The sequence below is a fragment of the Pleurodeles waltl genome, chromosome 2_1 (genome assembly GCF_031143425.1).
Source record: "Pleurodeles waltl isolate 20211129_DDA chromosome 2_1, aPleWal1.hap1.20221129, whole genome shotgun sequence".
In the NCBI taxonomy this organism is placed as follows: domain Eukaryota; kingdom Metazoa; phylum Chordata; class Amphibia; order Caudata; family Salamandridae; genus Pleurodeles; species Pleurodeles waltl.
Genome location: NC_090438.1, coordinates 742795325 through 742867413, shown reverse-complemented (window position 1 = coordinate 742867413; position 72089 = coordinate 742795325).

Here is a 72089-nt window from a genome sequence, read left to right as displayed (position 1 = left end):
TGGGCATTCAGCAAACAGTTGTGGGTCCCTGGCTGGAATCTCCCTCTTGACGTGTACTAGGACTAGAAAGTGTTTTTATAAGTAACACGCAGATGTTCTAAGAAAATGTCCCTACATAAGGATGTGTATTTTCTACGAATGCTGGAGACTAAACTTCTACCACTTTTCCCGGCAATGTACCAGACTGTAGTCTTGACTGAGGCACAGGGCGATCAATAATGCATTATTTGAGAACACAGTGCTGAACTAAGCTAAACAGTGTGATAGAAGAAATTAAAACAAGACCATAAAAACTGGTTATTGTAAAATAACAGTGCGAAGCTAAATAAAATATATCTAGGGCAAAGTGCACAGCGGCCTAGTATGTTAAACTAACGTGCATGAAGCTATATTTAAAATGGCTACACTACAAATCGGCAGGCTCGAGACATGCTTAAAGGGATACTTAAATGAGTGACAAAATTTATGGTGCCAGCCCAATAGTAGCATTTCATTTACAGGCCCGAGTACACATAGTACCACTTTACTAGGGACGTATAAGTAAATTAAATATACCACTAGGGTATAACTCGAAATTACCATGTTTAGAGGAGAAAGCACATGCACGTAAGCACTAGTTAGCAGTGGTAAAGTGATCTGAGTCCTAAGGCCAACATAAAAAAAGTCAGAAAAAATGGAGGAGGAAGGCAAAAATGTTGGAGGAAGACCACCCTAAGGATGACAGGTGTAACATCTCACTCCTGTAAAGAACAGTACATCATGATGTAGTAACAAAGCACAAACCACCTATCCTTCCTAAGAAATGCTGACTTTGTCTTTTTTTGATAGGCCTTTCTGTGGCCTTTTGGGTAGGTGTGTGCTTCATAAATAACACATGCATAAATACTTACACACATACAGGAACTCTTCTTAACAAAATACCAGAGGTTATCTATACATATTGCATGTACCTTTTCAGGAAGAATGTTACCCCAAAAACGTTTTCCTTGAAGAGTAAAGGATGTTTGGCTGTTGAATGATTACAAATCCATGCAGTACCTCTTGTTGTGTGGACTGCCTGCGTGGCACAACTTTCTTCTCCTGTGGTTTAGCTGAGGAAGAACGGACAGTGGGTTCATTCTCCCCAGGATATTTGCTAGAAAGCATTGGAACAATGCATTTTACAGAGCACTTATATAAACATGTTGACTGAAGATGCTTTACAATCAATATTTAAGGGTAGCTAATGAAATATTACAATACTTTATGTACTGCCATGATAGTGATGAGTCATATTTCTCTGCTTCAGCAAATCAATAATGTGTTTATAAAATAAATGGGTGCCCAAAAACAAAGAATTAATAGCTAGCAGGTACATATTTGTGCTAGAGGAGAAGCATTACCAAAGTGATATAGGCCCTCATTATAACATTGGTGGTTTTCAGAGAAAACCACTGATGCCACGGGCGCCAGAAGGCTGCCAGTGCTGGCAGTCTTCCGCCCACCATATTATGGACACTGCAGGATTTCCTCCACAATAAGGGTGAAAATCCTACAGTAGCCATGCTGGCAGACGGTGGTGCCCTGGCGCTGCTACCACCAGCATCGCCCCACCAGTAGGACACCACCAGCCATATTAAGGCCATTAATATGGCCTGGCGGTGTCCTGCTGGTGTGGTGCTGCTGGCGGTAGCAGTGCCCCCTCCCGTTCCCTGCCGGACGACCTCCTCACCAGACAAGGTAAGTCGGGTGTTCGTCAGGGATGGGTGGTGGGGCGGTGGGGGGTGTTGTGTGAGCGTGTGTGCTGTCTGCGTGTGTGTATTAATATGCGGGTGCGTGTGTGAATGTGACTGAGAGTGTTGTGGTATATGCGTGGTTGTATGCGTGTGAGTGAATGCGTGTATGAAAGTTGAAGTGAATGTTTGTCTGTCTATGACAGTTTATATTGCGATGTATATGTGTGTTCTGTATGAAGATGTATTTTGAAATGGTGGTATATGGTTGCGAAGTTGGTCGTGATCACTGGCTCCTTGTAGTTGTTTTTATCCCTTTGCACAAAGTTAATTTAACTTTGTCGTTTAGTATTTTCACTTAAATTGGCTCACGTTTGCTTTTTGTCATTTGGTGATGATTAGGGAAGTTTATCTTCATTGCTTCCTGACGATCCTGGGATCTGTTTCTTATTCGATTGGGCCCTGCTTAATTACGGACCATGCAGCCTCTGTGAAGCAATCAGAACGTGCTCTTTCTTAAATGAGTATGTTATATTTGTGGTCTGATGAAACGCCTCTGTATGCCATCCTCTCTGTGGTCACCTGGAATTCATTTGTGTTCACTCTCCCTATGAAAATGGTTAGACCCCCGTACTCAGCGAGAAGAAGACCTTGCACTGAAGAATAGGCGGTGTAGCGGCTAGCACCTCTGAAAGAAGATGAAAGTGCCAAAGGGGTAACTCCATCTCAGTTGAAAGTATGTTATGAACGCCGGCGGGCTGTGGAGACAGTGGCTGCCTTGAGTAGAAGGGACTCCGCTGCCATCTGTCAATGGAGAAAGTGAACCACGTAACTCGGACTCTGATCGAAAATCTGTCTCATCTCTGGGATCTGCTGAATCCTTACCAAAATTACCCTTGGCACATCAGATGAGATAATATAAAGGAATTACCGTGGTTTGGTTATGCTTCAGAGTTGGTGAAGTCAACAAGAATACTGTAATGCCGGGCTAATTGTCATTCAGGGCTCAATTCTGTGGTGATTATGCTGTATGCAAGGCCCAGAAACCTGTATGCAAGGCCCAATCTTGAGGTGATTACTCTGTTTGTATCCTGCAGACAGTTTGGTTATGCATAAGAACTGGTGGAATGTCAACATGAATACTGCCTTTCTTCAGGTGATTATACTGTTTTGTATCTTTCAGATGATGTGCTGTCGAGCTGGGGAGCGATTCTGTAAGCACCCCCGGTATTGTTGTTGTGCTTATAATACATGCATGTGAGTTGAATGTTTTCCGACTGGTTTGGATGAGAGTTGTTTGCTTCTAGTTCTGGAGATGGGGAGTTGGGTTGGTTGTATTTGTTTATGGGATTTTTCTAGAGTTACCCCTGCCTGCTTCTACTGAATATTATTGACAGAAAGTGTGGCCCATGTCATCTGGGGTGGAATGGTCCCCCTTCTAGTGCCCCCACATGGCGACCTCCACGAGGCACAACTTCATCTCCTAGAACTTCCAGCATCTTAACAGAATGTCTAACAGATACAAGGTGTACTCTTATCTTAAGAGTCGGGGAACTCACATAGCCCTGCTGCAGGAAATCCATCTTACTAGTTCTAAAGGATTGGCCCTCCACAAGAGGTGGAGGGGCCAGGTGTATGCCACAACCTTTTCTGCTTATGTCAGAGTGTTTTGTTTTGGGTAAGACCAGGAGTACCATTTCAGAAAACAATTGAACTTGTTGATCCAGAGTGTAGGTACGTCATCTCTGGGAGGTTGGTGGGACACAACCTTGCTATTGTCGGAATCAATGCTTCCAATACAGACCAGGGGAGGGTTCTTACTGATCTAGCTAGGTCTTTGACACTTTGCCTGACTCAGACCATATTGTTGGATGGGGATTTGAACTGTGTTGCAGGTCCCCTTCTCGATCATTCACATCCACCCCCAGAAGATTCCCTGGGTGACTTCACCCTATGGCACTAGATTACTCTTTTTATCAGGCTTGCATGAACTTCCTGTTCAGCTTGACACCTTTTTATGAAGCCCGACTGTCCATGGTGCAGTTCATGGAATAAAATATTTGTGTTGAAGTGTTTCAGATCAGTGCTAGTCTCTGCAAATTGGGAGTATGAGCAACCTTGCAGTCTGGTTTGAAGATTGTGGGTGGAGGAACTGGATGACCTGGTCTTTAAAAATAATTCCAGAGAGGCCATAAGTTCTTATTTTGCTGACAATGCAGGCAGTGCTACATCACTTTGTTAGAGTGGGAGGCTTTTAAGATTGTGATCATGGGTCGCTGTGCTGTAGAAGAGGTTGGGGTACGTACAACACTGGTAGATGAGATAGAGGCTCAAGAAAAGATGCTTTGGCATTTTGAACAACGAAGCCCAGGTAAACCTGTTCTTCAGTATTCTTTGCTTGAGGCAAAGAAATTACTGGCACCCCAAACTGAGAGTCACTGCTGCTTTAATTACAGGGAATATCTGACTCATGCAGAGCGTGATGAAACAGGTTTCCTTTTAGCGTGGCTTATTAATCCAAATATAAGGGGTCCTTTGACATTGGAGCTGCACTTTGACACAGAATTACCTTTATATAGCCAAGCCTCTGCTAGCGCGCCTCGTCCTTAATAAGTAAACTTATAAGGGGACGAGTATAGGTCGATGAACCTTTTGATTAGCATGGAGTATCCTAGCTACAATGTAACAATGTCCATCAATAATCAATACACAAATCAATAACCTTTAAGCAAATCATTAATCAGCAGTTAATAGCATCACACAAAGATATTTCAGTCATGAATAACCACAACTCAATATACGTTTTAGCAATTTTTATTTCCCTATTAGTTACAGTACAAAGTCATGGGATTAATTCAAGCTTTATTCAAATCTAATCAAGATGAATTCACTAGTGACCACCAATAACATAATTTAATCAGAACTTGAGACAACATACATTCTAATGCTTCAGCATAGGCCAGCATATGAATCAAAGGTGAATACATCAACATGAGTAGCAGAGTTCAGCAAATTAGTCCGTCAATCATTTGTCATTATATATGTCAATGTCTCTAGAATATGAACCTCATCTAAACCAGATTAGCATTAGCATGTGGGACTTAATGCGAAAACAGTTTAGAACACGAATTTTGAAAACATCTAGCTAGGAGAAAAACTTTAGACAGCGCAGTTGGTACCTAGAAAGAAAAGGCACAAAAAGGTAATTCAGTCACATTGTCATAGCTACCTATCCACCGTATGAATCAGCAACAAAGTCAATCTTTGTCTTCAGGTTATCAATCGATCAGCATTGCATCAGGCTGTCCTCTTAAAGAGTATAAGCCCAATAACAGAATCTCATTGTTTTCGCAGTCTCTCTCTGGACATCTGCACCTAACATCTCCCCCATCCATCTGTCGTTTTCTCCCTCTGTCATTACATTATATCAAAGTCACCCAGACTATCCCCCCAATTTCTAATTGGTCAAATAATCACACGATTTTCTTATACCCAATGACCCTTGAAATTCAGATCTATGGGTTCTAGCATTACACAGTTTCTATGTAGTTGATTGGTTCATTTTATGATGTTCTCATCATCTGGCTCGTCAGGTATTGAACATGTTGCATCTTCTTCTCCAGTCAGTGTCTCCATTGTTCAAGTCCTGGGAAAGTATACTCTGAATGCTTTACACAGTCATTGATAAAAATGTTGATTCCCTCATCTCCTGTCTGTCGGTTCACGCATAAGATTCTAACTAAGCAGATTTTATTAAACAACGAGCAGTTCATAGTCAGCACAGCACATTAGCATTGAACGTTAATATTCGGCTTCTGCATGAGGCCTGGCAAAGCTGGTCCACAACTTCAGCTAAGTTAATTAAGTTCTACAATATAATGCAAAACATACGTTATATATCTCAATATGACATATTACTACATTGTTATTATACATTTTCAATATTCCACATGTTTTAGTCACTTTTATTATAATTCATGAATTGTGGTAGCCACTCTTCGAGGGCACATTTTCAGATGTGCACAATATTTTCTTTCTACGTTAATCAATTTCTACATTTTTCATAATTCAAAATACATAAACATTCATTAATAATTTCTAATTAATATATTTGCTCTATCAATAGTATCAATGCTAGATTTCGAGAGTTCCATACAATGCCCCAGAACCCAGACCACAACTGCAGGAAATTGAGGATGTCTAAATGTGAAGCTCTAGTCATCCCTTTCCTGAAACCTGGTTGCCTTCCCACAGATTTCAGTGCTTAACGGCCTTTGTCCATGATCAATATGGACTATAACATTCTTAGTTGAATGTTTGTGACCTGACTCCTGCCCCATATGTCCTCTTTGATTCATATAGATCAAGTTGATTTTATTCCTAGGTGTCATATGGCGCCTAATAACCGGAGACTCATCTCACTCCTGAACGATCAGTTTTTGGATAAGAGTTTGGCTGCTGTCATGGCAATTTACATTGAGAAGGCCTTTGATAGTCTGAGTTTGGGATTCTTGTATATAGTTCTTCGCCACACTGCCATTACGGGTGCCTTGTCAGCTGTTCTAGAACCTGGAATCCCTACTTTTAGAACTCATCTGGGGGACAGGTACACATAGGGTGGCACTAACAAAATTGCAGTGCCCTGTGGCGGAGGCAGGACTGGATGACTGGTGGTGCCTGACCTAGAATCTTATTACTTGGCGGCCCAACTTTAATGGTTAAAACAGTGGGTTTACTGCAGAATGAATCCACAAAAAGAGGGTATAACTGGCTTGTTGCCTGACTTGTCAGACTGATTAAGGGTCGTCCTAATTCCCTGGCAACATTTACCTGCAATCTCTTGGAAGCTCCTAGTAATAAAGCAGTGCTGGCGACATTGTCTCATGTTGGCTAGAGCTTCAGATTACTGAGAGAGGATCTTAGCACATATACCTCCTGTTTCTTGTAATGCCAGGTTCAAGTTAATTCATTTTTATATTCTGCACAGAGATTACCTTATGCCTAGCAAGATCAATAGGTTTTATGTGACTGCTACTGTGAAACGTTAAAGATGTGGGAAGGGAGGGGCCGGAATGTTCCATATGGTATGATCCTGCCCATCCTTGGCTGAGTAGTTCTCGAAAATGGTAGTAAACTGTATCAATGACATAACTTTACGAGCAATCCCTTGTACACCCTTGGCCTACATACTTGGGGGATACCCTCACCCCAAAAAAGAGGAAAATTACTACTAGATTTATTGACAGCATTGATCCTGGCAAAACGAGAATTGAGAATGCATTTGAAGTCTACGCAAGGCCCTTGAATAATTAAATGACAAGAAGAACTGGTTAAATGGGCTGGTCTTGATAGTGCTGTCTTCTTTCCAGAGCTGAAAAGAGGGCAGGAACGATTGAAAGGGCTATAGCATGGGAACACCTTGTGGATTGCTTGCTGGCCCTGAATGATGACAAAGACACATTGAATAGCTCCATGATTTCTCTGGAGGATCTGGAGAGTAGTAATATTTGATCTTGCAAGGATCGTTTAGGGTGGGAATTGGAACTGCTGTGATGAACTTTGAAGATGTTGGCCACTGTGACGCACTACATATAACAGCTTGGCGAGGGGACACTGGCAAGGGGTAACTGTAGGGGGTGGAGTTAGTTGTTGTTTGCTAGTTAGATGCTAAAGTGTACTACTGATATGTTTTAATATGTTTTGCACTCAGACTGTACTTGCTTCATACTTGCTAGCGTGTCATTTTTAATCTATTTATGATGTGTACTTGCTTGTCATTGTTAACCTATTTATTATATGTATTTGCTTGCTTGACAGTTTTTAATTTATTTACTACGTACTGTCGTAGCGCATTATTCATGTACTGTCGTAGTGAATTATTAATTATTTCTAAGGTATCCTGGCAGCTATTGCTTTATGTTTTAATTGAAAACAATACCATGTCGTTTAAACTAACTACAATTTCTGGGTATGTTTGGTCGAGCCTCCTTCCGTTGCTGCATAATTCTTGAGCATTACTACCCAGCGATTTCCATTTTTCAACCATGCTTTTCATAATGAAAATCTATTTGTGTTTTTAGTATTTCCCATGTTTCTTTTTTGTTATCAAACAAGTAAAGCCTTGCCTTACAAAGTTCCATATTTATCTTTTTTTACTTAAACAATGCTAAAGTTAAATATATATATATATATACATATATATATATATATATATATATATATATATATATGCGTTGCGTCAGTAGTGCAAAAGTGTATTTGTTCTACGAACTTTCACTTTGTCAAATTGAGATGCAGTGTGAACACCTACAATGCCAAGGTGTGACCTGCTGAATTGTCCCTAAATAACCACACTGCTGCTTGACACTGAAAAATATTCAGTCAGGTCACTCAGAGCCAGATTTAAGAAAAGTGGCGCTGCACCCAGTGCAGAGCCACTTTTCTTGTGCCCCTTACAACCCCCCTAACACCACCATGTGTGAGCCATATTTAATATACGGTGCACCATGGCAGAAGTTAGGGAACTAGTGTCAGAAGTGTTTACGCTAGTTCGGAGCTTTGCAGGAGTAGCGTCCAAAATTGTTGATGCTAATCCTGCAAAGCCCATTGAGGCCCATTGTAAACAATGGTGTGTCTCCTTTTAACACACTGAAAGTGCCCAAAAAAATGATGGAAAGAAATCTCTTCGATTTTTCTGCGCAATTGTTTCAGCCCCCCTAACAGGGGAGCGCCCCTTTTACATGCATTATGCCTGGTGCAGGCATAATGTAGTGCAAAGGGTTACAAAGTGGCTCAATGCATGCATTGCGCCACTTTGTAAATTTGGCGCAGTGATTTTGGCCTCGTTGGGCCACATTAGCATAAAAAAAAATTACACATTCTTTTGTGTTTTTGTGTAGTGAGATTGTTCACTGTGCATAGCAGGCTCGAGTCGAAGAACAACTAGAGGCACAAATAAGCACGGCTCACATCGAATTTACAAGAGCTATCCATGCCCAGGCACAACATGAACATGTGAACACAGACCAAGACGACTACAAACACCCATTCCGCACGTACAACATGAACACCTGCACACAGACTAACACACCTAAATACACTCATGCCCATATACAACATGAACATGTGCCAATAGACTAACTCACCGACATACACACTTTCCACTAAACCCAACAAAAATTAAGTCACTTCTACACATGGTTCAACAATCATAAAGTCATCAATGTTCGATGACCGTGTGTCACACGCCATTAGCTGCAGAGGTGTACAGGTTGATGTGCACCAAAGGACAACAAGGTGACTTGCATACACCGAAGAGATGGCCAGATGACATAAATTTACAAGTGGTTCCGATGTCCACTTAGGTGCTACATATATGAGGCAGTCATTATTTTGCTGCAGTAAAACTCAATGTTCATATTTTGTCATGTTTATACATTTGGCATTGTAACATCTCAGAGAGAATTAGCTCCGGTTTCACAGATAATGTATTCTGGCCCCAAGATATTTCCATGTGAAAGAGTTTTGGCATGCTTTCTAATTACAGAGCTGTACCTGACAAATGTGAGACTATGTGGCAGCTTGGTGCATTGGCATGACCACACACACGATATTGAAGTCTGACCTACAAGTCTTTTCCACATGCCATGAATGGAGTATATGATTGGATCTTTGTGTTTAGGTACCATGGGCTACTGTCACATAGAGTAACATATGTAACATAAGTTTAAATGTGTTACTAAACAGGATGAACTCAGTATTTTAGTTCTACAAATCATGATTGAATATCATTTTGGGAAGATAGTGTCAATGATATTTCACACAGAAACGGCTAGAATATTATTTGCAGCTTGGTATGTTATGCTATGTGTATTTGTAAAACGAGCTCTGACCCACAAGTGTGCCCTGTCACTGAACAGGTGTGTGACTAGCTGTGCCTATGGTAGCTTGGTTATTTTAAAGGATAGTCTTCTGCTACTTGTAGAATTCAAGAAGTGAGGAGAAGAAGGCTCTGATGTAGAGTGGGAGCTCATTCTATGCTTTAGTAGCAGTGAAAGAGAATACTTGCCCTTCTGATTTCTTTCTGTTTTTGTGTGGGATGTGTGCAAGCAAGAGTCCTGCAGAACGGTGGTGTTCGGGAGGTTGTTGGAAGGTAGGTGGGGTCTGAGTTGTTTAGTGCCTTGAATGCGTGAGTGAGGAGTTTGAACTGAGCGCATTTGTGAATCAAGAGCAATGGACTTAACCCTTCCTGAAGGGTCATCTTCAAACTTTTTACCTTAATCCTCCTGTTTTCTGAACCCATTTTTATTGGCTTTTAGGACTCTGTGCACTTTACCACTGCTAACCACTGCTTGTCCTGTGTCCTTTAATCATGGTAAAACACGTACCTAGAGCCTGTAAATTAAATTCTACTAGTGGGCCTGCAGCACTCATTGTGACACCCACTAAAATAGCCTTTTAAACGTTTCTCAGGCAGCCATTTGATCTGGCAATATAAACTTTTTGCCAGGCTTAAACCTCCCTTTCCAGTACATAGAACTCACCTCTAGGGTGGGTACAATGTATTTAAAAAGTAGGGCATGTGCTTTAAATTCTACGTGTCCTGATAGTGAAAAACTCCTAAATTTGTTGTTCGCTGCTGTGAGGCCTACCTACCTGTAGGCTAACATTGAGTTCCCTTATTATGTTTGATAAATGGTAACTGTTAATTGGGAGCAAGTAGAAAAGTAGAGTTTGGTTTCTAAAAATTTGAAAACCCTTTTTAATGGTAGAGATTAATTTAATCACAGTTCTGAAAAGGATTCTTCTAGAAAGTTGGCATTCTTTTGTCCTAACCATTTGGAGCCTGTAACATCAATACCGGCTCATACGACTAGGTGTAGCTAGCATTTAGTCTTTGTATTACACTCCTAGACAGTGAGACAGAGGGGGAATAGATATTGTCAGGATGAGCCATCTCTGTCAAGATGAGGGAAGGAGCTGTTACCTACCACACTTGCACATCACAAAGACTCAGCACACAAAAGGTTTCACATTAGTTATTTGTACACAACAGGGAAGCTGTGGCCACAGGGCAGGGAGGCAGGAAATTGCAGACAATGTCAGTAAAGGGAGGACTCTAGAAGCTTCTCCCACTTCAAATCTGGCACCAGGTATAAATACTGGACCCTCAGACCCATATTTTCAGTATACTTCTGGCCCCTCAGCTCATCAAAACCGCTGTTCATGATGCATCCTAGACACGGACCTCACATTGCTTCTCAGTACCGCCGCTGCGGGTGGAGCACAATGCACTGCAACAAAGATTCAAAGTACATGACTCAGTAGCAATAACTTGGTCCCTGTATCCCACCTGTGCTGCATCACAGCCAGCCTGAACTTGTGACTTTGTCTCAGTTCAGTGTGACCAGATAAACACAATGGGCACTTAGTGCTTTTCAGTACTGTTTTTACTTAAACCTTTAATATTGCATATCACCGGTTTTAAAAAAATGGCTAACATTTACTTTAGTTTTGTAAATAGGTGTGGGATTTTTATTGTGTTGTGTTTTTACTTTATTACTATTTAAGTGCTGCATAAATGCTTTCCATATAGCCTCTAAGTTAAGCCTGAATGTGTTTGTGCTAAGCTACCAGAAGGTTAAGCACAGATTAATTTGGGGTTTGATTTGGTATCACCAGGACAAGAATTGGGGGTGTTGCTTGAGCAGGGTCTCACCCCTCAATCAGTAACCCAGTTTATCACATTGTGAACTCACTGGTGGGATACAGTGTTTGTGCAGTGCCATACAGTGATTTGGTGTAACACTAAAATCCCATATGTTGGAAATGGGGTCTTTGGTTGGCAGTCAGATTATCCCCTGTCCAAGCACGGACACTCACTCCTGTCAGGGTAAGTCGCACACAATCCAAACTATCCTGTGCCCACCCTCTGGTAGGTTGGCACTGAGCAGTCAGGCTTAACTTAGAAGGAAATGTGTAAAGTAGTTTTGCAATAAATCATGCAATAACACACCACAATAAATACACCACACAGGTTTAGAAAAATATGGAAATATTTATGTGAGTAGATTAAGGTCAAAACGATCAAGGTTTGATAAATACAAGTTGAAATATCACTTTTGTAATGATAAGATTATTTTTAAGTTCTTAAAAATAACAATGGTCTCTTGCAAACACAAAGAATCTGGTTTGCGTCAAAATTACACGCACGAAGACTGCAGAGGAGGAAAAGGATTGAAAAAGGTAGGTGTGCGTCAAATTTTACGGGCGCACACAGACAATGCGTTGATTCTTTTCCACGTGGCAAGGGCTTTGCTTCGAATTCCGGCATGCAGGCTTGAATAATCCTTTACGATGTGGGGTCTTTTGATGCCCGGGGAAGATGAGTGGAAATCCGGGGCATGCAGGACGAAGTCACAGGTGCTCTGTCGATCCGGTGGGTGTTGCATCAGAGTTTCTGTTACATAGCAGGCGCTGCGTCGATTCCTTCTCGTAGGATGTCAGGCTGCGTCATTCCGGCTCAGTGATGCGTCAATCGAGAGGGCTGTGCGTCAAAGTTCCGGTCGCAGTGCTGCCGTTACTTTGATCTCCACTCGGATAGCCGGGATACATCGTTCCGGTTCGGTGATGCAGGGTTTCTTTCCCCACTAAGCAGGCTGTGCATTGTTTCCCGCTGGCTATATGTTGATTTTTCGCCACAACAAGGAGTTCTTTGCAGAGATTAAGGTGGTCATTACAACCCTGGCTGTCGGTGTTAAAGCGGTGGTAAAACCACCAACAGGCCGGCGGTAAATAATTTGCAATTACGACCGTGGCGGAAACCGCCAACAAAGACAGCCACTTTGACACTCCGACCACCACGGCGGTACAAACAAACAGCGCGACGGTCACCACCAACAGACAGGCGGGAGACAATGTACCGCCCACACTATTATGACAGGCCAATCCGCCACCTTTTCCGGGGCGGATTCACCGCGGATAAAAACACGGCGGAAACAGGAATGCAAAGGGAAAACGCTTACCTCTACACACCCCACGAGGAACGAGGACGCCATGGATCCGGAACTCCAAATTCTCCCTGCAATAGTCTTCCTGCTCCTCTACCAGGATCACGAATGCCGGCAGCGAAGACCACAGTGAGTACTGCACCTACGACACAGGGGAGGGGGGAGGCAAAAAACAGGGACACACACATGCAACACCCCCACCCTCCCACACTACAACACACACTAATGCAAATCAATACATTACAGTTACACCCCCTAAACCCCTGGAAGAATGCAAAGACAATAGAAAATGAGTGCAACCAATGTAATATATTAAAAGCAAGTAGGCAGAAATATATATATACACCATGTACAAAATATATACCAAGCATAGTAGTCCAGGTAGTGCTCTAAGAAAGTCAGTGGAACACTGGGACCACACGGTATGGGCAAGGCCCACACAAGATCCCCGACCATGACAGAGAGAACACTGCAGGGGCATCAGAGAGCAACTAAACAGGCACCTCAGGGGGAGGGAAAGTGGGGGCACCTCAGCCGCTTGAGTGCACAACGCCAAATCCACGAGGGGGCCACATGCCCACTGTTCCATCCAGGGGAGTGCAAAGCCACAGTCTCACAAGTCTCTACAGTGGGTGGTTTGCCCACTGTTCACTCCTGTGGAGTGCAAAGCTGCAGTATCTCAAGTCTCTACAGTGGGTGGTTTGCCCACTATTCAATCCTGGGGAGTGCAAAGCCACAGTCTCTCAAGTCTCTACAGTGGGTGGGTTGCCCCTGTTCAATCCTGGGGAGTGCAAAGCCACAGTCTCTCAAGTCTCTACAGTGGGTGGGTTGCCCACTGCCATATCCTGGGGAGTGCAAAGCCACAGTCTCACAAGTCTCTACAGTGGGTGGTTTGCCCACTGTTCAATCCTGGGGAGTGCAAAGCCACAGTCTCTCAAGTCTCATAAGTGGGTGGTTTGCCCACTGACATATCCTGGGGAGTGCAAAGCCACAGTCTCTCAAGTTGATAACAGTCTCCACTGGTTCTGGAGGGGGCCTTGTGCCCAGAGTGCTTCATCCTGCTAAGGACAGAGGTAGTGGATGACAGTCTCCACTGGTTCTGGAGGGGGCCTTGTGCCCAGAGTGCTTCATCCTGCTAAGGACAGAGGTAGTGGATGGATCTCTCCACTGGTTCTGGAGGGGGCATGGTGCCCAGAGTGCTTCATCCTGCTAAGGACAGAGGTAGTGGATGGATCTCTCCTCTCCACCGGTTCTAGAGGGGGCATGGTGCCCAGAGTGCTTCATCTTGCCAAGGATTGGGGGAGTGGATGATTTTCTCCACTGGTTCTGTAGGGGGCCTGGTGCCCAGAGTGCTTCATCACGCTAAGGACAGAGGTAGTGGATGACAGTCTCCACTGGTTCAGGAGGGGGCATGGTTCCCAGAGTGCATCATTCACCCCGTGACAGACTCAGTTGCGTCAGTGACCTTGCCGTCCTGGGCCTGCGTTGCTTGAGACAGCGGTGCCCTGTTCATCGGTGCTTGAGATGGCGGTGCCAGGTTTAGCGGTGCTTGAGACGGCAGTGCCCTGTGCAGCGGTGCTTGAGCAGCGGTGCTTGAGATGACGGTGCCCTGTTCAGCGGTGCTTGAGGTGGCAGTGCCCTGTTCAGTGGTGCTTGAGACGGCAGTGCCCTGTGCAGCGGTGCTTGAGACAGCGGTGCCCGGTGCTTGAGATGGCGGTGCCCTGTTCAGCGGTGCTTGAGATGGCGGTGCCCTGTTCAGCGATGCTTGAGATGGCGGTCTCCATTGCAGGGTCTCAGCTGCTGGCGGTCCTTCATGGCCCAGCGGGGCTTTTGCTGGCGGTCTTTCATGGCCCAGCGGGGCTTTTGCTGGTGGTCCTTCATGGCCCAGCGGGGTTAGTGCTGGCGGTGGCCTCCTGGGCAGGTGGGCTGGTGCTGGCGGTGGCCTCCTGGGCAGCTGGGCTGGTACTGGCGGTGGCCTCCTGGGCATCTGGGCTGGTGCTGGCCTCCTGGGCAGGTGGGCTGATGCTGGCGGTGGCCTCCTAGGCAGGTGGGCTGATGCTGGTGGTGGCCTCCTGGGCAGGTGGGCTGATGCTGGCGGTGGCCTCCTGGGCAGCTAGTCTGGTGCTGGAGGTGGCCTCCTGGGTAGCTGGGCTGGTGCTGGAGGTGGTCTCCTGGGCAGCGGGGATGATGGCGGTCTTCTCCGCCGTGTTGCTCTTCCCAGACTTGCCGGGTTTCTTGTGGCCCTTCCCCATCTTGGAAGGTGTCACAGCTGACTCCACACTCCCACCAGGACCCCTGGGAGTGGATTTGGTAGCTGGAGTCTTCCCCCTCTCCCGCCAGGCACTGGCCAACTTCTGATGCTTCACAGGTGGGGGACTGTCAGTGCTGTGTCTCCGTGCCACACTGGCTGCCCTGGTGGCCGGTGCACTCCAGATTCCGGTGACTACAGGCACCACTAGTCCCGGAGATGTTGTGGCTGAGGTGCTAGTTCGGGACCTAGGAGACGGCCAGGGTGGGGGAGGTGTGGGAAAGAGGTCAAGGGTGGACAGGAAAAGTTTTTTGGACACACTAGGACAGGTAGCTGGAGGGGGTTTGGGAGTGGAGGAAGTGGTGGTGGTTGTAGGAGGTGTACGTTTGGTGACTTTGGGTGAAGGTGCATGCGCTGGAGGCTGTCGTGAGGTGGATGGCTGTTGGGTGGGTGTGTGCCTGCGTTTGTGTATCTTGGGAGGGGCGTCACAGACACACTGGGATAGGACACAGGGGACATGTGAATGGTAGTGGGGGTGGTGAGTGCAGGTGAGCGGGGTGTTGTGGTGGGTGTGCTGGTGCGGGACCTAGTGGCTGTAGAGGTAGTGAATGCAGGTGTGAGTGTAGACGAGACTGGGAGGGAGGAGGGAGACGAGTAGGAAGAGGACACAGTGGAGGCAGTGGATGTTGGTGTGTCTGCATGGGTGTGATGCTTGCGTGAGTGCCTGTGGGATGTGTGGTGCTTACGTTTGCCAGAGCTTCCCTTGTGTGTTGATGTGTGTGCATGCTGGTCTAGAGGTGTGCTTGGGATAGGCTGAGGTAGAGGGGATTGGGTCTGGGTGGAGGAAGTTGGAGGGGGGAGGCTAGAGACGGGGACAATGGCTGCCGTTAGTGCTGAGGCCAGAGTCTGAAAAGCTCGCTGAAGGGCCGCCTGACCAGAATGAATGACCTCCAGGAATGCATTTGTTTGCTGCAACTGCCTCTCTACACCCTGGATGGCATTCAAAATGGTAGACTGCCCAACAGTGAGGGACCTGAGGAGGTCAATGGCCTCCTCACTGAGGGCAGCAGGGGTGACTGGGGCAGGGCCTGAGGTGCCTGGGGCGAAAGTGATGCCCACCCTCCTGGGTGAGCGGGCACAGGGCAAAGTCTGAGGGGCTGCTGGGAGGGCAGTGCTGGTAGGGGGGGTGGCGGCTGTACCTGTAGATGCAGGGGGCACAGATGTTGCCGCCACCCAAGGGAGCTCCCATCGGAGGACGAGTCCGTGTCGCTGGTCTCAGCTCCTGTCCCCGCCGTGGAGCTCCCCTCGCCCTCCGTCCCACTGGTGCACTCTGAGTCCGTAGTCTCGCCCTCCAGGACTATGTGGGATGCAGCTCCCTCGTGCTCCGGTGCCACTGCTCCTCCGCCTGATGATGCTAATGCACACAAGAACAGGGAGACCACAAAAAGGGGGGGATGCATGTTGAGTGCATGCATTACCGCTACCGTTGGCGGACACGACAGACACAGAAGCCCCCTGCACTACGGCGCGCTCTTTGGCTCCACTGTTCAATTCCTGGATAATGGCCTACAAGGCTATGGACGACATCTGCACACATAGATGACACAGGGGAATGACTAGGTGTACTTGGCACTTTACAGAGGTGGGGTGCCACATGGCCTGCCTTACGGAGGGGCCTTGCCTACGGAACTCGCTCTGGCCTAGGCAAACCCACAGCCCACCTCCCCACCCAGACCCCTCCACTGCGCACAAAGTCAGCAGAATGAGAGTGTACTCCCCCCCTTGTGGCTGCTGTGATGCCCTCAAGCGCCCATCCAACTCTGGGTAGGCCACCGCCAGGATCCTGAACATCAGGGGGGTCATGGTGCGAAGGGCACCCCTCCCACGTTGGGAGGCCATTCCCAGGTGAGCCTCCGCCGTCTTCTTGCTCCAGCGGCGAATGTCCTCCCATCTTTTCCGGCAGTGGGTGCTCCGTCTGTGGTAGACGCCCAGGGTCCGGACGTCCTTGGCGATGGCACGCCAAATATCTTTTTGCTGGTGGGCGCTGACCTACATGAAATGTACAGGGGAAAAAGAGAAGTTATTACCAACTGCACCATCAAAGTGATTGGCCCCCATCCCTACCCTTGCCATGTGGCACATGCATTCACCGTCTTTCATGCACGCAGCAATCTCCCCCCTTCCTTCTTACATCCAGCCCTCTCCACACAGGCATAGCCCATACAACATGCTCCCTGTGTACTTACCTGTTTGTCTGGAGGACCATAGAGTGGCGTGTACTGGGGGAGGACCCCATCCACGAGCTTCTCCAACTCCTCCGATGTGAAGGCAGGAGCCCTTTCCCCAGACACTCGAGCCATTGTCTCTTCCAGACCGAGGTCACATCAGCACTTGCAGTGTAGGTCCTCTCCTGTCGAAGATCAGGTATTGAGTGATTGAACAGATAGAAAATGGCGGTCACGTCCGCGGCGGTGCGTACTGTCACCGCCGGCGTACATCGTCATTGGCTCCTGGGACCCATAGGGTCCAATGTTAACCAATGTAGCATTGCGCCGCAGTCTTCAACCGCCTACCGCGACGGTGTACAACGCCAGCGCAGTTACCTCACATCCCATTGTCCCACTTTACAGGTCAGGCAGCCGCCATTTCAGGGGCCCACATGGCTTCATTTTCAACTGCGTCACACATACCTAGGCCTACACTCTACACACATACAGGCCATCTTTTGTGTATGAATGGTGTTTTGTGTAAACTGTGGGTACGTACCTCTGAGTTGTTTGACTCTGTGCTTGCTGTTGTCCTTCATAGGCACCGTCCGCTGGGACATGTAAGGAGATGGTGGCATCCTCCGGTGTACTGACCATTGGTGGACCTGTCGACAATGGAGGAGCGACATGTGATTATAACAAACAGGCTTGACCGTGCCACAATCCATGAACTGTGTACCCAGTTGGAGCCAGACATGATGTCTGCAATCTGCCATCCCACAGGAATCCCCCCTCAAGTGCAGGTGCTGTCAGTGCTCCATTTCCTTGCAAGTGGGTCATTTCAAACAACAGTGGCCATAGCATCAGGGATGTCCCAGCCTATGTTTTCCAACGTATTGTTTAGAGTGTTCTCTGCTCTTCTGAAACACATGCGGAGCTACATTGTTTTTCCTCAGGTGGAGGATTTGCCTACAGTGAAAGGTGATTTCTATGCCCTGGGACACATCCCCAACATCATAGGTGCCACTGATGAGACCCATGTGGCTTTGGTCCCCCCCCACAGGAGTGAACAGGTGTACAGAAACCGGAAGAGTTATCATTCGATGAATGTACAGATGGTATGTTTGGCAGACCAGTACATCTCCCATGTGAATGCCATGTTCCCTGGCTCAGTGCATGACGCCTACATCCTGCGGAATAGCAGCATCCGTTATGTGATGGGTCAACTCCAGAGGCACCGTGTGTGGAAGCAAGTCAGTGGGAATAGTTGTCTGGGTCTGGGGATATCCCTCCAGGTTAGTGTGTGTCTAACTGTTGTCCCTCACCATTTGCAGGTGACTCTGGTTACCCCAACCTGTCATGGCTACTGACCCCAGTGAGGAATCCCAGGACAAGGGCAGAGGAACGCTACAATGAGGCCCATGGGCAAACTAGGAGGGTGATCGAGCGGACCTTCGGCCTCCTGAAGGCCAGGTTCCGGTGCCTCCATATGACAGGTAGATCCCTATTCTACTCACCAAAGAAGGTGTGCCAGATCATCGTGGCCTGCTGCATGCTTCACAACTTGGCTTTGCGACGACAGGTGCCTTTTCTGCAGGAGGATGGTCCAGATGGCGGTGTTGTGGCAGCTGTGGAGCCTGTGGACAGTGAAGACGAGGAAGCGGAGGAAGAAGACATGAACAACAGGGACTCAGTGATCCATCAATATTTCCAGTGAGACACAGGTAGGAGTACAGACCTGCCTACTACATGTACTTTAACACTACTACCTCTCTACTGTCTGTCGTTTTCACCCAGTGTATGGTCACTGAGTTGTCACTTTCCCTTACGATTTCACAGATGTGGGTCCCACTGTGTGACATCTGCTTAGATTCCTCATGGACTAGAGCTGTGTGACATAGGTGTGCTGACATTACAATTGAAAGAGCATTTTGTCACTCTCATTGCTGATACACTATTTCGAAATCACAGACAGACTCCAGATTGTTTCGTGCTTTAAGTGTGTTTATTTAAGTGCTCAATATTGGAGGAGGTAGTGAAATGGTGAGGGGTGATGGCGGAGTAATGTCCATGGCAGAGTCCAGTCTATTAGTCTCACAGGTGCATTGCCCATATGGGCATAGGAAGTGGAGCTTGGGCAGTTTAAGTATGGACAGGGTGACAAAGTGGGACAGTAGGATGACAATCAGGGTGGTCTCATTTCTTGGCGGGGGTCATGACATTGTGCTCTGTCTTGTTCCTGGATATCAGAGACCATTTGCGGGGTGGTTCTTCCTCTGCAGGGGGTGGGGTGCTGGTGTGGTGGTCCTGTGGCGGGGCGTCCTGTCCACTAGCACCGGCAGGTGTGGTGGGCAGTTCATCGTCCATGCTAGTGTCAGGGGCCCCTTGTAGTGCCACAGTGTCCCTCCTGGTGTTGAGTACTTCCTTCAGCACCCCTACGATGGTGCCCAGGGTGGAGCTGATGGTTCTGAGTTCCTCCCTGAAGTCCATATACTGTTCCTCCTGCAGGCGCTGGGTCTCCTGAAACTTGGCCAGTACCGTTGCCATCGTCTCCTGGGAGTGGTGGTAGGCTCCCATGATGGAGGAGAGGGCCTCGTGGAGAGTGGGTTCCCTTGGCCTGTCCGCCCCCTGTCACACAGCAGCCCTCCCAGTTCCCCTGTGTTCCTGGGCCTCCGTCCCCTGGACTGTGTGCCCACTGCCACTGCCCCAGGTCCCTGTTATTGTTGGGGTGGTGGGTTAGCCTGGGTTCCCTGTAGTGGTGGACACACAGCTGATTGACATGTCCGGGGGACGGAGGTATGGGCCTGCTGGGTGGGTGCTGTGCTGGTCTTTCCAGAGGGGGGAAGGTCTGTGGTGGCCTGTGACTGGGTGTGGGGAACCGACTGTCCCGAGGTCCCCAATGGGCTGGGCTGGTCATCTAGATCCAGTGGGACAGAGGTGCTGTCATCACCATGGGCCTCTTCTGTTCGTGGTGTGGACATGTCTGGACCCTCCTGTCTGGTCAGGTTGGGTAGGGGTCCTGCAGGGGTATAAAAGGATGGTTATTACATCTGTGTGTGGCATGGTGTGCAATGGGTGAGTGACCGTGTACCCCAGTGCTTGCATTCCTGTGTGAGACCTTGTGTGATGATGGTTTATGGGGTTGTATGGGAATGTGCAGTGGGCATGCTTTAGTGATGGGTGTCCACGCTTTGTTGTTGCATGCAGGGCTTGTTGTTGGGATGGGTGGTTCGTGATGTTGGGACATATGTGAGGAGTTGGGGTGCTGGGGGTGAGGGTGGGGGTATGTGCTGGCATGCAGGTAGGGTGGGGGATGTAATAGTTAAGATTTGTCTTACCAGAGTCCATTCCTCCACCTACTCCTGCGAGGCCCTCAGGATGCAGAATCACCAAGACCTGCTCCTCCCATGTTGTTAGTTGTGGGGGTGGAGGTGGGGGTCCGCCACCAGTCCGCTGAACCGCCAGGTGGTGTCTTGAGACCACGGAAAGCACCTTCCCCCGTAGGTCGTTCCACCTCTTCCTGATGTCCTCCCGATTTCTTGGGTGCTGTCCCACTGCGTTGACCCTGTACACTGTTCTTCGCCATAGCTCGATATTCCTTGCTATTGAGGTGTGCTGCTCCTGTGATCCGAATAGCTGTGGCTCTACCTGGACGATGTCCTCCACCATGACCCTGAGCTCCTACTCCGAGAACCTGGGGTGTCTTTGCCATGCCATGGGGTGGTGTAGGTGATGTTTGGGGTGGAGTGTGTGGTGATAAGTGTGCTGCTATGTAGTGGTGTGTTGTGTGAGGTGCGTGGAAGTTCTGTGGGTGATGTTGTTGTGTGCCTGTGGATGCTGTTGTACTTGCTGGTGGTGTCTCTCTGGCCTTCTTTCTGAATTTTTTGTTGTAGGGGTTTGTGGGTGATGTGGGTGGGTGTTTTATATTGTAATGGCTGTGTGGGAGTGGTGTGTGTAAGTGTATCAGGTGTGTGTATTTCGAATTGTCCAATGTGGCTGTGTTTTGTGAGAGTGTGTGTATTTTGAGCGCGGCGGTGTGTACCGCCAATGGAATACCGCGGTTGAAAGGCCGCCGCGTGGATTCGTGTGTCGTGATAGTGTGGGTGTTTTTCTATTGGCGTGACGGTGGAGGTTTTGTTTTCGCCAGTTTATCACTGACCTTTGGTGTGGCGGACTTTTGTGGGTGTCTGAATTTTGGCGGATTCCGAAATGTGGGTCATAATAGCTGTGAAATGTAAGTGTGAGGCCCTCCACCCTTCCAGCCCAGGAAGACCCATTCAGTATGCAGATGTCTGCAGGTGTGACTAAGCATCCTGTGTTTGTGGTTGTCTGGTTGAAATGCACAAGGGAGCTGTCATCCAACCCAGCCCAGATGTGGATTGTAATGCACAAAAGGATTTAAGTGCAGAGAAATGCTCACTTTCTAAAAGTGGCCTTTCTGAAATAGTAATATAAAATCCAACTTCACCAGTCAGCAGGATTTTGTATTACCATTCTGGCCATACTAAATATGACCTGTTTACCCCTTTCTAATCAGAATCTAACACTCAAACAGTTCTTGAGGGTAGCCTTAATGTTAGCCTATGAAAGGAGCAGGCCTCACAGCAGTGTACAATTAATTTAGGAGTTTTCCACTACTAGGACATATAAAACACACAGATATAAGTCCTGCATTTTACTCACACAGCACCCTGTCCTCTGGGTTACCTAAGGCCTACCTTAGGGGTGACTTATACGTAGAAAAAGGGGAGTTAAAGGCTTGGCAAGTACTTTCAAATGCCAAGTCGAAGTGGCAGTGAAACTGCACACACAGGCCTTGCAATGGCAGGCCTGAGACATGGTTAAGGGGCTACTTATGTGGGTGGCACAACCAGTAATGCAGGCCCACTAGTAGCATTCAATCTACAGGTCCTGGGTAAATGTAGTGCACTTTACTAGGGACTTAACAGTAGATCAAATATCGTAATTGGGTATTAACCAATGTTACCATGATTTAAGGGAGAGAGCATATGCACTTTAGCATTGGCGAGCCGTTGTAAGGTGCGCAGGGTCCTAAAACCAGCAAAAACAGTGTAAAAAAGTGGAGGGAGGCAGGCAAAAAGTTGGGGGTGACCACCCTAAGGCTGTCAAATGTAACACCATATAAATAATTTGATAATATATTTAACCTCTTTTTAAATTCTCCTTGATTGGCTCTTTTACTTTTTCCAAATTCACTGTCATTCTATTTGACTGTTTATGCCTGTGACCATGCCTGCAAGAACGTAAGTTAAGCTCATCAATCTGGAAAGCTACACTGTGGCTGAGCTGAAGATGTTCTGTAAGGAAAGAGGTTTTCCACCCAAGAAAAGCACCAAGAAACGTGTGCTTCAGAAGGTTCTGAGGTGTTGGGCAGAGGCTTACCAGTTGCTGGCAACAATAGAGGACCAAGATGAGGAGGAAGGTCTGGAAAAGTATGAGGAAGATCTTAGAACAGGTCCTGAGCTGCAGCCACTAGGGGAGGAGGATAACCTGTCCCCAGGAATGGAGTTCCCTGCCATGGCAGAGAGTGTTGTATCCTCCCAAGGCCTGTCTCCTGAGTAGCTAGTGGACAGGAAAGCTGAGAGAAAGGTTCAGCTGCAGATGGCAAAGATAAAAAGGGAGGAAATGAAACTGACCATGGAGGAGAAACTGGCCTTAAAATGACTGGCTCACGAAAGGAGCCACAAAGAGCTGGACATCAGAGCCAGACAGGAAGAGTTCACAAGAAATGGCGCAGCAATACTGCAGTGCCTAATGGAAACAGAAAAGTTCCACATCCCCAAAGTCCTTGTGTCTAGCTAAGCGGTGGGAGATGATATTGACAAGTGAGTTTCAGCCTATGAGGTGACCTAAGGATGCACCAGGTCTCAGAAGAGTATTGCGGGGAGGCAAATCTCTGAAAACAGATGCCTACAATGGGGAGGGATACCCTGCTCACTCTAGAGATAGGGAACCAGATGAGGCATGCCAGAGTGAAAGCCATTTTTGTCATCAAATTTAGGCTCACCCCAGAAAAGTTTTGCATAACATTTAGAGACAGCTAGAAACTGTCCAACCAGACTTGTGTGGATTTTCTTGTTTATTCCAGTAAAGCACAAAGTGATTGGGAATGGGTCATCCAAGTCGATGATTATGTTGGGCTGTACAATTTGATCCACAGGGGGCACATGCTCAATACTTGTTTTACAGAGCTGCACCAATACCTACTGGCTAGTAAGCTAACTTAACCCAGGGAGCTTGCTAAAGACCTCTGGATCAGTACCTGGGTACCCAAAAATGTACCTGGGGGTGAACCCAAGAGAGCGGTTCAGGTTTCACTGAGCAGAGTGAGGGGAGGTTAAACATAACCCAGACAAGTTCCAGGGTAAGGTGTTGGGAAAGGGGTTCCCAAGCTCATTCTGAAGAACAGTGGGGAGGTTCTGGTGGTTGGTGGCCCAGGGCTCCCTATTTCCACCCCACTGCTTTGAGTGTTCCCAGTTAGGACACAAGCAGGGACACTCTGCCTGTTCTTTTCACCCTCCCAGGTGGGAATTCAACAGGAGTGGCCAATGAAGCCTTAGGGGGAAGTAGCCCCCAGGGGCAGGCCATAGACCAGGCAATGATCTCCCTTAGCTGAGAGATAGACTCAGAGGGTGAGCTTTTGATTTCTGAGGGTGGGAGTCATCACTTCCATTAGGTGAAGGTGAATGGTATCGCTGTCACTGCTTTGAGGGACACTGGGGATAGCCAGACCATGGTAGTGGAAAGGTTTTTCCAAAGCAGTACACTGGCCAAGTGTATATAATAACTCAGGTCTAGGGATTGGATTTTTTCTGCTCCCTGCCCTGGTATCCCTTAAGTGGAGTGAGGAAGTGACCCATAGTTAGTCCATAGATGCCTGAGGGTGGTATTCTGGGGAATAAGCTGCCTCCAGTGTCAGGAGACCTCGGAGGGGTGGCTGCCCACGGTTCCCTGACATTTCAAATTCTGGGGGTACCACTCCCAAGCCAATGGGATGGGATGGGAGCCCAGATGGAGTGGCAGGGTGAGGGAGGACTCACCCTATCCCCTGTTCAGCTGCAGGGTACTGATTGTGAGCTGAAAAGTCCATCTCAGGATACCACTCTGGGACTGGTGGGTGGTAGAGTAGAAGTAGGGTACCTAATACCCAGGGCCATTGCCTCCCACACTAAGAAACTTCAGAGGTCAGAGAACCCTCAGATGCCCATTGGGAACTCCTTAGAATCCCTAAGGCTGGAAAAAAAGCCAACCCAATTTCCCCCACTTGGAGCTTCAAACTGGCAGTCGATTGCCTAGGGCTTGGATCCTTACACTGACAGTGGTCAGTGGCCTTTGTTTGTTGCTGTCCTTATGGGCAAAATTGTTCTTGGGTTGGGGACAGAAGTCTGAGCTAAGGGGCGAAATAGGCCACATCACCTTCTTGGCCATGGTGAGCTAGTTAAGGTTATGTGCTTCACAGAAAAGTTCCACAGATGAGGAAAAGGGCTTCCAAAGTATGAGTTCAGTGGCTCACGAGAGTATGAACAGAGGGCTGCAACTGAATTCAGAGGGTCATACATCTGGCAAGAGCCTCTGTAGTGCAGGGCCATTGCCCATGTTCTATCACCTAAGCAGGGAAGCCCATCAAGGTACTGATTATTCTATCGTGGTTTTCACTGGTGAGGGGTCATGTTGAACGTGGCCCTCTCTGAAAGGTCATCCCCCAAACTTTTTACCTTATCCTTCCATTTTTTTGGACCCATTTGTCGTGGATTTTAGGACTCTTTGCACTTTACCACAGTTAACAAGTGCTAAAGTACTTGTGTTCTCTCCTTTAAACATAGTGAAACTGGCTTTAGCTTACACCCAACTGGCACACTTCTTTACTTGTAGGTCCCTAGTTCAGTGGTACAACATGTGCCCAAGGCCTGTAAATCGAATGCAAATTTCTCGTGTTGAGTTTTAACTTTATTCATGTTTAAGAGTTGCATAAATAATTTTCATATTTTCATTAAGTTAAGCATGACTGCTTTTGTGCCGAACACCGGAGGGTTAAGCATAGGTTAATTTAGGATTTCACCCTGACAAGATTTGTGGTTGCTACTTGAGCAGGGTCTCACTCTCCTCAACCAGTACTCACAATTCTCAAAGGGCACCAGTGTAGTTGCCTGAGCTGTGGTATGTTGTGCGTTCTGTGTGGGAAGTTGAAGATGAGTCTGGCTGCCAAGTTTAGGCTGGTTTGTAATCTTCTAGTGAGTTGCTTGATGATCCTGGCAAAGAGTGTTTTCCCACAGTCCAACTTGCTGGTGACTGGGTATGAGTGGCAGTTTTTCTCATGATGCATGAGAACTATGTTAAGATCGTCAGCATTTACAAGGTGTGGAAGCAGGATGCAGTGACGGTATTGACTTGTGCAGTCATGTTCAGTTTGTTGTTGATGAATATTTGGAGGTACCTGGTGTGAGCTTTGGGTCTGGGTCTGAGTTCAGCAGCTCACAAGTTGGAGTCCCATGGATGAGTTGTTCTTGACGAAGATCACCATTTCCGTCTTGTCAGTGTTGACCTTGAGACAATTGACTTTCATCCAGTTAGCGAGTTTGGTCATACAGACGTTGAACTTGTTTCTTGTGATGGGGGTCTTGTCTCAGTAGGAGGGTATAAGTTGCATGTCGTATGCATAGGAGCGGATGAGTACATTATGGGCAGCGATGGCATTGGCCAGAGAAATCATGTATCTCTTAAAGAGGGTGGGGCTGAGCGATGAGCCTTGAGGCAATCCGCAGATGAACTTGCAGGCTTCCGAGGAGTAAGCTGCTAGGCCGACCGCTTGTGTCCTATCTGTTATGAAGGAACAGATCCAGCAGAAAGTGGGTACTTGGATACCAATCATGTGCAGACACCTGATGAGTATGGGGTGTGAGACCATGTGAAATAATGCAGAGAAGTCCAGAAGAATGGGTGTTGCCCTGTTTCCTCTGTCAAGTATCATGCAAATTTTGTTTCAGGCTGTGACAAGTGCTGTTTCTGCACTGTGGTTAGGACTGAATCCAGAAAGCAAGGCATTGAGGGGCTGGTGGTTGCTGAGGTGGTCAGTGAGTCTATGAATGATTAGTTTCCTTAGGAGCTTTGCTGGGTATGATAGGAGGGAGATGTGTCTGTAGTTGGAATTCATGGTGTGGCTGGCTCATCAGATGGTTTCTTGAGTAGGGGTTTGACTGTGTCATGTTTCTAGTTTTCCAGGAATGTGGCTGAGCTAATGGAGGTGTTGATGATAGATGTTTGTGCTTTGCTGATCTGCAGGAGTCTTTTAGTTAAGGTGTGGTGGGGCAGGGTTCATGTGGTGCACCCAAGTGGATAGGCTTCATGGTTGCAACGGTTTCGATGATGGTGATGACAGGCCAGGAGGTCAGGGTTCAGTCAGGATGGAAAGTTGAGTTGCGATGGTGCCGGTGTTAATGTGATCTGCAAGAGCTGTGCACTTGGTGTTCCATGTCTGCTGGTGATAGCATCTTAGGGCAGATTTGAAGATGTCTCTATCTGCGGTATCTCGACTTGTTCTCTATTTGTGCTCCAGTGGCTTGCAGTTGCAAAAACAACAGATGATGGACGGAATGCAGAACAAATCAAACATTCACCCCAGTCACATGTCTGGGTTTAATCCATCAGTTTTTTTGCTTGCCGTGCCATTCAAGTTTGGACCCAGCCATATGCAAATGAGTCTTGACCCTCTTTCCCATGGGAGCAGTCCTGCCCAAACTGCCAGGCCAGGTCCTCCCTGGACCAGAAACAAGCATCCTGGGACCGGTTTCAGTGTATCACCCTTCATCAGCCAGGCTAACTTGAATCTGGTGGCATAGCAAGCACGGGCCCCAGGTCTGGGAATACCCTTCCCATTTGGGGCACCAGTTGCTTGCAGTGGCATTTCATCAGTCTCTGTTCCTCTGTTTACCACCTGGCCTTTTTTCAGGATATTGCTACGCAGTGATCCGTCTGTTTAGGTTTTTGATGGTTTTCAGCAAGCTGCTGCTGTGCTCAGGCTGGTGCTTGCAAAGGGCAGAAGCCCAATCCTCTTCTGTGATTCTTTTCCAGCTGCGGCTGGCAGGTAGTTGCAGTGGTGGTAGTTCTGTGATGGTGTGGGATGGGTATGCCAAAATCGATGAGGGCGTGGTCTGTCCAGGTCATGGTTCTGTCTTGTCAACTGTGATGATGCTGATTGATTAGAAAATCAAGTCCAAAAGTTGTCTCGAAGTGTGGATGGGTTCGGTAGCATGCTGGGTGAGCCCAAAGTTTCCAAGGTTCTCTAGAATGGCTGTAGAGTTTTGGTTGGTGTGGGATTCTAGGTGAATGTTTAGGTTTCAAAGGAGGATGAAGATGCTGGTGTTGACGATGAGGGGTGCAACAAAGTCTGGGATGTCACTGGCGAAATTAGTGCGGGGACCTTGTGGTCTGAATACAAGGGTGCCGCCCACAAAGAAGGAGGCTGGTGGGGGTGTCCATGAAGGTTGTGCAGCTGATGGTATCTTTGACTATGATGGTGACTCCACTTCCTCTGATGGTCTTGCTAAATAGTCTTGTAACCAGCAGCAATAGCTGTAGTGATGTCTGGTGCTGAGGTTGAGTTTAGCCATGTTTCCGAGAGATAGAGCAGGTCCAGAGCATAATCATGCAGCGGTTCCCAAATATCTGTGATGAGTTTGGTGAGCAAGAGGGTTTTGAGGAGCATGCATGCAAGTGTGGTGTGTTGTGGTGGTGGGTGGTGTTTGGTCTGTGTAAGCGGGTTGCTGGCTCGTGTGAGTGCAAGTGAGTGGAGTGCTGTTGGTACATGAGTGGTTGGTGTTGGACGTAGGAGAGTGGATGAAAACTTGCAGGAAACACATGTGAATGTTCCTTCCGCGTTGTGTGGTGCGGTAGCAGTGTGGTGAGCAATGACTGGGCTTAAGAGTAAGGAAGAGCACAGCCTGGTATCGGTGAGTAGGGAGAGAGCCAGAGTTGCTGGAGCTAGGTGCAGTCCAATCGAAGACAGATGACAAAAAATAAATCTTGAGAGGAAGGCAGAGTGCAGGGTACCGTGGGCAGGAAAACAGTGACATCACTTCCTATGCAGATGGATGATGGGAAATCCAGTGATGTTACTTCCTCTGCTGCTGTGCAGATGGGCAGTGGAAATGAAGTTCTCCTGCTTGGCTTCTCCTCTTAAAAATGGATAATGGGAATGTTCAAAAGATTAAGGACTTCATTCAGACCCTGACAGGCAACCCACAAGGTCAGTGAGGGCTCTGGTCACCTCCCCCGAGCAGACTGTCCACCATATTTTGAGATCCCCCAACTGCCTGGTGGAGATCTCACTGGTGCAGCCAGCCCACAGCCAACTTCCAACGGAGGCTGAAACACACACTCTGTCAGAAACTGAAGAGACCTCATAGGTATTGGTGGGCTGCAGCAGACACTATACACACTTACCTTAGGGTAGCCTCCTCCTTTGGCACATGTTGGGAGGAAGCCTTGACATCTCCATGTTTCTTCTCTTTCTTTTTCCAGAATATTCTGGAGAGGATTTCCGGGATAGAAAGTACTTTGTGCTCCAAGATGGTGCCCTGTCTATTCCTTCCACACTCGCAATCCAACATTATGGCCTAATGTTCTGTGATATAATTCCTGTCATGGACATATATAATGAAATGTTTTCAATTCTATCTTTGTGTCATAATAGTCCAGATATCCTGTGGTGTGTTCCAGAGCTCCAATCCTTCCTTGGTTCCTCCAGGAATCTTCAGTCTGCTCCTGTTAAATCTAAGCTTGTCTTCTGTCATTGCAGTGCTCCAGACTTTCTTGGGCTCCTTCCGGAATCTCCAGTCATCTCCTGTTAGTTGGGTCCTCAGCCTTGTTTCTTGCATCAAAGATCCTACTGCCGAGATGTCATCTCAAAGGTTTTTTGCCCTGTGGCTCATTCCTCCTTCCTGTGGCCAGTTCTGGAAGGCACTTTCCGCCTAGGCACTTTCTGTGCCAGCAGCAACTTGGCTACCTAAAGGGGTCGTCCATACATCTGGCAGACAAGAACTGTGAACTCATGGGCCTCTTGTCAACTCACAGCCAAAAACTCTCCACCAGGTGTCAGTTTAATGATAGTTTGGGACATCAACAGTCCAGACAAACGATCATAGGAGTGGCACAATCATTTCTTGACAGAGTTTGAGCCAGTTATTGCCTCAATTCCCAGGAAAGAATTGGAACCCTCAAGGGTTGTAGCCACGAAGGGGCCCACAGGGGCCAGGCCAGCGTATAATGTTTTGTGCCCCCCTTACAAATGTTCAATTTTGTGCTGTATGGGATTGTCTCCTTTAAAATGCTGGCAGGTCTCTTCATAATTAGGCCCGATGGGACATGTCATGCATGATCCAAGGGCTTGGTTGTGAGGGAATTATAGGGCATCATATCTAAACTTTGTCAGCTCAGAAAATGAAAATGAAAGTGAGAGCTGAAAATGCTGAAGCTGTGTGCAGCCATTCTCTTGTTTCTGACAAGCTGCTACTTCCTCTGCCCATTGTGGAGCAGTGCCACAAAGTCTGTGTAAGTACAGCTGCTGTGCAAGGCCACAGCTTCCATTCATGTGTGTCGCTAGCATTGTCACAATGGAGAATGGTCATGGTGGTGTTTTAAACATAAGCAGCTGGGCCCCACATTTTAATTGCAGTTCACGCAGCCTCCTTCCTACAAAACTCTGTCAGACTGTCAGCATAACCAGCGCAAAAAAAACACTGAAACTGGCTTGGACTTCTGATGTCCCTTCCTTAAGTATCTGCTTGATTGTATTTATTTTATTAAGAAATCTGACGTGTCAGATTAATTTTACACGCTACCCACAGTATTTATTTGACATGATGGTGTACTATTTAGCTCGTGTGAGAAGTATGATCCTTTGGTGTCAAATGTGCTTTAGAAGGAAATAGTGGTTAAAATGTACAATCTGTAACCTGAAAATATGAGGTTCAAACTCTGGTTTCAGCCTTGACTAAATAGTGTGATCTGAGTCAAACCACTTACCAGCTCCAAAAGTCTCAAAATGCAGAATGGTCAAGCAGGTAGTCCTACTTCTAATGCATCCATCTGCATCCCACACTTGCATCATATACCACTGCCTGCCTCCCTAGCTTTTGCCCTCAGAAAGTGCATGTGCCTACCATCCGTTAGAACACAGTCTCTTCAGCACTCCTCTGACCACCAACATCACCTGCGCAGTGAGACTGGTATCAGCTCATTACTCTTTAAAATGTGTCCTATGTTTTTAAAGAAAGATGTCTTACATATAATTAATTTACCTTGTGATCAGTGTATATATTTAACACAGTGCACTATTTCACTCTGGGCAGATTTAAACAAAACTGCTGTCCTTTGATGTGAAAGGCAAAATCGAAAAATATATCAATCCAACAACTAAATAGGACTTTGTGTAACCGGGCAATCTGGGTTCTAAATCCCTGGTTCTTGCATTTACGAACTTGCAGGACTGTAAACAAATCACTTTACTTCACTGTATGACCTATGCAAAATTCTCTCCTGTGTATGGTTTAATAACTACAATGTTGCTCTTCTATCATAACAATATAGGCCATACATGGGGACTGCATAACATCTGAGTTGTCTCTTAACTTGCTTGTGGCATCACCTTACAGTGGTAACCGTTCATAAATGCTTTTAGATACATTAGAAGACTTCATTTTTAATAAATGTTACTAAATGCAGTGATGTAATCTAGTTGCTGCATGGAAACCCTTCTTAATTTTTAAGAAAAACATATAACGATTGTTGTATAATTTACATAATGAAGTACGTAAAAAAGTACATTAGCACTTGGGTAAAATCCAGACCCGTGGTCTTAGCTTGACTCAACTGTCCCTGTTAATTTTCATTCTTGCCTATCTCCAGTCCTGACTCCATCCAGGCTTACATTAATGCTGTATGCAGGATGGCAATATAATAGTACTTTCAGTAGCATAATTTTAGGATATACAGCATTACAGAAGGTTAGATGTATATAAAGTTTCTTGGAAATTGGAGGGTTCTGTTGGCTATTTATATAGCACTTTCAATACCCATTGTGAGACCTAAAGTACAGATGGTGTAGTTCAATTATTTATATTGCGTCTCATACACTTTGAACAGAATGGTTGAAAGGGTGTTGTTTGAGTTTTGATCTACGCTGGATATATCGATAAGGCGTGTAGGGTTCAACGAAATGAAGTGTTGTTGCGCATACGAGTGGGTACGGCAGATATGTGTATCAGTGGGGGTTCCTTGTGGTGTATGGGGATCACTCAGTAGTGCCAGAGGATACAAGCTATTGATAGCACTGTTACACTACCAAGATGTATTAAATGGACCAACAGGAAAGCAACATAATGGAGCCAAACAGTTGGAGACAGTTAATTCATCAGGGGAATTATAAGAAGTCTACCCAGGAGCACCAAAGGAAAAACAACCCATTGGAGGCATTGTTAGAACATCAAGTACTTTTATATGGAGACTATCGAACAGCTACAGAGGTGTGACCGATTACAGACATTATTAAACCCCTGAGGACTATTGTATGAAGTCAGTCTAGGAACAAATGAGGAGCAACACGTTGAGGACACTGTTAAACCAACAAAGCAATTATGTATGGTGTTCACACAGGATCACATAAAGATTGGTTGAAGGAAGGACAAGAGCGGTGAAGAGAAGAAGAGAAAGGGGTTATTGCCCCACATCCTCCCTGGCCCTAAGAGATCTAAACAGGGAAGGCACCACAGGAAGATGCCCTTAGCATTCCACCCTCACTTGTATACCTTGGTTGGAATCCCATATAGAAATGGATGAAGTAGATAGAGGAAAGCAGAGGGTGGAAGGGGTGAGGCCAGATGAGAGAGGGGAAGTCCCAAACAACATTAGAGGAAGGACTCATGTAGTTTGAAGAAAGGAAATTAAATAGAGAAAGGGAGAGACCAAGAGAGACAGTAAACAAGACAAAACGAGTATGGAATGAGAGGGAAACGGACAAACAGAGAGGGAAAAAAGAGAAATGGAGGTGGAAAAAAGAAAGAACCACGTAAAAAGAGAGAAGATAGAACAAAGATAGAAAAAACAAACGTAAAGAAACATCACAGATATGAATCTTGTTTAAAGTTGTTGCACATTATTGACTGTCAAGGGAGCCAAAGTTGATTATTTTCTATAGGACCTCGAACTGAGGACTCTTGGGTTTCTTTTAGAATAAGGTATAGCTTGTCGCTGGTGGATGAGGGGTTCTGTCCAAAGTCCCTTTGTTGCTCTAATCGGGTCAATCAGGGAAGTTGCCACAAGGCAGCCAAAAAATACCCAGGCAGTGAAATGACCTGGGGGAATATGAAGAACAAAGCATTACTACTATATCAAAGGAGAAGGAAAGAGGAATAAAGAGGGGGTGCTGGTTCCATGCTCTTTCTTTAATTCAGCAAAAGCTTTGTTTTGCGGGGTCATGCTTCCCCAACTATAGTCTTCCTTATGTTTTCATGTACTGCTAAGTGTTTAGCAGTTTTATCTGCTGTACCATTTCATTTACAGATTTCTCTTCATCAGTTTCTAAATCTTTATGTGCTTTTCTACATCCTGTTTATGGACTATTTCTGTGTGTTTGGTCGTGGTCTGATTTTACTAATTTATTTTTATTATCACAAGGCTTTAGGAGTAGGATGGTCTTTATGATCTTGCTGCCTTTACCATAACTTTTCCTGAAGGTTGTGAGCCATAGAAATAGAGCCTCATTCACATGAGTGGTGATGTGAGGGTGGGGTGCTGAAGTTTGATTGATTGTGAACGGATATCATGACTCGCAACAGTCAGTGAAACGCAAATCCATCTGAATCACACTCTACTACCTTTGGTAATTTGGAGAGTGCGGTGTTGTGCTGAAAAACTTAAAATTCATCATGAAGAACCTATAAAACTCTAGACACTCTGGGCCAGGATATTTTAGTCATTCATGCTATATTCCAGCAAGCCACCCCAATGCATCCATGCTCCTGGATGAATTGTCCTCTGTTGAATCCCTCACAGATCACACTCAGCCATTCATCCCTTTAGGAATAATCATTTGAGTATAATTAAATTGGTAAATAGTTACATCAGATATTTACAACATTTTGGATTTGAAACCACAAAACTACAGTATAGGGTGTGTTAGAAAGTGGATTATTAGTTGAGGTGAATGGTAGTCCACCACAAGTAATTATGTCATTATTCTTGTTAGACCCAGTAAAGATTTCAGTAATTTAAACCTGAGCTCAACCCTTTGTAGCCATGGCAGAGAGCTGACAGACGTAACTCAAGAAAAATGTGTAAAGCACAATAAAAAATCCCCACCACATTTATAAATATAAAGAATAATTGAATAAACAAAACAACACTGAAATGACAAACATCCAATAAAGGAAACCAGAGTTACAAATTTTTTAAGTTTTAAATATAAATAGTGTAAAAAAGTGCAAATCGCGAAGCACCAACAGCGAGCAACTGGTTGGGCTAGGCAGGGACAGGGGTATATTTCCAGGCTAGATATGATGCTGTGTGGGTCAGATACAATTACCTGGTTCGTCCCTATGAAATGGTTACCTCCCAACGTCACCAGTCTTCAGTGAAAGTAGTAGGTGGATTTGCACTGAGAGAAGGACCTCGACCTCAACAAATTCCAGCTTCGAGATGGGACCTCAGTGAAACCCTTGGTTTATGCATGAAAACCTCTGGCAGAAGTTCAAATTTTCACTCCCTATTGGTCTTTGGAGTCGATCAGGTCTCCTTCAACAGCAATACCGATGGAACTGCAGTTGGGAACTGAGGACAGCTTGGCGTCAATGGATTTCTGCATTGACAGGAAAATGTAGTGGGAGCTGTGGTGACATCAGGCCCACAGGTTATGCACCCTTGGTGGATTGGCTGACAGGGCGATCCCGATCCCTCAAAGGTCTTTCAGGAAAAAAGTTAGCAAGATGTTTTAGTGTTAAGCAGGCTCAGTACACTCTGACACAAGCCAAGGGTTCCAGGACCCTAGGAACAGCACTTAGGGGTCAGGACCTACTCCACATGGGCCACTACCAGGGCCCTGGGCAAGTCCATTTGAAACAGGTCAGTTGGACTCTTCCTGGAGTGGGCTTCTTACAGCTTTTGCATCCATGTAGCTTAGCAGGAGGTCAGACAACTGACCCTTGGAGTCTACTTGTTTGTCCTGGGTAGACGTGGGAGCAAGCGTAACCCTTAAAGTTCTCTTCACAGGTCTCAATAGCAGCACAGTCTTCCTTCTGTCTTTCACAAGTCCAGTAGTGTTCTGAAGAGGGGTGTTCAGGAATGCCACATTTTTGCCTGGCACAAGCCTTTGAGTGGGTGTGACTCCTAGATGCTCCTTAACCAATGGGAAAAACATTCCTAGGTGTAACCCTACCTACTGTTACAGCAGTTTCTGGGACACTTCTTCAAACAATCCCACTGTGTCCCTCACTACCTAAATCCAACATGGCAGAGCTTTCCTCTTCCTTCCCTTGTGCAGATCTCTTTTGTCCACACTTGAGGCATCGGGAAATAAGCAACCCCTCCTCTGTGGTCACTGAAAACCATTTCTGGGACAGCTCCTCATCCATTAAGATGGGTGCATAGCTGATTAGAGTAACAAAAGAAAGGGACAGGCCAAAGTGTTAGCTACAGCTGCCTGTGACAGGGTAGACCTCTTGAGGTTAATTTCCTAGACACTGCTGAGATGGTCATCTTGTCAGAGGAACAGAACACCTGCCACAGCCAAGGTCCTTGTCTCTGCTCTGAGAGCAAGTTCAATTTCTGAGTGATATTTGGAAGTTCAGGGAAATGGGCTTCCAGAGACTTTAGGCGGGTAAAAGGTGACTTTTTAAAAGTAACTTTTGAATAATATGTCATTCAATTATAACTTTAGATAGGTTTTGCAATAAATATTTAAAAAGGGCAAGAATGAACTTTTCAGCTTGTTCCTAAGCAGAGATAACTTTATTAACTTGAATGATGTTGCTCAGTGCTTTCCTATTGAACAGCTAACCATGCTACATTGAAAATAGTGTTTAGGGCCTTGTCACTGTAGGGACATGTTTAACATTAACCCTTCACTTGTCCTACTTTAAAATACCATGCTCCCTGCCATACAGGCTTTTCAGGCCTACTTAGGGATGCCATAAATATTTAAAAAGAGGGTTTAAATCTGTTAAAAGGGGTTATTTTTGCAATTCAAATTTGAAGTTTTAAAACTGCAATGCCAGGCTTCAGTGGTAGGCCTGCAGTCATGTTTTGCACCGTCACTCTAGTGGTGGCACAATGTGTGTCGCTATCTACAAGTGAAACATAATGTACAGACCCTGGGTACACTTTATACCACATACTAGGGACTTATAGCCAAGTAAGATATGGCAAAATCGGAGTATAGCAAACATTGACATGTTTTAAGAGTCAGACCAGATAGACTGGGGCTTTGTCAGCAGAGTCCCAGTGCACAGACAACCAGCAGTCCCAAAAATTGGGTGATAGTGCAAAAAGAGGCATTTAACTACAGGGTATGCGTAGTGACAAAATCAACAGGTTTAGCTTTTATGTGGTGCATTCACACAAACAATCCACACATTCAGTGACATAGATGGTACAAGCATGCAAATATAAAGACACAACAGAACACTTAGGGCCAGATGTAGCAAAACTCCAATTTGCGACTTGCAAATTGCGAGTCCCTGCGACTCGCAATTTGCAACTCGCAAATTGGTATGCAGAACGGTGTCTGCGAGTTGCTATGGGGTCGCAATGACCCACCTCATTAATATTAATGAGGTGGGTCGCAAATTGCGGCCCCATAGCGGGTCTAGGCACTCGCAAACATGGAGGCCTGCTGTAGTCAGCAGACCTCCATGTTCGTGACTGCTTTTAAATAAAGCAGTTTTTTTTTTTTTTTAAGTGTAGCCCGTTTTCCTTAAAGGAAAACGAGCTGCACTTAAAAAAAAAAACGAAACCTTTAGTTTCGATATTTTTTCAGGGCAGGGAGTGGTCCCTTGGACCACTCCCTGCCCTGAAAAAATATTTGTGGGTCCATTCACAAAGTGGAAGGGGTCCCATGGGGACCCCTTCCAATTTGCGAGTGGGTTACCATCCACTTCAAGTGGATGGTAACTGCGACTCCATTTGCGACCGCATATGCGGTCGCAAATGGAATTGCATTCCACTCCGAATCGCAAATAGGAAGGGAACACCCCTTCCTATTTGCGATTCTGAAATGCATATTGCGAGTCGGTCCCGACTCGCAATATGCATTTCTGAATAGCAAAGAGGCTTTTGCGCCTCGCAAACGGCGATTTTCGCAGTTTACGAGGTGCAAACCCTTTGCTACATCTGGCCCTTACAGTCAGCCCTGCACATAGTTCATCAGATAAACATGCACTCTTGCATAGAGGCCTATGGGCACCTATACACATAAACCACCTGACATGCAAGCATCCATACAAACACACCACAACACATTTTATGATGGTTTCTTGTATATCTCTGTGTGCTGTGGTGATTCAGTTTAAAAGTGCTAGATGTGGCATGAGAGGGGAGTGGAAGGAGAAGAATGAGGGATTGAAGAAGGTGCCTATTGAATGAGATGATCTTCCTCAAAATGGAAACAAGCAGTGGTTGATAAGCAACAGTATGTGTCTGCTTGTCTTAGAGGGAGTAAGAAGGATACAAAAATATTCTGCAGTAGACAGGAAGAGGGAGTAAGATGGGGTTGGAGGTATATATCAATGCAGAGAGGGCTAACCGTGTGAGGATCAGGGGTCAACATATCTTTAGAAAGGGTGGAATGTTAGAAAGATTCTGAGGCAAGCCAGGCTATCATGTCCACTAAGCAAAATACTAAAGCTAAGAATAAGAGCTCCATTCACAGTATGGTGGAGGGGGATACTTCATCACAAACATGACGGATATCCCGATCACTGTATCACAATTCCATTATATGAAACTTGTAATACAGCGGATGGGATATCCATCACATATGTGAGGGAGTAACCTCTCCACCAAACTCTACATCAGGCCCTGAGTCAACAAACTTTCAAGCACTCAATCACTGCCCCACATAACATAGGTGAAAGTGAGTCAGTACACAAGTATGCATAGAAAGGGGAGGAATCAAGGGAATGATCGGATGTAAAAAGGCTGGACACATGTATGGATATACATTTAGGTCCATTTAATACATAAATACATAGATCTTTTGATGATAAAATTAAATTTGAGGTAGAGGGAAGATTTATGTTAATGCCTAATCAATATTTGGCCTTTCCTCAGATAAAACATTTCTATTGGGTGATGGAATATATCAGATTTCATGTCCATTTTATAATTTATGCTTTTGAAATGATCACCTGTTATAATAGTATACATTTGTGTGGGTAATTATATAACATGAGATGCTGGGAAACAATGGTGCGCTCAAGGGCAAGAGCCAAGGTACATTGTTGACAATAGTTACAGGGAGGCAGAGAAAAGGTGGGTAAGCTACAGTGAGGAGAATGTTTTTTATCAAGGCATGAGTTGCAAGGGAGAGTACCTAGTGGGGTTTTTGAGAAGAGATGCATGTTCAGTTTCTTCCTGAATGACAGGAGGGTGAGAGTAGTTATTCTAAGACAGTTATTCTGTTCCAAATCAGTGCATCGATTCAGAAAGTTCACATCCTGGTCCTATCTGATCTCTTTTTCTTTCATTTCCTTGTTTCAGGTTTGGAAACACTTTTGCTCCTGGTGTGGCATTGTCCTTCAAGATGGCTAGCTTCTCTGCTAGGTATACTAGGGTTTTAAATGTAGTGGACTTTTAGATGGTGCACCATGTATTAAAGTTAATATAGCTTTTTAGGGAGAGGGTGGTCAATAGTTGGCTAACAGATCTGTCCCGATCCTCCAAAGTGCATTCAGGGAATTGTAATACAGTCCTTCCTGTATCCAAATGTAGACTGCACCGGTAGCCCTTGGCATATGTGTTTCGTATTGATGTACTTATCACAAAGGCAATTCTTAAGAAAATATTGTAGACCTGAATTGGGGAATCAGTGAAGCTCCTTCAGTGTTCAGGTGACATTTTTGAATTTGATTGCATCCTCAGAAAGTAGGATGCCTTTTAGACATGATAGTATAGAAGGGGGAAAACCTCTAAAAGGAGTTTTGGTTTTATCCAGATGGCAGTGTATCAGTCCCTGCACTGATGAGCTGAAGTCAGCTTTGTGAAGGACGTTCCACTTTTTTATATGATATGCCCACAGCTAGAAGCATATTACATCCATTAGTGCACTACATTTATTTCTGTTGAACTTTGGGCTATGGGGAATGCTGTATCCATGATCACATAGCAGCTCTAACTAAATTGGCATCTTTTTTGTTTATATTAATAACTGTGACGGTGTGATATGATCATAAACAATAAATACAATAATATACTTTAAAACATGATATTTAGGTCATGATATTCTGGTACCGTACACCCACTGCCCTGTGCACCCAGTCCATGCCATTTCCTTTGTCACTACTGGGGACCATGTCCCCCTAAAAAATATTTCTGGCTACAGGCCTGGGAAATCTTGTCTGACTCTGTTCATACGAAGGGGAATCTTGTCACTCAGGGTAAGGCCCTCTTAATTCCATCTAATAATATGAGAATTAAAGTCTTTAAGACGTGTTATGAGCAGTGCTTTAAATGGGCCGGTACTGTCCGGTACTGAGTACCGGCACTTTTTTATTTTGAGAGGGTGAGTACCGGCACATCTCAGGAAAAACGTAATACTTTTAATTGGAGAGTACTGGCACTTCTCGGAAACAAGCAGGTACTCTGGCACAGAGTACCGGCACTTTTTTTTTTCCATTTCAAGCACTGGTTATGAGTCCCGTATTTCTGGCTCTAATGTAATTAAATCAACATTAGAGCTCATTCTTCACTCTCTTTGGTAGCCAACTGTCCGAGGTGTTACTGAACACTACATTGGTTCATGTTCAACCTGCATTCATGGAAAATCCTCTCATTGCAATCCTTCAAGACTTTTGCAACCTATTTGTGTTCCACTAGAACAGAAGTATACTATTTCTACTGATTTCATTGTGGTTCTACCTCTTTCAGAAGGGAATCCGGTCATCATGGCTACTGTTGACTGTTTCTTCAAAATGGCTCAATTCACTGGCCTTAAAAGATGACTGTGCCAAATCTCTGGTTCAAATCTTTTTGCAAGAAATCTTTCGTTTGGATGGTCTGCCTCAGGTTATCTTTTCTGATCATGGTCCTCACTACATTTTAAATTCCTGGAAATCTTTTTGTAAATTTATTCACATTGAAGTGGCCTCACCCTCTGGTTTTCACCCTCAGACTAATACTCAAGCCAAACAACTAAACATTCAATAATTCTGTTAATAGCCCTACTCAATCCTCACCATTTTTCTGTCTTCTTAGCCTTCATCCTCTGGCTTTTCCTTCTGTAATCCAGAGTTCATACATGGTGCCAGCTGCTGCTTGTTTAGATCGACAGCTGCAAGTTGTTGCAGGAAGATCTTTCTTTATCTTCACGCATCTAAAAAATGGATGATGTTCTATACAGATTCTGACCGCATCTCTTAACCTTCCTATAAGGCTGGAGAAAAAGTCTGTTTTTTCTCCAAGTTTTTCCTGTCTCACCTCACTCATAATAAATTCATGCTGAGATACTATGGAACTTTTGAGGTTGTTGAGTTCATCAATCCAATAGCATACAAGATTCAACTACCTCTCCACTGGAAAATCTATTCTGTGTTTCATGTCTCTCAATTGGAACCTTATCGCTTCATTCCTTTTCAGCAATTGTTTACTCTGCCTCCTCCTATTTTGGTTGGAGATGAACCTGAGTTTGAGGTACATGAGATATGTGATTCTCACATCTTTCATGGGAAACTCCAAATTTGATCCTTTGGAAAGGATACTCTCCTAGTGAACGGTCTTGGGAAGGTGCATCTCCTGTTCATGCTCTGGTTTTGGTTTGTTTCTTCCTCCGTACATGTTTGAGTAAACCCAGAGCTTCTGGAGGGAAAAATCCCTTTGCACCCCACACACATGTAGGTTCTGACAGTGGGCAGAATGCGAGCTCCCACAGAAGCCAGAGGGACTGTGGAGGTACTGGCCAGCACCCAATGCCCTAAACACACTTGCCTCAATGCGGCCAGCCTGCCAGTGCTCTTCTGGAAGGTGGCCCTCTCATGGGGGACATTGAAGACAGCCTTTGCTTTGCCATGTTTCTTCTCATTCTTCTTGCCAGAATCGTCTGGAGAGAATTTTTGGGATAGAAAACAGTGCCTGTCCCCAGATAATGCCATGTCCATTCTTTCAAATGAGGCATTCCCAATTCAGCATGATAACATGATGGCATAACTTGCGGTGGTGTAATTCCTGTCCTAGCACCGCAGTGCTCCAGGTCTCCTGTAGTGTTTTCCAGTGGTCCCGTTCTTCCTTGGCTCCTCCTCTTCAGTCTTCTGTTAATTCGTCATTTGTCTCTAGCCATTCTAGCACTCCAGCCTTTCCTTGGCTCCTTTCAGATTCTCCAGTCATCTCCTGCCAGTTGGGTACGCAGCTTTGTTTCTTGCCTGGAAGTACCAGTTGCGCCAGAAGTCATCTTGGAATTTTTTTGCCTAATTCCGGAAGGCATTTTCTGCCTCGGTGCTTTCTGGGTCAGCAGCAATGTGGCTATTGGAAGGGGTCACCCATACCTGTGGCAGTCAAGAGCTCTAAGAACCTGGGCCTCCAGTCCAACTCGCAGTCAGAGACTCTCCACCAGTCATCAGCTTTGTGATACTCACAGCCTATTGCACATATTCTGGTGTGGTGGATGTATTCAACAAAAAATTATATTGGCTTTGCTCATAATACATTTTGGTTTTACTGAAACAACTGGCAAATATGACACTTGCAAAGTAAAACAAAAGAAGCAATGGCCTTGATGTGCAGGAAATGCTTTCTTTGTGTCTCTAAGCTATTGATTGATTAACCTGCCCAAGACCACCATGTTTTACATCCAATGACAGGCACCCACCGTAAATAGGTCAGGGTGACCACCACTGCCACTGGGCAGTTCAATGCCAAATGTGCTGCCGGGTCAAGGTGTCCCATGGTGAAGCCACCTGGGGCTCCTCCAGCAGAAGCCATGCAGTTCACACACCTCTAAATTTGACAGTTGAACAGCAAGGTTAGCGAATGAGGCATCCACCATTTTTAGTAGATGGATCAAATCCACCAGCCTGTACATAAGGCCCTGATAGCAAATTTAGGAGGATATTTAAAGAGATTCCCTGAAAGCGATTTGTAATTAGAGATTTTAAGATCAAGTACAAAAAAAGTACTGGTACTAAGTATAATCAAAGAAAGAAGAAGTGGGCTACAATCGTTGAGGCACTAAAGTTTAATGACCCTCACAAATTTTGGTCCTTGGTGATTGTATTGATATTACAGTCAAATGGTTCACTAAACTAAATAGGATATACAAAATTGAAAAGGCATTGACAGCATTATCAATATTTAAAAAACATTTCTGGGAGAAACAGTTTACTGTGAAAGTTCCCAACCTGTGCCTACCATGTTCCTATTGTACTGCTTGCAGATACTCACAGGTGTCTCATAGATGGCACAGGAGGCAGTGTGACCTCAGTGTGGATGTGAGACCTAGGGTAGCAGCAGTTGAGGTTCTCACACACAAGTCTGGTAACATTTGTATGATCTTTAGAGGTCTGAGTATGAAAGTGCTTACAGGAGTGTGCAGAATTTCGCTTCAAGTCTTTTTCATTGGGTTTTTAGTGTATGTGTGGTGAAGATAATTATTTCTATGTGTAAAACATGAGATGTATGTCTTTTTGAGAACACAAAAATGCTAAGATATACCATTTATGCCCTATTTGCAGTACTCACCGGTTTGGAGTTTACTGGTTGGTTGACTTAAACCAGTGTCAAATCTGGTGTAACGTAAAGGGAGAGTGGTATACTTGTATGTTATGATGACCAAACCATTTGTTTTTTGACAGGAAAACCTTTAGGTTGACAATTGATAGTTCAGAGGTTTTCCTAGGCATCTAACAAGTGAGTGGCTTTTCAACTTTAATGTACAAGGAGTTCTTGCCTGATGTGTAAAAACATACATAATGGTAGACAGGATATTAATCTTTATTGCAGTCATCTTGCCACAAAGAACCCTGTTGAGTTTGTGACATCGCTCATATCAATTTGTCAATGTTTTTTTGAAGCATAGGTTTCACTGCCCCAGGCTTTATTGTTCCTGAATGTCAGTTTGTCTTACCATGTGTATTAACCATTTTACATATTCTTTACTGCCTATCAGTTTTTTATATTGGCATTTAATTTTGTAGCCGGAAAAGGAACCATATATATTTACAAGTTTACATGACACAAGTATAGTTTTTAAGGTGTGAGCAGCATATCACTTGCAAGCAATAAGCATTTGTAAACATTGCAACCAATTCCAGGGTTGTGGAATCTTACAAAATATTTACTTGTTTATTTAAGATTGTTTGCGGAGAGGAAAATAAAGTGTTATCCAGAGTTTAGCTGCTGCATGGAAAAAGCTCAATCCCCAAATGTTGATGTACAGGCTTTCATAATTAATCAACGGGATTACTGTTCTGTATGGAGGACCCTGGGTGGTTTATATCAGATATATCTTTTTTGGCTATAAGCTCGAGGTCAATGGAGAAAACTGCCTTATGTACTATGGCCAAAGACCTAAAGCCTATCATTTTGTGAATCAGAAGCTAATATAGATGATAGAAATACATTTTAGCCACAAAAAGTAGGTGTGTTGAATCTTTTTAATTTGTTCTATTCCAGAGGTAAGGTGCTTTGGAGTTGTAAAAATATTCTGTAATCAATGCTTGAAATCTGGTATTTTTAGATAATTGTCAATATATAGTAAAAAAGGAATGCACCCCTTCAAAAGTAAAACAAGATCTAGTGACACTGGTCACAGGGGATGCAAGTCCCAGGTTAGAATCAACAAGAATCCTTAGGCTGTGGGCTCTTGAAGATGGAGATGAAGGGTAGCCCATCACAGATTGCCATTAAAGACTGGCTATTTGGAAAGAGGATGAGATAGGAGCTGTCGAGTTTTACTGGGTTTCAGTTTTATGTGGATTCTTGACTGTGACCATCTTATTATTGTTGGACAGTCTACCTTTGTAAACTGTGAGTTATTGCAGTAATTAGGGGTAAGCCAAAGATCAGCTGAAAGTCAGAATACATAAATAATTTGGTGTTCATTTGATGTAATGTGTGCCAGTGGAGCCTGTAACAGTAGCATAGGCAGAGTGAATCCCTGAGGGACACCTCATCAAGTTTTGTTGGTTGTGAGGAATAAGAAAGAAGACAAGTAAACTGGCTCCAGTTGAACAGAAGGTTTTTAAACCAATTTAGGACAGGACCTCCTCCACCAATCTTCATTATAAGCCCAGAACTACTTGATTGTCTTCAATGGACCTCTCAGCATTCCAATGTTCTAATCCTTCTGTTAGAAGAGTCTCTGATTTGCAGTCAGTTTGCACTCTGTCCAAGCAGGGACCCTCACTCTAGTCAGGGCAATGGACATGCACACTTAGATAACCCCTGCTCACCCCCTTGGTAACTTGGCACAAGCAGTCAGGCTTATCTGAGAGGCAATGTGGAAAGTATTAGTACCAACACACACAGTAATACAGTGGAAACACTACAAAATAGACAACACACCAGTTTAAAAGAAATAGATAATATTTATCTAAATCAAACAAGACCAAACAGCAAAATTCAACATATTCAAATCAAGATGAATTTATTTCATAGAAAATAATGTAAACTTTGAATTTACACAGAGTACCTGGTTTGCATAAAAAATAAAGGTGCACGGCCGAGCGTATGTCGGAAAAGTTAACAATGCGTTGATTCCTTACTTGCAAGTGAGGCAGTGCGTTGTTTTTTCTCCGGTCAGGTAGGCGATGTGTCATTTTTCTCCCTTGCAAGAGAGCAATGCGTTGATTTCCAGACAGGGCACCTCAGATCCCCGCAGGTTCACAATGTCTTTGACGCCCAGTGCTGATTAATGAGAAATCTGGTCACGTGGTGTTGGAAAACCACACTATGTGGGGGTTTGCATCGTTAACAGCAGCCGCAAGTGGGTGTTACATTGTTTCTCCAGCCGGGAATGCGTCAATTCTAGCCGTGAAGTGGGTGGCACGTCATTTTGTCAGCCCCGTTGCAGGTGGTGCATCAAAAATTGCCCTGCACAGTGTTCTGTGCGTGGATTTCTGTCCTTGTTCTGCCAAATTCACCTTTCAAGGGCCCAGGGACTGGATGGGACACCACTTGGCTGGGCAGGAGTCTCAGCAGAGAGTCCAGGTGCTGGCAGATGAAATATTTGATGACTTTAAGACTTCAAAACAGGAGACAAGCTAAATTCAAGCCCTTGGAGATTTTTCTCAAGCAAGAATGCACAACAAAGTCCAGTCATTTTCGCCTTTCACAGGCAGAAGCAGCAACTGCAGGATAGCTCAACAAAGCACAGTCAGGGGCAGCACATCTCCTCAGCTCTTCAGCTCTTCTCCTTGGCAGAGGTTCCTCTTGAATCCAAAAGTGATCTAAAGTCTGGGGTTTTGAGTCCACTACTTATACTCCTTTCTGCCTTTGAAGTCGGCAGACTTCAAAGGAATGTCTCTGTTGTTCAGAAGATCCTGCCTTGCCCAGGCCTGGCCCCAGACACATTGGAGAATGCATTGTGTGAGCGCAGGCACAGCCCATTCAGGTGTAAGTGACCACTCCTCACTCCACTCTACCTCAGATGGCTCATCAGGATATGGAGGCTACCCCCAGCTCCCTTGGTGTCACTGTCTAGAGGAGATTCAAAAACTGTCCAACTGTCAGTCTGACCCGGACAGAGAATCCACAAACAGGCAGAGTCACAGAATGGTTTAAGCAAGAAAATGCCTACTTTCTAAAAGTGGCATTTTCAAACTAACAATCTAAAAACCAACTCCACTAAAAAGATGTATTTTTAAATTGTGAGTTCAGAGACCCCATACTCCAAATCTCTATCTGCTCTCAAAGGGAAACTACATTATAAGGATATTTAATGGCAGCCCCCATGTTAACCTATGAGAGAGATAGGCCTTGCAACTGTGAAAACTGAATTTTCCAGTATTTCACTGTTAGGACATGTAAAACACATCAGTACATGTCCCACCTTTAACATACACTACACCCTGCCCATGGGGCTACCTAGGGCCTACCTTAGGGCTGCCTTACATGTATAAAAAGGAAAGATTTGGCCCTGGCAAGTGGGTACACTTGCCATGTCAAATTGGCAGGTTAAAACTGCACACACAGACGTGGCAGGTCTGAGACATGTTTATAGGGCTATTCATGTGGGTGGCACAATCAGTGCTACAGGCCCCCTAGTAGCATTTGAGTTACAGGCCCTGGGCACCCCTATTGCACTTTACTAGGTTTTTATTAGTAAATACAATATGCCAATCATGAAAAAGCCTTTCACACATGCAATTTACACAGGGAGGACTTTAGCACTAGTCAGCAGGGGTAAAGTGCACAAAGTACCAAAAACAGCAACAACAGAGTCCAGCACACAGTCAAAACATGAGAAGCTGAGGCAAAAAAAGACAGGGGAGGCTATGCCAAGGATGCCAGGTTTAACACCTTCTTATTGTAATTTCAAAATTGGCTGATACCTCATTTCATAGATCACAACCTCTCCTCTTTAAAACCCTATACCTGTAAACTAACTTTACCTAATCTCCACCAACTTAACTATCTCACAAACCATTCACCAGAAACCACATAGCCCCCACTAATATTCACACCTATCTGGTATTATTAGTACATGAGTAATCACAATAACCAGCAATAACTAATATATTAATCACTAACATTAGATTCCAGAGTAGCATGCTACTTGCCGTAAAGCACTTTAACACCTTGGCAAGCGTACTAAGCACTATATAAATACAATTAGAATTACAATGTACTATTTTATATTTTTAACAACAAAATGTATTCATTTTGAACTATTTAAAATAATTTACTTTAATTTAACATTGTTTTGTTTTATTTTCATTCCCTACCGCCATTATTTTCTTTGGAAGAGTGTTACAGTATCCGTGGATGGCCATATGTAATGCTGGACTCACTATGGTTTTTACTAGTAACTCACAAATTTTATGTGAATTGTGAATGAGTGAAAAGTAGTACACTTTCTGTAAAGTGTAAATTACTCAAAAACACAAGTTACCTTTGTGAATTAGGCACTCTGAGTTCAAGCAAAGGTTCAGAGCTTCCACACAGTCTCTGATTCCGTTAGACAAAAATATAGGTTTTAACAATTAATGTCTTTCTGAGTTCAAGGTGGGGTAGCAACATTAGAGATGCAAAAGTGACTCTTTCCCATAGTGACAGAGTCTACAGTGAACAGTGTCTGAGTTAGAATGGGAAATACCTCTGCTACATTCTTTGAGAAGCACTTTAAAGAATCTCAAGAAGATAATATTCTGTCTGTATTGTGGATAAGGAATTCTGAAACATATGGTTGTTTTGATAAGATGTCATAGGAGTTAGGAAGAATTTAGCAAAACCTAAGGTGTGAGAGCTTGATGTAATCATCTGCTTGTAACGAGTTGTGTCTTGATTGCTGCCTTAAATAATAAAGTTTTACTGACTTCACACCATTTCAGGGGGTGGGGACACGTCAGTCTACACTTTTGAGTAACTTTACACTCATACTGGAGACTAGCCAAAAGTAGTAAACTTACTCAAAAGTATGATTAAACTTACACATGTAGAGTTACTCACATGTAAGTTTACCTTAGCACCCATAGTTTCCATCAGTCATAGCCAGAAATTACAGTTACTATGTCAAGAAGCTAAAAAGTAGTGATAATAGAGACTTTTTATGAAAAACTGAAAAAAGCATTGACCATTTAATGTACATAATGAAAGAACAGGAACCAATAACTGAGCTAATTTTGACATGCAAATAAAAGGCCTTTGCTGCATTGAGATAGAAATGTTTTTAAAAGCAAAATCAAGAAACACATCACATTCAATTAGTACAATGACAGAATACATTCAGATACTATTGAAGATTTCAAAATTGATTATTGAATTAAATAATGAATTAATTTGAAGGATCAGGCTGATGAAGAGTGAGGAACTAAGGGGGTTATTATGAACATGGCGGTAAACACCGTTGGCCACTGTGGCGGCGGTGAACAGACGACCACCATTGGCAGTGAATAGAAACCCGCCATATAATGATGCAAAAAATGAAACTGCCAAAAACTCAGCTTCCACCAGCCACAGCCAGGGTCTTGTCAGCATAAAGGCTGCACATCGCACCCCACCACCGCCAAGCAGACAAATCCCCCGCCCTCCAAATGATGATGCACAAATCACTGCAGCGGACCGTGGATGTCGAACGACCATTGGCGGTACAAACCACCACAGCCAGCAATGGGACCCAACAGCAAGAAATGCACACATTGGCAAGTTTGAAACCCACACACCTGACACACATCGACAACACTATAAAACAATCACAGACACACCCCACAATCCTTTGCATTGCCAATAGGACAACTGAGACTGACAACACAACACGCAGCCACAGAACGCAACACCACACAACTCAAGCACCCAACCTCACAATAGCACCTCACCAATATCCACACAACACCACACCCACAACACACACCATGGCAGCCCCTAAGCACCTTGCTTCACAGATAGGGAGCTAAGAACAATGGTGGAAGAAATACTCAGGGTCGAGCCACAAATCTTAAAGGGGCACAAGTCCATCACACTCGCATCACCAGGAAGATGGAGTTATAGCAGACGATTGTCAACAAGGTCAATGCAGAGGGAAACCATCCACGCACGAGGGATGACATCCGTAAATGATGGAACGACCTGCGCGGGAAGGTGAAGTCCATGGATTCGAGGCACAACATTGCGGTCTAGAAGACTGGGGGATGACCCCTACCTACACACCTCACCACACCGCCTGGGAGGAAAAGGTATGGGCCATCCTGCACCCTGAGGGCCTCACTGGACTACAATTATCCCATATCCCCCACACCTGTAATGCATGCACCACCCTACCCCCCCAACAACCACCAGGACAACTGCCCCACCCAGGCCACAATCACCACATCCTATCACCCTGCATGCCCACAAACCCACCAACAGGCCCACATCCCTCCTCCTGTGCACAGCCACCTACCCCTGCAACGAATCACAATGGCACCACGCCACCCACAATGCACCTCCATATCCAATGCAAAATGCAATGGCAACCCACAAAAGGTCCCTGCACAGGGAAGGAAACTGCACAAAATAGGCCAGAGCTGTGTATCCTCATCCGAATTAGAAAATTTAACATAAATGTCCATTTCCCCCACAGGCACCACCACTCATGCCACCCTGATGGAAAGGCCAAGGAGTGCCAGGGCCCCACATGGAGACAGAGGACCCACTCAGGATACTGAAGAGGGAAGTGTGGACAGTGAGGACTACCCTGGCCCATCACACAGTCCTGGACTGTCACCCTCCAGCAGCCCCACCCAGGACACCACTGACACCCTTACCACCCAGCCAACATCAACTCAGGCCAAACCACCCCACACCAGTGTATCCACGCCACAACTGGTGGTACACAAGTACAGAGACCAGATATGGCACAGGAACACCTGCCAAGACCAAGGCCCTCGCCAAGAAGTAACTATGACATGGACTGACTCCCAAGTGTGCCACTGTGCCACCAGCCTCACCGCCAAAAGCCACACAACAATTTGCAAGGGACAGATGGACCTATACCCACTGGAACCAATCCTCCAGCCCATATACCTACAATGGACATCCTCCATTAGCCCACTCCCTATCGCTGTACTCCGCACCAATGCATTTGTGACACCAAATAAATCACATGTACACCAAATCGTATGTCCCCTGTCCTATTGATGAGTCAATTGGAAATGTGAATGCATTGTCCTCTCAATACCATAATCAATCCTTTATTGCAGGAATGGCACCCCACGTACAACATTTTGTGGAGTAAACAGAAATGTACACCATGTTTGTCTCAATGGCACATGCAACCTCAACATTCAGGTAACATTGTCAATGACTACAGACCCCACATCCCAATAATGAATAAGTCAGACAGACAGATGTGAAGTTTCCACAAAGGGCCGATCTCCCTGCCATCAAGTCTGACTTTTATTCCGTGCATGGAAGTACTCCACTGAGTGTGCTGCTGTGTCCTGACTCTGGTTACTCAAATGGCACAAGTCACAGGGGAAAGGGCCCCGGCCTTCACCACGGAGGACCTGGAGAAGCTTGTGGTTGGGGTCCTAACCCTGTATGCCAAGTTATATGGGCGACCAGAGGTGCAGGTGAGTAGGCAGTTGACGTGCATGGATGTGTGATGGTAGCAGATGCCTATATGCATGTGTGGTCTGTATGTACCTGCACAGGCGTAGAATCTTTGGCAAGTACCGTGAGTGAGGTGGCGGGATGATGTGAATTGTCTGTCCCATAGGGGACGTATAGTCAGTGGTGTCACATGGCCATTTTCTGAACTCTGTGTTTCTATTCTGCGTGTCCCCTACAGGTCAGCCCCCATTCAGAAGAGGGCACTCTGGCAGGCCATCGCCAGGGAGGTGCGGACCCTGGGGGTCTACAGCTGGCGGAGCACCCACTGCAGGAAGTGGTGGGAGGACCTGCAGTTCTGGGCCAGGAAGACCTGCGAGGCCCAGCTAGGGAAGTCCTCCCAACGAGTTAGGGGTGCCTGTCAGACCCTGACCCCCACAATGCGCCGCATTCTGAGAGTGGCATATCCACACTTGGATGGGAGCTTGTAGGCTCCACTGCAGCCACAAGCAGGTGAGTACCAACACCATGCCATGGCTCTTTGATGGATGTCTGAGGGTGCTGTAGGATCTATGCTGTCTAGCGTCAGGTACTCTGACAGGTGTATTACGGCAATCTGGCCCCTATGGGCACTGAGATGATTAGGGTCAGGTCTGCAGTTCATTAGGTCCTTGTGTCATGTGGTAGATGAGGGGTATGTTATGGTTGAGGCTCTAGTCAGGGGCATAGGCATTACTATAGCTGTAGGTGTTGTATGTTTGTGTATATGCTGGGTGGGAGTATGAGTGAACCAAATATGTACATCCATTCAGGTGTTAACATATTTCTCTCCTGTTTTGTCTCCCCACCCCTGTACTCTTGTGTTGTCTGTGTACATCAGCATCATCTGGCCAGGGAGCAGTGGCACCAGCAAGTGGGGATGCAGCGGGCCACGGTTCCAAGGAGGCATAGTCTACCGATGCCAAGGGGACCAATCTGTTGGAGGGCGAGGGGAGTACCACAGGGGAAGCAACTACCATTTGCGGTAGTGACTCTGATACCTCCTCCGATGGGAGCTCTTCCTTGGTGGTGGCGGACCCTAGTGGACCCACCCATTCTTTGACATCTTCCACCACCCCCATACCATCACCGCCCTCCCAGTTGCTCCCCACCCAGTTGCCCGTGACCGCTCATCCAGAAGAGTGGGCAACTCCTTCGCCCCAGGCACCTCATCCCCTGCCCCAGTCAACCCTGCTGCCCTCACGGAGGAGGCCATTTCAGGCTCTGGCCTCCTCTTTGATGGCAGACAGTGTCCCTGGCCATTTCATCCCACCTCCAATCACCTCTACCCCTTCCAGCATTCCACTCCCTTCACCCATCCCAAGCACAGCCATGCACACACCTCAACACACACAAAAACATGCATAGAAACACAAGCACCACAATTCCACCACAGGCATATACACAGCCAACATACAAAGGCACACACAACAACATCCACTTCCCCCAGTGTGTCCACCTCTCCCGCTTCCCTGTCTGTCACCTCTACATGCACACTCACATGCACTGTACCCTCATTCACTGTTGCTGACCCCATTCTTGCAGTCACCACAACATTAGACATCCAGTCATGCACCCCAGACACCACATCTGCTCTCACCGCAACAACATTCACTGACACTTGCAGCACGCTCACCAGACTTGCAGACACCCAGAAAACATCCATGTACACTCACACTCACCAGACTTGCAGACACCCAGACAACATCCATGTACACTGGCAGTCTGTCTTGTCCCACTGTGTCTACCCCACTCCGAAAACACTCAAACATTCCCAGACACCCATCTAACACACATTCACCACACCTCAGCATACTGTACAGGCACCTGCATCCATGTCCAAGATACCTACACCAGTTACAAGCACTCCCCCTACCTCCACTCCCACACCTTCCTTTAAATCTGCCTCATCTGCCCCTAAAAAACATTTCCTGTCCCGCGTTGACCTGTTCGAACCCATTGGCCCACCCCGTCTCATCCCTAAACGTTTCCACCTCCTTGCCCTGTCCACTCCTTCCACGTCTAAGTCCGCCCCAGTCTGCCCTTTCCATTCCCATGCCCCTTCCCCAGTGAGGAAGAAGCCCCTCTTGTTCTGGTGTGTATGGCTTGTGATGGTGTGAGGGGTTGGGGGTGCGTTGCAGGGTGGTGCGTGTGTAACTGTGCCCTTTGTTCCCTTGTTTAGTAGGTTGCAGTACTTACCGTCGTCGTCTTCGTCGGCTGTCTCGGTCGTGGCGGGATATGGCAAGGAGCAGGACTGGCATGATTTTCAACTCTCTCTCCATGTCTGCTTCGGCGTGTTCTGTATACCTACGGTGAGTGTTTCCTTTTATATTGGTCGTTTCTGCCAGGCTTTGCGTGGTGGTGGTTCCCGCCAAGGAACTGACGGTGGTGTTGTGCTTCATTATTTGTTGGGCGGGTGGGGCCTTTCCGTCGGCCTGTGGGCAGACTCTTCCGTCGACGTTGACACTCCTCTGCTGGCAGTGAGTTTTTTTCACGCTGGCTGTTTGTCATGTCCTTCATTAGGGTCTTTTCCGCCATGTTCATAATGAGGGCCTGAAACTGGGTACTTAAATCATTGTGTCTAGAAGAAATAAAAAACATTCACAATGGAGAATTTGTGTGAAAAGGTGACACTATACAGCTGAAACAAATCAGTGTTCACAGATTGAAGAATCGCGAACCAATAGCTCTGCTACTTTGTATATGCAAGCAAAAGACCTTCACTATTACTCCTTGTAATTACTTAAAATGTTTGTGAGACTTCATTACTAATGACCAAACATTTTCCTCTCTCCAGCATATTAGGAGGACGTTCCAAATGACCCTACAAGTTTGTTTTAACTAGTTCTTCGCCTCATCTAGAGAGTGTTCTGCACTTGAAGTTGGCTTGGCATACCTATGAAGTAGTTCTTGCTATTCAGAGGAAACTGATGTTGAATGCCGTACTGTGAACTTCATGATATCGAAAAAGGAATGGAGTGATAAAGGATCAGGAAGGACCAGGAACTGAAACTCAGGAGGACTACATTTATTATGTCTATAAGAAATAAAAAGTATCCACAGTGGAGAATCTATGTGGAAAAAGGAAACAATATATGTTCTTTGTTAGTGTATAAGCAGAAAAAGCAGGATCTGACAACTTGAGCTTTTTTATAAATATAAGTGTAAGGGACAATCAACTGTCCCACCAATGTTTTTCACAAGTTGAGTGGTGGGGTGGAAGGCCCTCAAGGGCAAAACTCCTGTAACCACGATGTGTAAATGGCGAGCTGCAGGTTTTTAAAATTTATTATAGTTTTTCTGCAGCAAGAGGCTAATCTTTAATAAACAGTTGGTAAAATTAAGGATGGTAATGTTTAGAACCTTTCTTTAACTGAGCACTGTCCGCATGTCCTCTTCATACATAAACAGGTGTACCCGAAAGATTCAATTAGGTGGGACAAAGGAACCATGTAGAGGTTAAACAATAATTAGGACAATATTGACCCTTAACAAGCCCTGCAAGTAATATGAACAGTAGCTGATGTAAAGTTAGAGGTAGCTACTTGTCATAGTCTTACTATAACACCATTTCCTAGCTACATAAAAATGGCCTTGGGAACACCCAGCTCTATGAGTTGGGTTAGTAGTTCCTGATGGTATATGGTATAAATCGCATCAGACAAATCGGACAAGATTTCTCTTGTCTGCCTGTCATATGAGCTCACTGAGGACTGTAGTGACTGCCACTTGAAATTCCACTAGGGTGGGATTTAAAGCCCTACTAATCTCAACAAAATCCTATGATAGGTTATAGACTGACCTTTCTGAAATTTAATAGGAAGGTCAATTATGAGATCAGCCAATAGTTTGCAAAACTTTCTGACCCTAGAGACAGCTTTTTAAGTAACAGAATTACAGAAGCCATATAGAACTGAAAAAGGACATGGACTGTTTCATTGGTGCTTTCATAAAAGATCCAACGTCAGGTAGGACAATAGGCACACAACTCTGAAAGTCTTGATGGAATAGAATCTGAAGCCTATCCTGATGCCAGGCGTGTGGTTGTTAGGTGCTCCACCTCTTGTACAAAAACATAAATCATGGATGGAGTGCTGCTGTTAACCCATGGCATGAATTTCAGAGATGATTGTAATATATTCACATAATTTATTTAGCACTTACTACCTCTCATGGGGCATTGAAGCACTACATGGAAGGTAGCATGCTATACTGTAACGCAAAGTTAGTTGTTAATCCATTGGGTATTGATTCTTGCTGAAAATTTGTTGGTTATTGATTAGAGTTATGCTCTGTGGAAATTAAAGCATTTCCTTGAGTTTCTAGTGGTGGATTAAGTTAACAGGCGGTATGTGTAATTATGAGAGAAAGTTAATGTAAATGGTAAAAACAGGATAAGTAAATAAGGAGGAGGAGGTTAGCTATTGTGAGATTACAAGAGGAGGTTACACAGAAGAAAAATGTGACTTATGGCAGTGGGATGAGTTAATAGGTTAGAAAAAGGTAGGTGTTGCAGGACGAGTTTTTCAGAAGGAGAGTTTTAGAAACGGGGTTTCTAGTTGGCAGAGGCATGAACCATATCAAAGTGTGGATCCCAATCGTAGTTATGGTAAGTCACAACACAGCCTAAATTATCTTGTGCTAACCCTCTGGTACCTTGGTTCAGAGCAGGCAGACTTAACTTAAAAGGCAAGTTGTGCATTAACTCATAGAGTAACAAAGTAAAAATACCACAAGAAGACTCCACAACCAGTTAGAAAATAGATTATTCTATTAATAAAATACGACCAGAGCAACAAGAATCCAACATGTAGAAGTCAAAATATGAATTTTTAAAGAATACATTTAAATAGCTCTGGTTACTTTAGGTCATGCTGGACATGGACAAAGTCAACGTTCGGACTGAGCATGATGGAGCCCATGCCGGGTACAGGACCCACAGCGATCCCGGGGAAAAGGTACCTTTCCCGGTCACAACAGCGAGATGCATGGTGGATCGTGTCCTCACAGGGATGGCAATGCGTCAATCTGTCCAACACAGTGTTGCATTGATTCAGAGAGCTATGTGCCAATTCTGCTCCTGAACATTACAGGCACACAGAAATATAAGAGCAGAGAAATACCTATTTTCTAAATGTATAATTTCTAAAATAGTAATGTTAAATCCATCTTTACCAGTAAACAGAATTTATCATTACTATTCCAACGATATAAAACATGACCTAGCTACTCCTCCTTAATCAGGAATTACAACTTAAAAGTTTATCAAGAAATGTCTATTGTTAACCTATGTGAAGGGTAGGCCTCACAGTTGTGAAAAATGACTTTGGGAGTTTTTCACTACCAGGACCTGTAAATCCGAAAGGTACATATCCTACCTTTTAGTTGCATAGCACCCTGCCCTATCGCTACCTAGGACCTACCTAAGGGATTGACATTTGTAATAAAGTGAGAGTTTAAGGGTTGGCAAGGGGTTTTACATGCCAAGTCAAAAGGGAAGTAAACTGCACACATGCCCTGTAATGGCAGACTTGAGACATGGTTAAGGGGCTTTCTGTATGGATGGCACAATCTGTGCTCCCTTCCCACTAGTAGTATTTAATTTACAGGCCTCAGGAACATGTAGTGCACTTTACTAGGGACAAATACGTAAATTAAAATGCCATCTTGGTATCAGCCATTATTACCATGTTTAGGGGAGGGAGCACAAGCACTTTAGCATTGGTCAGCTATGGCAAAGTGCACAGAGTCCTAACACCAGCAAAAACAAGGGCAGAAAAAGAGAAGGAGGAAGGCAAAATGTTTCGGGTCACCCTTCAGAGAAGCCATTTTCGAACAGAGAGTTTATGATTTGTAAGGAGAGGCATGGGTACTTTACTGACATATAGTAGAAAGCAAGGTGGGAGGAATGTGATAGAACAGGGTACACCCAGTGGTACTGAGGCAGGCACAGGATGGAATGTAAAGAGAGTACCATTCATAAAGCGAGGCAAAAGACAGCATAACCCCTAAATATAAATCATGTTCATTTTCATTCAGGCTTTTTTGAATAATGAGAGAGGCTGTAATCTGAAGAAGTAAAACAAAATAGAAAAGAAAGGTTGAGGTGATTACATGTGAGCAGGTGATAAAAGCTGTTACATTGTAGGGCAGTTGTTAATACAGCCTATTCTTTTTTACATAAATATTTAACATTCTTGAAATTGATTGACTTCATACTTTTTTTAAACATAAGGTGCTAAGTTAAGTGGCATGTCTGGTTAGCAAGTGATATAGGTTTGAGATTATGTCGACTGAACAGGTCTTGGGGTTTGCATTGATCGTTCATTTCATTATGTGTTTGAGAGAGATGCATGGGTAAATGGTTTCTAGGGGGTTGTGGTTCACCCTGGTATTAGGGGTTGGTCATCAGAGATTCTGCTGCTTTAGAACTTCATTGACCTCACAGTATCCTGGAGGGTATCTGTCTGAAGGCAGATAAAAATAGTTAATGCTTTATTGGATCATATTGGGAATACCCAGGCCTTAACCATCTTTTTGAACTCTAAATGATTTTCAGTGGCTGTCATTTTTTAAATTCGGGAACTCCATAGTGTTGCCACTTCAATGGAGAAAGTAGTGCCACCAGTGGTTTACTTCTAAGAAGCAGAAATTATTAACTGCAGTGGCAGTCTGGAATGCAAGTTCCTGTTTTAGGAGTATTTTGTGACTTTTGCTTCAAAGAATTTTGAATTTTGCTTCTTTGCAAGTAATAGCCCTGTGTGTGATTCACAGTAGTTTAAAAGAGAGTCTCCTTGCCTTTGAGACCCAATGTAGAGTCTTCAGGACCAGAGACATGTCGGTGTGTCTGTTTACATTTAGAAGTAGACTTGCTGGTGAATTTTTGATTCCTTGTAGCCTTCTAATAGTTGTGAGAGAGATCAAGCTTTGAGAATTAATCAGTGGCATAGAAGTAGCATACGGCAGCTAACAAACATGCATTTTAAATGGATCAACCGGAAAATAACATGCAAACGAAAATGTGCACGATTGAATTTTAATGAGCCATTTGTGCTTACTAGTCGTATTTCTGACACTATGTGTAACAAAAACATTGTGCATTTATTTTTCAGTGAATTATTAATTAATATTAACATGAAAAGTATTGTTTCTAAGTAGAGATAGTAGAAATAAAATGTATTTTGAGTATTAAACTGAATTTGAATTAAACACACTCATATTGAATTGAACAGCTTTCATAACGTGTGAAATAAATATACGTTTAAAATTGCTTTGACATAATATAGATGATGTTCAATAAATAATTTGCTTTGCATATTTGAATTGAATATATATGGGTGTGCAGTAGGTTTGTTAAACTATGACATGCATCAAAAGTGCTTAAGCTTCATTAATGTGAATAGGCCTGAAATCATCATTCTGCAAGTAGTCATTGAAAAAGTCTGCTTGTCACGCTGTGTCCTTTGACCTGAATTCATTTTTTTAGGCTGCAAAATGTAATGTGAATGTAACATTGTACTCTAGGGAAACATGTGTTTCAAAATTAGTTAATGTGACAATATTTGTTTTAGCTGCTAAATTGCACAGGAAGATTCATGAAGCTTATATGAAAGCATATTAGCTCACTTTAATGTTTGCCATGGAAAGAGAAATGCATGCTGCAGATTTTTAGAAATTTAATATTTTAGTAAAACAGTATGAAGTCATAGTAGAAACAATAGCATTTGCTGTGAACTTTTCATAAAGTTGCAAAAATTGGTGGTGCCATCTACAATGAGTGGATGCTGAAATCAATGACCAGTGTGTGCCCACGAGATGGACCAACCAAATGGATTTTGGCTATTTTAATTAGTGAAGATCTTTGAAATCGGCAGCAGTACCCCTCTGAACTTCCTTGAAGTCAGTCCATCGCCAGCTTTACTGAAAGTCAGTTCTATGTTCTTAAGTCTGCTCTCTCACATTTCTGTTTTGAGTTTCCTGATGAGTTTTCTCATCATAATCTGAACTGCCCTATTCTGTTATGTGGTTCATTACTAATAAGGCCAATTAATTCTGAGCTGCTGATTCGCCCTAAGTGCAGCTCATGTTCTGCACTGCCCTGATGCTGCTTCCTACCGACGCCAGAAGATGGTAAATACTTCACTTGATGAATCAACTCCTGTTGCTGTCCTATGAGGAGAGGTATAATTAAATATTGTTTCTTGTTTTCCTTTTCAGTTAGTAACTTACACCAGCATGTTTTTATAATTGGTTATCCCTAGCTAGATGTTTTCCAAATTATCTTTGCCTTCTTTTATTTTTGCTTTCACCAGCATGTGTTAGCCCGCTCCCACACATGCAAGTCTCAATTCTGGTTACTGTAAGGATTGGCTCAGCTCTGACATTGATTGTTGAATCTGTATTTTGATATTCCCTAATGTCACCATCATCTGCTAACAATGTTCATATTGTGTTATTGCTAATTTATATAATTATTTTGGAATTTTTAACTGTATTGATGTTTAGCAAGTTGAATCTTTTCAGATGTTTTGGTCAGCCTATGGTTTTCATGTATGTGTATAACTTAGTTCTGCGCACCATTTATTAACATTGATTTTGAGATTGTAATAAAGCTTTGAAACTTTATTCAGTTTGAAGTTCGTTTTAGTGTTGAGTTATTCATGGTGTTTATTATTGTCGATGATAATGTCATTGATTTGTAGTCTAACTTTGTCATCAAGTCCAAAGATTCAGTTGACCTCTAATGGGGAGAAATTGGGATTGTGGCTCACCTGAACATTTGGGGTTTCTGAACAAAAGATGGGAAATAGACTTCCATGGGCCACTACAGCAGTTGAGAGTGGAATGCTGAGGTGTTGTTTGTTAGCATAGTTATGGTCTGAGAGTTTGAATGATGCTGTTGCTTGTACCTTTTCAGAAAATCCAAGATGTGGAAAGATGCTGTGATACTAGCAGCTACTCATCTTAGGTCCAGGTTCTTCTGCAAGAGCAGAGTGAGTCCACCCATCCCCCTAAAGAGCTTGCACCACTTAATGGTCCTTTGACACTAAAATATGCAAAGTCAAAGGACAGGCAATGATGTGCAGACACTTCTGTAAAAAACTATAGATTATATAAACTATATATATGAGCAGGAAAGAACTGATTGACACTTATTTAAATAAAACAATGCCCACTGGCTTTCTCTAAAAGAAACAGGGACATTTGAGGCTACAATTATAATTGAGGAGGCAGAAAATGGGATCAACTAGTTGAAGTTGGCAGATGCATTAGATGCTGGTAACTTTACAGACATCCATTTGAACAAATACAGCTGGCAACAGTAATCACAAATCTTTTCAACTCCTTGCAGGGCAGAGTAATGCAGTCTATCACACAAGCTAGAATCTCAGTAATCAGTAAACGGAAAAAGATCCCATGCAGTGCAGTGTGCAGAGGCCCATGCTGTTTTTAAATTTCAAAGTGAAAATGTTCAGAGGACTCCCAATTCCTGATTAAGCCAGCTAATGCCTACTCTTTCTTATCCATACCAATCATACTTTATATGTTTTTGGTGTGGGCTGATAACACAAAGAACATTTTAAATTATGCATGCAAAGTGGACTGCAGTTATTGTCACAATAGGTGCTGAAAAGCCCTTTGACTGGGTGGGCTGAAGACACTCTTCTGGCATATTGAATGTGGCCCAATTTCATGTCTTGTGTGCCAGTGGGGTATCTTCATCCCACAGCCAGTGTGAGGATTAATGTTTTTATTTGCGCACACTCAGAAATAGGGATGGAATGCATCAAGTGTTCCTCTTGCCCCCCTTATCTCTTTGTGCTTTTCAAATAGGTGTTCCAGCCTCGACTCAAGATAGGGCAGAGTATATTTAAGCTGACCATGGATGCAAATAATGTGCTTGATTGTTTGTCAGACACTTTGGGGCTCATTATGAACACGGAGGGAAACCCCACTGTATTCATACAGGCGGTCTTTCATAGACCGCCAGCCTCCTTGAGAACCCGCCGGCCGAATGACAAACAATGTCTCCACCAGCCAGCCCAGCAGAATGCAGGGCCGGGACATTTTCGACGGCTTCACATGGAGCCGTCGTCAGTGCCTCAGTACAACAGGTGCAGCAGCACCCGTCGCGCAGATCACCGCCCGTAAATCGGCAGTGACCTGCGCGATGGGGCACTGCACGGGGGGCCCCTGAACTGCCCATGCCATGTGCAGGGGCCCCCAGCGGGGCCCGGTAGCACCCCTTTCACCAGCCTTTCCGTGGTGGGGGAACCCACCACGGAAAGGCTGGAGGAAAAAGGGTTCATTATCCGGATGGCGGCGCTGCTTGCCGTGGTAGCCTGGCAGTGGCGGTGGGCCACCTATGGGGGCCCTCCCTTGTATATTATATGGTGGTCTGAACCGCCATGTTCACAATGAGGCCCTTTGTCTTCACGGTTCAGCATTTTCAGATGTTTAATTTTGGGTGATAAGTTATTGGGGTGAATTAATAACTTTTAGGGTGCATGTAGTTGTAACTGATGAACTAATGAAGCTGAACTTGAAACAACAAAAGTACACGGTTCAGGGGTGTGTTTAAAACAATAGCGGTCATTTTGAACCTCGTTGTAATGACCGCACCACCAGCGGTAACTACCACAAACAGACCGGCGGTGCAGGCCGCCAAACAATGAAGCGTAGGAGAAACAGCCAGTGGCCCATCTACCCTCCGCCATCTTGCGAGCACTGCCCACGATGGCAGAGTCCACCTCCAGACTGGCGGAAGGACCCAACCCGACCAGCATATTATGAACACCACACCGCCATCAGTTCTGTGGCGGGAACCGCTGCCACTCAAAGCCTGGCGGAAACGACTCATATGAAAGGGAAACACTCACTGGAGGCCCTCAGAACACGCTGATTCTGACATGGAGCGAGAGTTGGAAATAATGCCAGTGCTTTTCCTTGCCGTATTACTCCAGGACCGTGACCGCCGACGAAGACGACGGTAAGTCCCCAGCCTAGCACACAAGAGATAAAATGGCACAATTAAGCACACCCAACCCCTCCCACCTTACCAAGCCATACTCACCCAACAAAATGTACTTACCAACCACAGGCCAACAAATGCCTGCACCAATGCACACACCTGTGCACACCACACCGCACAGTGAAATGCCGCACAATGGCTCAATTTAGCACCAATATGTCGGCTGGGCAGCAAATTTTAATGTAAAAAAACTATTTACAAAAAGCGAGTGGCCAGTACAAAGTCCCGGTAGGGCAAAGATAGCCCACACTTGACTCCCATGATATAAAGGAACACTCCAATGAGAAGGGGCATCAATGGGGCAGCCAGGCACCTCAGGGTTCAGGGGCAGGGGGTGGCGAGTAGGGACTCAAGTTTAGAAGGGGGGTTCTTGGGTGTAGGTTCTGAAGGTGAGAGGGTTTGGGCTTGCCCTTGGGAGGAGGAGGAATGGGCCTGGACCGGGGGGTGGCAGAGGGACCAGGGGCAACACAAGCCTTCTTCTTCTCTGGGGAACAGGCACAGGAATGGGTAGGGTGAACTGCGAAGACTTGGATGAGGAAGGAGTGGGTTTCAGGAGACCAAGGGAAAGTTTAGGGACAAGACGAGGTGGGTCAGTGGGTTCAAACAGGTCAACATGAGAGAGGGAAAGCTTACGAGGTGCAGCTGGAGGGTTTTGGAGACAGGTTTGGGAGTGGAGGATGCAGGAATGGAGGTTTGAGGTGTAAGTCTGCTGTGCTTGGAGGCAGGTGCCTGTACAGTATGGCCATGTTTGGTGGATGTGTGAGGAGTGTCTGGGAGTGTTTCTGTGTCCTGGGAGGAGGGGGGTGGACACAGTGGGGGTGGCTGATGTTGCTGTGTCTGCCTTTGAGTGTTGGGTGTGTGACTGTGTGGTGCTTGTGTTTGTCTGCATGCTTCTTGGGTATTGATTTGGGTGCATGGCTGTCTGGATGTGTGCTTGGGATGGGAAAAGGGAGTGAGGTACTGGAAGGGGTAGAGGTTGTGGGAGGGGAGATGGAAAGACCAGGGACACTGGCTACCATCAAAGAGGAGGCCAGAGCCTGAAAAGATCACTGGAGGCCAGACATGGCACAGTGAATGTCTTCTAGGAACTCATTGTATTGCTGCATCTGGCATGCCAGCCCCTGGATGGCATTCACAATGGTTGTCTGACCAACAGAGATGCTTCTCAGGAAGTCAATAGCCTTCTCAGTGAGGGCAGCAGGGCTAACAGGGGCAGAAGATGAGGTGCCTGGGATGAAGGAGACGCCCACCCTCCTCAGTGAGCGGGCACAAGGCGACACGCTGGGGAGCTACTGGGAGGGCGGTGATGGTATGGGGTGGTGGAAGATGTTAAGGAATGGCTGGGCCCAGTAGGCTCTACCACCACCACCACCAGGGAGCTGCCATCGGAGGAGGTGTCTAAGTCACTACCTCCAGTGGTAGTTGCCTCCCCCGTGGTACTCCACTCGCCCTCCAACCCACTGGTCCCATTGGCTTCGGTGGACTCTGCTTCATGGGAACCATGGGCTGCAGCATCCCCACTCACCGGTGCCTCAGCTCCCTCGCCTGATGATTCTAAAGCACACAAGGACACAAAACCCGGGGGGGACAAAAAAAGAAGTAGGTCAAATCTAGAGCAAAAATACCTGTTGGCACAGATACACTACCACCCATCTAATGCACTAGCCCCAAGCAGACAGAATAATCACCTCAATGTGCCTCTGACTGCTAGGCAACATCCCACAGTACACTACATGACCATCCTGGCCCTCTACTCCGTAACACTTTGCAATGGGACACAATGAGAACCGTTGGCAAGACAACAAATCTGCCAATCCATGAGGCTACATCTTAACCAATAGCCCAAACAGGGGACCCCTCACAGGCCTACATTCCCAGCCATATCTATCTAAGGACACTATCCCACGGACGTAGAGGGGGGCAGGACTGCAGGGACACACCTGTCTATGGGCCTGCTACTATACTGCATGCACTCTATGGCACCTAACTACACTCAGCACAGTAGCATCACATTACTGTAGGTACTCACCCCCTTGTGGCTGCAGTGCTGCCATCAAAATCGGGATAGGCCACTACCAGTATGCGGGCCATTAGGGGGGTCAGGGTCCGACGGGCACCTCTCCCTCGTTGGGAGGCCGTCCCCATCTGGGCCTCTCTGGTCTTCCTGGCCCAGCGCTGCAGGTCCTCCCACCGATTCCTGCAGTCGGTGCTCTGCCGGTTGTAAACCCACAGGGTCAGCACTTCCTTGGCAATGGCTTGCCACATTCCTTTCTTCTGATGGGTGCTGACCTGCATGGGACACACAGAGTAAAGAAACAGACGTCAGTGTGGGTGCCCCATACACAAATGCCATGCCAGTTTGACCTCACCTGGGCCATGGAGACACACATATTGGCAATAGCCAAGACGGCAACTCCAAGACACATCATGGGTAAGCATCCACACAGCCACCAACAACGCCTACACGCATCCGCCACATTCACACACATTCAAGGAGGACTAATAGCAACTTACCTGAGCCTCTGGTCGCCCATACAGCTTCGCATACAGGGGTAAGACCCCATCCACCAGCTTCTCAAGCTCCTCCGTGGTGAAGGCCGGGGCCTGTTCCCCTGTGACACGTGCCATTACTTGGCCCAGAGTCAGGACGCAGCAGCTCATGCAGTGGAGTTCCGTTCCTCTCGAGGTGTAGCAGTCAAGTGGCAAGGGCATTACAAAATGGCGCTCTTTACCGCGGTGGTGTGCACCATCATCACCGGCGGTGATCCTGATTGGCCCTGCTTCCCCATAGAAGCCAATGCTATCCAACGAAGAGGTGCTTGGCGCTGAACACAGCCTACCTCCATGAGGCAGATTTTTTGTGTTTCAACCCTTTTTCGCCCACTTTTGCAGGGGATTCTGGCTACCCAAACATGCATTGTCTCCTGACACCTGTGAGGGATCCCAGGACAGATGCTGAAATCCATTATAATGAGGCACATAGTCACACTAGGAGGGTTATTGAGAGAACCATAGGATTCCTTAAGGCAAGATTTTTCTGCCTTCATCTCTCTGGAGGGTCCCTGTGCTATGTCCCTGACAAGGTGTGTCAGATAGTGTTGGACTGCTGCATGCTGCACAATTTGGCTTTGAGGAAAGCTATTCCACTACTGGATGAGTTGGAGGCTGTCCAACCAGACCTGCCACCTCAGAGGATGGATGAGAGTGATGGGGAACAGGAGGGGGAAGACATCAACTTCAAGACCCAGCTAATCCGGCTATACTTCCAGTGACTTTCAGGTAGTGTTCTATGTTACCAATGGGTTTACTGCATTGTTTCAGGGTGACTTATGTGCAAAGTGCTGTGGTGTCCCTTACCAGTGATGTGTAGACTTCATATATGAAGAAAGAGATGTGTGTTATAGCAATGGAATGTACAGGGTGACATATTTGGAACACTGCAGTCTGTTAGACCCCCTCCTGCAATAAAAGAGCATTATGATGTAAACTGCCCACTATATTCACACATATAAATGAAGGACAGATATTTTGAGTGCACAGGTGTTTTTTTATTGAAACAAAACACATCCATGACTGATGAAACAGTGGAAGGGAGTTGGCACATGGTGTACAAAATACTCAGGTACATTTCCACAGCTGTTGGTTGCACAGGGGCATAGTTCATGTGGCCATTGGAAGATGGTGCAATGGCAGTGCTATGTCGACAAGGTAGCTCAGTGGCACACAAGGGAGGTGGGTTTGTCTTGGCTGGTGTTTCAAAGGGATGTCTGGGTCTAGGGGCACGTTTGCGAGGGGAAAGTTGGGCTGCAGTGGAAGGGGTGCTGGTGTCCCGTGAGTCCCTGGCAGTGCCACCAGTCCATTAGCAGCTGCTGATGTGGATGGCAGGGCATTGTCCTGGCTAGTGTAAGGGGCCTGCTGTTGGGTGGAGGACTCAGGCTGGCTGTTGTACTGGCATTGCAGCATCCCTGCAACGGTGTCCATGGTAGCACTGAGGTGTTTCCATTGCTCCATGGCCTTGTGATGGTGTGCTACCTTCAGCCTCTGATTCTCCTCCAGCGTGGCCAGGATCTGGTCCATCCTGTCCTGGGAATGGTGGTATGCTCCTAGGACCTCAGCAATGGCCTCCTGGGCAGCAGCATCCCTCTTTGCCCCACCCCCACTGACCCACTGCTCCTGTTTCAATAGCCCTAGCCCCCAGTATCTGTGTCCCCTGCACAGGCCTGGCAGTCCCACTTGCACTGGGCCGATCTTCATCCTGCCTGGTGGTGGGTGAAGACTCAGGACTCTTACTTGTAGGCAGCCAGTCTGTGGCCTGGTGACACTGGTGTGAGGGCATTGGGCCAGAGCTGATGGTGGTGGCTGAGTGAGGCTACTTGGGGGGTGAGTGTCCAGGGCTGTGGGATGGGCCAGGGTTCTCCTCTGTGTCCAGGCATCCCTCTACGATCTCCTGCCAGGGGCCTTCATCTTCAGGTGGAGTACTGACATTCCTTGACGTCTCCGTCCGGGTGGCATGGGTGGTGGTGCCTGTGGGTGTGAGAATAGAGATGTGGGTATCCTGCACTTTCATGTCCCTGCAGCTCTGCTTAGGAGTTATTGGTGGTTCCATTCCCATTTGGTGGCACGCAGGGTCCCTTGGTGTTCTTTTGGATGCATTTGGTGAGGGGGGAGTTGTGCATTCTGGGTGTTGTGGGGCCCCTGCCATTTCATGCATGGGTTGGTGACTGTGCACAGGGGGCTGGATAGTGGTTTGTATGGGGGGTTGTGGGCATGCAGGGGACATCAGTAGGTGTGTGTGGGTGTTGTGGGCTGGATGGTGGTAGTGAGAGGGATGGGGTGATACATGCATTGCAGGTGTAGTTGACTTACCCGAGTCCAGTACTCCAGGGAGTCCAGTGAGGCCCTCCAGGTGCAGTATGGCCATGACCCTCTCCTCCCAGTCAGTGTATTCGGGGGAGGAGGTGGGGGACCACTGCCAGTCTTCTGTACGGCAATGTTGTGTCGTTATGCCATGGAACGCACCTTCCCCTGCAGGTCGTTCCATCTCTTCCTCATGTCCTCTCTTATGCGTGGATGGATTCCTACTGTGTTGACCTTGTTGACTTTACTCTGCAATAGCTCCATCTTCTTGACCATGGCCATCTGCTGCACCTGTGTCCCAAATAGCTGCGGCTCAACCCTGAGTATTTCGTCCACCATGGTCCTCAGCTCCCTGTCGGTGAAGTGGGGGTGCTTAGGGGGTTCTATGGTGTGTATTGTGGGTGTGTTTTGTGTGTGTAACTTGTGTGGTGGTTGTTTGTATGTGTGTTGTGTTGTGTTGTGGTTTTCTGTGGTGCTGTTGGTGTTGCAAAGGATTGTGGGTTGAGTGTGAGTGTGTTTTATTGTGGTGTGGATGTGTGTCAGTTGTGTGGTTTTCAAAATTGCGAATGTGTGCTTCTTTTGTTGGCGGTTCCCATTTCAGAGCGCAGCAGTCATTATCACCAATGGCCGTTCAACATCCACTGTCCGCTGTGCTGATTTGTGCATCATTATTTGGTGGGTGGGGGAGTTGTAAGGATGGGGGTAGCGGGGTGCTGTGTCCTGACTTTCCGCCGTCGTAGGCCCTGGCGGTGAGTGGAGGTTGTAAATTTTTGGGCGGACTGTGTTTTTTGGCATCACTATTCGACGGTGTGCAGTCCACTGCCATCTTTTGTCAGTGTGGCGGTCGGCGGTGATTACCGCCAGATTCATAATGAGGGCCATAGTTTAGTTGTGCCACATTTTCGAGTGAGACACGATTTTATTAGAAAATTGATTCTTTGAGAACTCGGGTTGTTGGTTGAGTGACATGAAAACCCTGCTCAAGCAACAGCCACAATCCCAGTCAGGGTGAACTGCTAAGGTCACTATATAAAGCTTTGCTCAACCCTCTGGTAGCTTGGCACAAAACAAGTCAAGCTTAACTTAGAGGCAATACACAAATAATTTATGCAGCACACAAACAGCAATTACATGAAAACACAGCACAAGAAATATCCCCCAGCAATTTAAAAACATAGAGTACATTTTAATAAAATATTTGACACCAAAACAACAAAATTCCTATTAACAGAACCGGAGATATGCAATTTTAGGTAAAAGTAGTGCTTGAAAGCACTATGCACCAATGGTAGATTTCTGGTCGAGCCGGACGGGGACAAAGGGACAGGATTCGCGATGGAACATGGGCCAGATCCAGGGACCAAGTTAGTCCCATTGAGAAATGTACCCTAAATCCTGGCTGCAGAGGATTGCGCCATTCAGTGGCAGTCCTTTGAAGCCATGCGAGGCCAGCATCGAAGATGCATTGCGCAGCAGTGGTTCAAATTAGCTGACCGGTCTACGAGGTGGCCTTGCATCAAGGCTGCATTGCACTGCATTGGTTTCCAATGAGAGACTCTGAGGAATCTGTTGAGGATGTGTCACACAGTGGTGGTTTCGATGAGATGTGCAGGCCACAATGCGGGCTTGTGTAGAGGCTGCATCACGCTGCATCAGTTCCAATGAGGTTCTCCAAAGAGCTGTGTTGGCTTGGTGTTGCACTGCGTAATCTCTGATGAGACCACAGTTTAGCTACCAAAGTACCTTTTGCCCCACTTTAAAGGGTCCAGGACCAGAGGAGATCCACATGGGAGATTAGGACTTACAGCAGGCCGAGTTCAGGTGAAAGGTTCTAGATGGTTGGATACTTTTCTGATCCTCCCTGAGGGTCTAATAAGTAGTCCAGTCAACTAGCATTTGAGTAATTCTGGTGGTCCTGGGTTCAGACTGCAGGTCCTATTCTTCTCATTGAGACAGCAGAGCAACAGAGTAACATGGGCAGCAGGGCAGTCCTCCTTGCAGCAGAGCAGCACAGCAATCCTTCCTTTGAGGCTTCCACAGGTCCACACATGTGCTAAAGAAATTGGTCTGAGGGTCCATTTTTATACCTATGTCTACTTTGAAGTAGGGGAAGCTTCTAGAATCCTCCTGCTACAGAGGTGCCTGGAGGTTCCTTCCTCTGTGTCCTGGCATCTTGTCTAGGGGCAGAAAAGACTAGTGTGAATCCCTTTGTGAGTGTGGTGAGGTAGATCCTTTGTGAGGTGCAAGGGTGGTAGGTGACAGCTCCTCCTCTCCCCCTGACAGAGATGGCCCATCCTGACAACATCCATTCCCCCTTTGCCTCCCTGTTTGAGAATAATGCACAGAGACCAACTGCCAGCTACGCTTAGTCATATGAGCCAGGATACTGGCTGCAGGCATCAAATGGATGGGACAAGAAAATTACAACTATCAAAAAGTCGTATTTTCAGAAGTGTGACTTAAAATTCAGCTTAACCATTACGAAGAATTATAAATTACAATTCTTTAGACACCAAACTAGAAATTCCTACCTGTTCCCAATTGAAAGTTATCACTTATTAGATGTTATAAGGTACCCCAATGTTATCCTATTGGAGAGGCAGGCCTTGCAGAAGTGAAAAACAAGCCTAAGAGTTTTTCACTACTGGGACATATAAAACTAAAAAGTAGACGTTGCACTTCTTATTTCACTCTACAATATGGACTATTAAGTACCTACAACAGGGGTGACGTGTGTGTGAAAAGGAAGGTTTAGGCCTGGTAAAAGGTTTATTTTACCAGGTCGACATAGAGCAGTTTAAAACTGCACATGCAAACGGTACTGGCAGAACTTACACATGTTTAAAGGGCTAAATAAGTGTGTGGCATAATAAATGCTATAGGCCCACTAGTAGCATTTAACTTACAGGCCCTAGGAATGAGAACCACTTCAATAGGGTCTTACATGTAAATTAAATATGCCAAACAAGCATGAGCCAATATCAAAATGTTTTAGGTAATGAGCACAAGCACTTTATCACTATTTAGCAGTGGTAAAGTGCACAAAGTCCTAAGGCCAACAAAAACACAGAAAAATAGCAAGGGGAAGAAAAACGTTTCGAGGAAGACTATCCTAAGACTGACGGGTCCAACAGATGGAGTTTCTGATGTTTTGTTGAATTGTCTACTGGTCATTCCCCCACCTAAACAAAGACCCCCTGAAAGTTTTCTCTTTTCACAGTTTCCGTGGACCGCACTGAATGCAACAGCAGTGATCTTCTTGCTTAGAAAGTGTGTATTGTGAATGCAACTGGCACCATAATAACAGCTGTGCATGTGTGCAATATTTATTGTGTGCCAGTGTGTCCCCATCCGTATCTCATCCACTTGTGTCCCCGACACATGCTTGCCACAGTACACCCTGGTAATGCGGTGACCCTACCTTTAAGTCTGGCAATGGGGAGGGTTGTGTTTTCTCCGTGCAGCACAGATGGCAGGTGTTGTCCATTCATGTCCAGTCGAAGGTGGATTTGGAATGGAGAAAAAAGGTGAGTTTACACCCCTTTCCCCCCAATCCTCCAACTCAGTCATGGAAGTCAGACCACCACTTTTTTCTTGACGATAAGGTTCATCCAGCTCTGCACGGCAGGAAAGGCTACTGGACTCCCGCCGACATCACCTTGTCCCTCTCCCACCATAGATGCAAGTGGTATTTCTTGGCAGAGATGGCAGTTTGAAAGCTAGCGTTTGCCTATGGAACCTCCAACATCTAAATACGGTGCATGGACGGTCATGGCGGCAGATGGGGTTACAGATGAAAAGTTGATGGCAGGACAGTTACCGCCAGCATGTAAATCAGGTCCTTAATTGAGAAAATGCCGGATTGGAGTGATTTGAAGAAATATTGAGAAAGGTGAAAGAAAAGCACAGCCAATAAAAAGAAATTGAAAAGGGTTGAGGAAAGATCAAAGAATGTTGCAAGTGATTTTTAAGGAGGAACAGTTTAAGGAATGGAGTTTCCTTTTAGAGAGGCTCATGGTGGGAAATGTGTGCATGAAATGTGGACTAGGATTGACCTGTATGTCTGTATGTATAATTTTAGCTTTGAGAGGACCAGGCAAAGTGGTACGATTAAATATGCAAGCTGACAAATATTTCTCCAATGTTGTAGACAGATTTGAATTTGCTATTTGAAATTGTAGTTACTGGAGACTTGTTGTTTGAATGCAAAGTTGCTGTTTGTTGGCTGACTCAAGAAACAGCTAGCGTTGGTCCACATAATACACCAACTATGGAAGTAGCAGACACACATAAGGCTGACATATAATATTTCAACAAACATATTCTTGAAAGAGATGCTAAATCGTATAAGATTGTGAGAACTACTTAAGACCCAAACATCAGTGCATTTTTATTATGAGAGACTGGTGCATGTTTATAAACATGCACAGTGGAGTCAAAAATCCTGAAAAAGATGGTTCTAGTAGTATTGTTTCTGCATTTGTGATAGGGCTGAGATCGCAGGTTAGTAACCATAGGCATCAAAGTGAATTGTGTTAGATCTTGATGTTGGTCAAAAATAATAGCAATTGTTTTGAGGTAAAGCAGAAGAGGCTCAAAGAAAATCTAATCATTGTTCACAGAAAACAGTTTGAAAGAGGTAACCAGAATCAAATTGGTTAAAATATGAATTTTGCACAAATTAGATTGACTGGAATTAAAGCAAGGAAATTGTAGTTGATGGACACTTGTGGTTTGATTGTAAAGTTGTTGTTTGGTAACTGACGCAAGAACCAGCTAGGGTTGGTCCACATAATACACTGGCTATGGAATGGGCAGACAAATATAGTACTGACATGTAATATTTGAAAAAACATATTCCTGAAACAGATGTTAATTAGTATAAGATTCTGAGAACTACACAAGGGCCAAAAGTCAGTGAATTTTTATTATGAGAGGCAGGTGCATTTTTATGGAGTTAAAAAACCTAAGAAAGATGGTGCTAGGGGTTTTGTTTCTGCATTTGTGAACTGGCTGAGATTGCAGATTAGTAACCATAGGCATCAAAGTGAATTGAGTTGGCAAACAAAAATTATATGATATCTTGATGTTGGTGAAAAATAATAGTGATTTTTTTGAAGCAAAGCAGAAGAGGTTCAAGGAAAATCTATTCATTGTTCACACAAAACAATTTGGGAGAGGGAACCAGAATCAAATTGGTTAAAATATGAATTTTTCCCAAAATAGAATGAATGGAATTATTAAGGAAATTGTAATTGCTGAAGACGTGGTTCAAATGCAAAGTTGTTGTTTGGTGCGGATGCAAGAACCAGCTAGGGTTGGTCCACATAATACACCGGCTACAGAAGTAGGTGACAAATATAAGGCTGACATATAATATTTGAAAAAACATATTCCTGAAACAGATGTTAATTAGTATTAGATTCTGAGAAATACACACGAGCCAAAAGTCAGTGCATTTTTATGATGTGAGACTGGCACATGTTTATAAACATGCACAGTGGAGTCAAAAATCCAGAAAAAGATGGTGCTAGTGGTTTTGTTTCTGCATTTGTGAATGGGCTGAGATCGCAGATTACTAATCAAACGAATCAAAGTGAATTGTTTTGGCAAACAAAGAGCTTATATGAGATCTTAATGTTGGTGAAAAATAATAGCGATTATTTTGAGGTCAAGCAGAAGAGGCTCAAGAAAAATCTTATCATTGTTCACCCAAAACAGTTTGAGAGAGGGAACCAGAATCAAATTGGTTCAAATATGAATTTTGCACAAAACCGAATGAATGGAATTAATCAAGGAATGGAAGGTGATAAGAATGATGGAGTAAAGATGAATGTTAACCAGTATCATATTGGTTCAAATATGAATTTTGCACAAAGTAGAATTAATGGAATTATTCAAGGATTGCAAGGTGGTAGGGATGATGGAGTAAAGATGAATGTTGAAGTGGTGAAAAAGAATAAAGTGTGTCATTTTTGTGGGGCAATCAGGCTTTGGAAAAGCGAGTGTAGATAGAATCTGAACAGGATTCAAGCAAATTTAGAACAACTTCCACAGATACAGATGTTAAATATGCAGAATTCAGAACAGAATGTACAGAATCAGAAATCTTTTTGAGTACCAATTTCAACAGCTCCATTGATGCAGCAGAATATGAGGAACAAAATGCCATACAACGTAGGGTATCAACAAAATTAAATAATTATGAATGATGAATTGGCAGGGAGTAATTCACAATGACATTACTGAAGGGTGAGGAGGATTTCCTACTTGCAGCAGTCCTAGAGAGAGATCAAAGTGTCCCATACAGCTTGTCATTGATGTGGGACAATCAGGCATTGGAAAAGGGAGTATAGTCAGATCCCGAATAGGATTAAAATAAATTCAGAACAAGTTCCACAGATGCAGATATTGGATGTGCAGAAGTTAGAGCAGAATGTGCAGAATCAGAAATCTTTTGGAATACCGATATCAACAGCTCCATTGATGCAGCACAATATGAGCAACAAAATGCAATGCAACGTA